Here is a 72,089-nt window from a genome sequence, read left to right as displayed (position 1 = left end):
GACACGTGGAAGGTATCATGAATCTGGCTCAACTCCGCAAGTAGCTCCAACCGATATGCTACCCTGCCCACCCTCGCGGTCACCCTAAACGACCCAATATACCGGGGCCCCAGCTTGCACCTCTTCCTGAATTGAATCACTCCCTTCCAAGGAGACACTTTCAGGAGTACAAAGTCTCCCACCTGGAACTCAAGCTCGGATCGTCGCCTATCCGCATAACACTTCTGGCGACTTTGAGCTGTCAACAACCTCTGCCTGACCTGATGTATCTGCTCTGTCGTATGAAGCACTATCTCAGTACTGCCCATCACGCGTTGCCCTACCTCTCCCCAGCAAATGGGAGTCCGACATCTCCTCCCGTACAACAACTCGAAGGGAGGCATACCAATACTTGAATGGTGGCTGTTGTTATAAGAAAACTCAGCCAACAGAAGATACGTGTCCCAACTTCCCCCGAAGTCCAACATACATGCCCTCAGCATGTCCTCGAGCGTCTGAATCGTCCTCTCACTCTGTCTGTCCGTTTGCGGGTGGTAAGCGGTACTGAAATGCAGCCTTGTACCCAACTCCTCATGGAACTTCTTCCAGAACCTGGAAGTGAAACGCACATCTTAATCCGACACAATCGAGATCGGTACTCCATGTCGCGATACCACTTCCCTCACATACAATTCTGCCAATCTCTCTGTAGAAGAGCTCTCACTGATAGCAAGGAAATGAGCGCTCTTCGTCACCCGGACGACAATAACCCAAATTGCATCGACACCCCTCGTAGTCCTTGACAATTTGGTGATAAAATCCATGGAAATTTGCTCTCACTTCCATTGAGGAACCTCAAGTGGCTGCAACTTGCCGTGCGGACGCTGGTGCTCAGCCTTAACCCTGCGACAGGTCAAGCACCTCTCCACAAACCATGCAACATCTCTCTTCATACACGGCCGCCAATAATCTTTCTTCAGATCCAAATACATCTTAGTGGCCCTGGGATGGATCGAGAACCTCGATCTGTGCGCCTCCTCCATTAAAGTGGTACGTGCCCCGCCTGCATACGACACCCAAAACCGAACCTGAAAGGTCATAAGTGCACGACTTCGGTAACAAAATTCGGTACCTGCCCAATCACCCACTCCCTCTTGCGGTTCTCTGGTCTCACAGCCTCTGAATGGGCCTCCCGAATGGTGTCCAACATCGGAGTCATCACTGTCAGTCTCATACAAATATCTCAAATCGGGGCACCTTCCGCTGTGACATCCCCAAAATCTCGGCCATAAAAGACCGATTTTCATTTATGCTTTTAAATATTTTCAGAGTAAATCCTTTTGATTTGAAAGAGTTGCGGAATTTGTTCCCAAAACAAAACATGATAAAATAATATTTATCAAAGCATTTCATCAAGAGATGCATTTCATTATATAATCAAAACTCGGGATGTCATGTTCCGATACAGATCATAAAGCATAAACGATAAACATTACAAGTCATTCAACAAATATATACATATACAGACTTGTAAACAAAACAACAAGATGATCCATCCATCTTACGCCCTTGTGCCACTTCCTGTAATACAAATAAAACTGAGTGGATCAGGCTTGGGAGCCTGGTGAGCATATAGGGTTTTCAACCCACAATAAATAAGTTATATTTAATTTCACCAACCAATCACTATCCCGATTACCCATTCCCGTTATCCTCACTTTACGTCCCTAAAACAACTATCTCAAGGGACCTAATCTAGGATTTTCATCGGGACGGACATCACTGCGAAGGGGTTTCCTCAACAATAGATATCCTAAAGGCAACCATGAGGGGGATAGAGTACACCGGTGAACACATCGTTCACAACACCTACAGGTTATGAACCTGCTAGCGTTCCACTGGACTGTCTAGAAAGAGTCCGTGGTCGTTATCCATACTCCGCTGAATAACTAGATCAACAACAACAACAACATCGAGGCCTCTCATCTGTTTATTACACACCAACTATCTACCCATGTTCTACCCAACATATTAGTAGATAAAATATATATTTTCATACGTAGTTTAAAGAAAACCTGTATAGCATGCTTTAATCAACACATATATCACATAACAGATGAGGCACACACACACATAACACATATCTCATAAAGAAATAAGCAGATCTATAAGATAGAAGAGAGTGAATACTCATTCACACATAACACAACCAAATATATACACATAGCACGTATTTTTATATAAAATACTTCGTATTATTGTATTATAAGAAATAACTACACACTCACTTGATCAGAAGACGATCCGACAGCACTACGGCTTAAAGAAGTAGTAATCCACAGCAGATCTGGAAGATCTACTCGAAAATCGAACTTCTCGCGGGCAGAGCTTCGACTCGGGAACCGTGCTTCTCGGGATCTTCGGGGTCTCGGGACTTGCCTCGGGGCTAGAGTATGATACCGGGGCTTCGGGGTAGCTTCGGCAGGAAAAACGATGCAAAAGACTAGAGAGAAGAGAAGAAATTGAACAACAAATGAGGCTGCCTTCGGATCCTTTATATAGAGGCTGGAACCTCGGAGTACGCGGGGCGTACGCCTGTACGCGGGGCGTACAGGGCTCCGAAATCGTCATTGCATGCGTCATCCGAAGTGTCGACACTATCGGAGTACGCGGGGCGTTCTCGCGTACGCGGGGCGTACCTCGGATCAGACGGGTGACTCGGCTTCGGATAATGCCTCCGATTTTGAATTAAAAATAAATACAAAATGATTAATAAACTTCGGAAATTCATAACTTCTTCATACGAACTCCGTTTTCGACGTTCTTTATATCCACGCGAAGGTGAGACCACGCTCTACGACTTTCGTTTAGACTCCGTCGGCTAATTTTGACTTTATTTTTATTAATTATTTTTAATAGGCCGCGACAGAAACTTTCGTTATAAATTCATAACTTCTTCGTTTGACGTCCGTTCTCGCCTAACTTTTTATCGCTTCGATACCAACAATGAGATCTTCGATTCTCATTTAGATTGCTTCGGCTAACAACCGCTCGTTCTCAATTCGAGTATAACAGGCTGTATACTGCTAAGCCGGAACTTCGATAAATCATAACTTCCTCATACGAAGTCAGATTTGGGCGTTCTATATATATTCGGAAACCTCGTTTCGACTACTACAACATTAACCAAAGATATTAAGTTTATTTTACACTTCAATTTTGACGCTTATTTTTATTCTTAATTAATCAGACCACATAATTAAGCAATTAAGCACAAAACACATAATACTCAAATAATACATTCTTATTATTTCAAAACGGGTTACAAAGGTTAACCTATACTATTATATTGCTAAATATGGAAAGCCCGGAAGCACAGGCGTTACAATTCTATCCACCTTAGAATGATTCCGTCCCCGGAATCACACATCAACAAACAAATGCGGATAGCGACCCATCATGTCACTCTCCGTCTCCCAGGTGAGATTCGGCCCATTCGTGTGTTTCCATAGGACAAGCACTAATCCAACCATCTTGCGTCGCAATTTCTTAGTCTTTCGGTCAACAATTGCCTCTGGTTCTTCAATCAACCTTTTGTTCTCATCAATTCTTAATTCAGAAATTGGAATTATGTCGGGAACTTCTCCCATGAACTTCCTTAAATAACACACATGAAAAGTGTTGTGAATTCCATTCAGTTCTTCGGGTAATTCGATCTTGTAAGCTTGGTTCCCAATCCTCTGAAGAACTTTAAACGGTCCAATAAACCTTGGACTCAACTTTCCCCTTTTACCAAATCTTATAAGTCCCTTCCACGGCGAGACTTTAAGCAAAACCGAATCCCCAACCTCAAAAGTTATCGGTCTCTGCTTCTTGTCAGCATAGCTCTTTTGACGATCCTGAGCCGCTAACATTCTTTCCCTAATTATTTTCAACTTTTCAGCAGTTTGATGAACCATCTCCGGTCCCATAAACTTCTTTTCCCCAGCCTCAAGCCAACAAGACGGCGTACGACACTTCTGTCCATACAAGGCTTGGTAAGGTGCCATCTTAATGCTCGAGTGAAAACTATTATTGTAGGAAAATTCTACCAAAGGTAAATGTTCATCCCAGTTACCAAGGAATTCCAGAGTACATGCTCTCAGCATATCTTCAAGTGTTTGTATCGTTCGTTCGCTCTGACCATCAGTCTGCGGATGGTAAGCTGTACTTAAACACAACTTGGTACCCAATTCCTCTTGTAGACTTTTCCAAAACCTCGATGTGAAACAGCTATCACGATCCGATACAATCGTTAACGGAACACCGTGAAGCCTCACAATTTCCTTCACGTAAGAATTCGCAAGCTTCTCCATAGACCATTTCTCCTTGGCCGCTATGAAATGCGCACTCTTAGTGAATCGATCAACGACCACCCAAATCATGTCGTGACCATTCTTTGTTCTGGGCAGTTTAGTGACAAAATCCATAGCAATGTCTTCCCACTTACCCATAGGCACAAGCAAAGGTTCTAAACTCCCGTACGGTTTCTGATGTTGTGTCTTGACTCTCGCACAAGTCACACACTCGGCCACATACTTTGCAACATCAAGCTTCATCGTCGGCCACCAGTAGTAGGGTTTTAGGTCCCTATACATTTTAGTGCTACCCGGATGAATCGAGTACATGGTCTTGTGAGCTTCTTCCATCAGAAGATCTCTGACTCCTCTTGTCTTAGGTATCCAAATCCGATCTTGGAACACCTTCAGTCCATGACTGTTTACACCGAACACCAACGTTTTGCCCAAACGTTCCTCATTTCTGTCATTCTTCTCAGAAGCTTCGCTCTGAGCTTTCTTTATACTTTCCAAAATAGTTGAGACAACTTCAATTCTCAACGCTCTTGGCCTTTTCCTTTCGGGATTGACTTTCCGACTGAGAGCATCAGCAACAACATTAGCTTTACCGGGGTGGTAAAGTATCTCGCAGTCATAGTCTTTAAGTAATTCTAGCAACGTCGTTGCCTCATATTCAATTCCTTCTGATTAAAGAGATATTGGAGAGTCTTATGATCAGTGAAAAGTTTGCACTTCGTGCCATAGAGGTAATGCCTCCATATTTTCAGTGCGAAAACTACCGCTGCCAACTCCAAATCATGAGTTGGGTAATTCTTTTCATGCTCTTTCAGCTGTCGAGACGCATATGCTATCACCTTTTCTCTTTGGGTCAAAACACAACCCAATCCAACCCCAGACGCATCGCTATAGACAGCGAAGTCTTCAACTCCATCGGGTAGAGAAAGTATCGGTGCCTCGCATAGCTTCTTCTTTAGCTTCTCAAATGCTTCCTTATGCTTCTCACCCCAAGCATAAGTAGCTCCTTTGTGGGTCAAAGCTAACAATGGACTAGCGATCGAAGAAAAGCCTTGGATAAACCTTCGGTAATATCCGGCTAATCCTAAAAAGCTTCGAATCTCCGTGGGACTTTTCGGTTGTTCCCACTTCGTCACAGCTTCGATCTTTGCTGGATCAACCATTATCCCTTCTTGGTTGACCACGTGACCCAAGAATTGGACTTCACGAATCCAAAAATCACATTTGGAGAACTTTGCATACAGCTTCTCCTTCTTCAAGACTTCTAATACTTCTCGCAAGTGTCTGCCATGCTCCTCCTGGCTTTTCGATTAAATCAGAATGTCGTCTATAAACACTATCACGGATTTATCAAGGAACGGGTTACAAACCCTATTCATAAAATCCATGAACGCTGCTGGAGCATTGGTTAGTCCAAACGACATAACCAAGAACTCGTAGTGTCCATATCTTGTTCTGAATGCAGTCTTCTCGATATCTTGCTCTCTTACTTTCAGCTGATGATATCCTGACCTAAGATCGATCTTCGAGAAATAGCTCGAACCTTGCAATTGATCGAACAGGTCATCAATCCTCGGCAACGGATATCTATTCTTTATTGTTGCCTTGTTCAGCTCTCTGTAATCGATGCACATTCTCATACTTCCATCTTTCTTCTTCACGAATAACACCGGAGCTCCCCAGGGTGATGAACTAGGTCTAATGAAACCATTGTCCAATAACTCCTGAAGTTGCATCATTAGCTCCTTCATCTCCGTCGGTGCTAATCGATAAGGTGCTTTTGCAATTGGCGTCGTTCCTGGCAACAAGTCAATACGGAATTCCACTTATCGATCAGGCGGTAATCCAGGAAGATCTTCGGGAAATACTTCCGGATAATCACACACCACTGGAATATTCTGCATCACCTTCTTTTCCTTCTTAGCATCAATCACGAATGCTAAATACGATGTACACCCCTTGGTCAAACATTTTCTGGCTTTCATCAATGAAATGATTCCAGAATTCACTCTGCGTTTATCTCCATACACCATAAACGAATCTTTCCCAGGCGGGTTTACTTTGACTATTTTCTTCTTGTATAAAATTTCGGCGTCGTTGGCGCTAAGCCAATCCATTCCCAATACGATGTCGAAACCATTAAGTTCGATAGGCAATAATTCCTCGTGGAACTTATTCCCATTCAGATCAATTAAGATGTTTTTCATGCGATAGCTAACAGGTACAAACTTGCCACTAGCAACTTCGACTAATAAAGCATTATCTAGTCTAACAACAGGCAAAGCTAGCTTTCTACCAAATTCATGCGATATAAAGGAGTAATTAGCTCCAGAATCAAATAAAATTTGGGCAGGCAATTCGTTAACGAGAAAGGTACCTGAAGCGACATCAGCTTCATCTTTAGCAGCTTCCAGTGTCATCTGGAATGCTCTCGCCTTTGGCTTTGGCGGAATGTTGGGTCTAGCTGCCTCCTTCTTCTTCGGGCAGTCTCTCGACATATGACCCTCCTCACCACAACCATAGCAAACTTTCTTTGTGAGGTTACACTCATTGGCATAGTGCCCTGGCTTTCCACACTTGTAGCATGTGTTCGCCACCTCACATTTTCCATGATGCTTCTTCTTACATTTGTCGCACCAGTTCGCTTCACCTCCACCTCCCCTCGAACCAGACTTCGAGAACTTGTTTTTCTTGTTGGACCCTGAAGTTCCATCGAACTTCCTCTTTTCACCAACATCTATTCTTTCCATACCCTTTTCCTTCTGCTGGGCCTCCACATTCTTAGCTGCACGAACAGCCGTTTTCAGAGTGGTTGCCATTTTGACTGTCGGACCAAAGTCAGCAGGCAGTCCGTTAGCAAACCTCTCAATCTTGGAGAGTTCCGTCGGCACTAGGTACGGAAACAACTTCATCTTCTCAGTAAATGCAGTAGCATAGTCATCTATGCTCATCTTCCCCTTCTTCAAGTTTTGGAACTCATTGTTCAGATCAATTAGATCTATCTCTGAACAATACTGCACCCTTAGTTGTTCCAAGAACTCCTCCCATGACATTTTCAGGGCTTCTCCTTCTTGGCATAGTATCTGCCAACAACTTCCACCAACTCAAGACTCCAGTCTTCAGTTGTCTAACTGCAAAGACGGTCTTCTGCTTGTTGCTACAGTCGCAACTTTCAAATACCATCTCCATTTCGGAGATCCAATCCATTATCTCAACAGGCTTTGGGCTCCCAGAAAGACATGGCGGTTTGGCGCCCAAGAAGTTCTTGTACATACGCCCATCCTTGTTGTTTCTCCTTTCTGGATCGTTCATTCGTTCCTCTTGAGTCCCAACTTGACTCACCATGCGACTATTGTTCCCTTCCTCCGATTGCTCGGGAATCAATTCCGGTTCCTCAATAGGTATGATAGGTTCATCCGTATTATTATGCAACATTTGTCGCATCTCCTCCCTTTGTTCGGCTAGCATAGCCCGAATCATGGCTTGCACCGCAGCCATTGTTATTGGTTCTGGTGCTGCTGCTACAACAGGCATCTGCTCAATCACTGGCGGTTGATTCCTGTTTTCATCCGCGTTTCCAACGCCACTCCTCGTTCTCACCATTTTTTTTTGATCTACACACCGAATAAGGTGAAATTAGATCCTCATTCACGATAGATATTCAAATCATCCTTATTACTCCGAAACGTTTACATGCTAGTTCTAATACCGTAGACATACGCTTAGAATCCTACACACATAAGGTTTCCAGATCCGGTCGGCAACAGAGCGTAGATCCGAACAATTAATATCATATATGGCAACATATAACATTTAGCACATAAAAGCATTTTAGGCAACTTTCCTAAAATAAACTAGTGCTCGTGTCTAAAATCCAACAGACACACACCTCAAAATTTCACTTAGCATTCTAAGTTTAAGTCTAGAAATCCTACAAATTCCTAGTGCGCTTAAACTAATGCTCTGATACCAACTGTGACATCCCCAAAATCTCGGCCATAAAAGACCGATTTTCATTTATGCTTTTAAATATTTTCAGAGTAAATCCTTTTGATTTAAAAGAGTTGCGGAATTTGTTCCCAAAACAAAACATGATAAAATAATATTTATCAAAGCATTTCATCAAGAGATGCATTTCATTATATAATCAAAACTCAGGATGTCATGTTCCGATACAGATCATAAAGCATAAACGATAAACATTACAAGTCATTCAACAAATATATACATATACAGACTTGTAAACAAAACAACAAGATGATCCATCCATCTTACGCCCTTGTGCCACTTCCTGTAATACAAATAAAACTGAGTGGGTCAGGCTTGGGAGCCTGGTGAGCATATAGGGTTTTCAACCCACAATAAATAAGTTATATTTAATTTCACCAACCAATCACTATCCCGATTACCCATTCCCGTTATCCTCACTTTACGTCCCTAAAACAACTATCTCCAGGGACCTAATCTAGGATTTTCATCGGGACGGACATCACTGCGAAGGGGTTTCCTCAACAATAGATATCCTAAAGGCAACCATGAGGGGGATAGAGTACACCGGTGAACACATCGTTCACAACACCTACAGGTTATGAACCTGCTAGCGTTCCACTGGACTGTCTAGAAAGAGTCCGTGGTCGTTATCCATACTCCGCTGAATAACTAGATCAACAACAACAACAACATCGAGGCCTCTCATCTGTTTATTACACACCAACTATCTACCCATGTTCTACCCAACATATTAGTAGATAAAATATATATTTTCATACGTAGTTTAAAGAAAACCTGTATAGCATGCTATAATCAACACATATATCACATAACAGATGAGGCACACACACACACATAACACATATCTCATAAAGAAATAAGCAGATCTATAAGATAGAAGAGAGTGAATACTCATTCACACATAACACAACCAAATATATACACATAGCACGTATTTTTATATAAAATACTTCGTATTATTGTATTATAAGAAATAACTACACACTCACTTGATCAGAAGACGATCCGACAGCACTACGACTTAAAGAAGTAGTAATCCACAGCAGATCTGGAAGATCTCCTCGAAAATCGAACTTCTCGCGGGCAGAGCTTCGACTCGGGAACCGCGCTTCTCGGGATCTTCGGGGTCTCGGGACTTGCCTCGGGGCTAGAGTATGATACCGGGGCTTTGGGGTAGCTTCGGCACGAAAAACGATGCAAAAGACTAGAGAGAAGAGAAGAAATTGAACAACAAATGAGGCTGCCTTCGGATCCTTTATATAGAGGCTGGAACCTCGGAGTACGCGGGGCGTACGCCTGTACGCGGGGCGTACAGGGCTCCGAAATCGTCATTGCATGCGTCATCCGAAGTGTCGACACTATCGGAGTACGCGGGGCGTTCTCGCGTACGCGGGGCGTACCTTGGATCAGACGGGTGACTCGGCTTCGGATAATGCCTCCGATTTTGAATTAAAAATAAATAAAAAATGATTAATAAACTTCGGAAATTCATAACTTCTTCATACGAACTCCGTTTTCGACGTTCTTTATATCCACGTGAAGGTGAGACCACGCTCTACGACTTTCGTTTAGACTCCGTCGGCTAATTTTGACTTTATTTTTATTAATTATTTTTAATAGGCCGCGACAGAAACTTTCGTTATAAATTCATAACTTCTTCGTTTGACGTCCGTTCTCGCCTAACTTTTTATCGCTTCGATACCAACAATGAGATCTTCGATTCTCATTTAGATTGCTTCGGCTAACAACCGCTCGTTCTCAATTCGAGTATAACAGGCTGTATACTGCTAAGCCGGAACTTCGATAAATCATAACTTCCTCATACGAAGTCAGATTTGGGCGTTCTATATATATTCGGAAACCTCGTTTCGACTACTACAACATTAACCAAAGATATTAAGTTTATTTTACACTTAAATTTTGACGCTTATTTTTATTCTTAATTAATCAGACCACATAATTAAGCAATTAAGCACAAAACACATAATACTCAAATAATACATTCTTATTATTTCAAAACGGGTTACAAAAGTTAACCTAGACTATTACATTGCTAAAAATGGCAAGCCCGGAAACACAGGCGTTACATCCGCCCTACGGATCAGGGCATTAGCTACAACATTAGCTTTGCTCGGGTGGTACAGGATCTCACAGTCGTAATCCTTTACCACGTGCAACCATCTCCTTTGGCGCATATTCAGATTGGGCTGATCCATCAAATACTTCAAGCTATTGTGGTCCGTGTATATGGTACACCGAACCCCATACAAATAGTGATGCCAGATCTTGAGGGCGAACACCACTGCCCCCAACTCCAGATCGACGCGTCACAATACACCACAAAATCCTCCATCCCTTCCGGGAGGGTTAACACCGGGGCTTCACATAATCTCTGGCAAAGTGTCTCAAACGAGGTCTGCTACTCCGGACCCCATGAAAAAGCAACACCCTTCCGGGTCAACCTGGTGAGAGGCACGGCGATCTTGGAGTAATCCCTGATAAATCTCTGATAATAGTCGACCAATCGTAGAAAACTCCTGATCTCGGCACCTCCCACCTCATAACCGCCTCAATCTTGGCCGGATCGACCAAAAATTCCATTCTGGTTGACGAGATGCCCCAAGAACTGGACCTCCCGTAACCAGAACTCGCACTTGGAGAATTTGGCATAAAGCCTCTCCGACCTCAATACCCCGAGAATCTCTATCAGATGCTCCTTGTGCTGCTCTCTAAATCTCGAATACACCAAAATATCATCAATAAACATGATCAGCGAAAGATACAACATCGGCCTACACACCATGTTCATGAGATCCATGAACGCTGCCGTTGCATTGGTGAGCCTGAAAGGAATCACCACGAACTCATAATGCCCATAACGAGTCCTAAACGCCGTCTTCTAGATATCCTCATCACGCACTCTCATCTGATGATATCCAGACCTCAGATCAATCTTGGAGAAACAAGACGCTCCATGTAACTGATCGAACAAATTATCGATCCTTGGCAATGGATAACGGTTCTTGACTGTCAACTTGTTCAACTCCGGTAATCAATGCACATCCGGCGTGAACCATCCTTTTTATTGACAAGAAGGATCAGCGCTCCCTAAGGGGAACTACTCGGTCTAATAAACCCCTTCCCCAGCAGCTCCTGAAGCTGCGAGGATAACTCCTGCATCTCTGGCGGCGCAAGGCGATAAGGCGCCTTGGCGATAGGTGCTGCCCCCGGAACCAAATCAATGCGAAACTCTACCTGCCTCTTGGGAGGCACACCCGGCAAATCCTCAGGAAAAACATCCGGGAACTCTCACACTATCGGAACATCATCAATCGAACTTGGCCTCCCAGTGGCCACTCGTGTATCCATCACAAAGGCTACGAACCCATTGCAGCCCTGCTGTAAACTCTGCCTCGCCCTGGCAGCTGAACATAATGTTGACTCACATCGGGTGCCCTCGCCGTACACCGTAAGTACTACCCCACTAGGGTCTCATATCGTCACCAACTGTCGCTTGCAGTCTATAACAGCCCCAAATCGGCTCAACCAATCCATGCCCACTATGACACACACGTCCCCCATTGAAATCGGGACTAGATATATCGGTAACTCAACACCGAAGATCTCAAGTACACAACCTCGAATCACATCCATAACATACACCGCTCGCTCGTCAGCTATAGAAACTCGCAGAGGTCGACTCAACGCCTCTCGCCGAATACTGATGTGCTGACTAAATGCTAAGGACACAAATGACCGACTCGCACTCGAGTCAAATAACACCAAAGCAGGTATGGAATTCACAAGAAAAGTACCTATGCATATCATAAAATAAGCAAAATATCTCAAACATGAAATAAATACATGAAAGAATACATACCAGCCACGACATCGGGCGTTGTGCGGATCTCCTCCGCTGTCAACTGGAAGGCTCTCACGCGGGCCTTCGGTGCCTCGGCCTTCACTGGCCGGGTCTCGGTAGCTCTAGCAGTAAGTGCAGATCCCTGAAGTATCTGAGGGCACTCACCCTTTCGATGGTCGGTCTGGTTGCAATGAAATCAAACCGAGAATCCTTTGGGGCAATCCCTCGCGTAATGCCCCTCCTTCCCACACTTGTAACACACCCTAGATCTGCACACCCCCTCGTGACTCTTGCCGCACTTCCCACAAGTGCGGCCCTTCGGACCCCCAGATCTTGAATCAGCGGGCTTTGCCCGCTTGGCGGTCGGCTGAGACTGTGCCGGCCGCCGATCCCTCCCCTGAGACTTCGCCTCCTCCCTGGCCTGAGTCTCTAACTCGATCTCCCTATTCCGAGAATTTGCCCGAAGTTCGGCAAATGTCCGGTATGTCGAGTTCTCCACAAATTCGCGAATATCTCTCATCAGAATGCTCAGATATCGGCTCATGCGTGTCTACTCGGTAGACACCTGCTCAGGGCAAAACATCACCCTCTTATGAAACTTCCGGGTAATCACCGTAACAGAATTAGTACCCTGCTTGAGGGTAAAAAACTCCTGATCCAGTCGTTCCCTCTCCACAGGGGGAACGTACTCATCATCAAACATAGTGGTGAACCTCTCCCAAGTCACCACAGTAAGCTCAGCGGGGGTGAAATCTGCCGATACAAACTTCCACCAGTCCTTTGCCCCCAAGCGAAACCGGTTCAGTGCGAACCGTACTCTCAAATGCTCTGGACACGAGCAGGTATAGAAACATCCCTCAATATCAACAATCCATTTCATCGCAGCGATCGGATCCTTCATCCCATCAAACTCTAATGGCTTCATGTTGCTGAACTCTCGGTACAGCAACGAGTCACCTCCCTGTGGCATGGCAGCAGCGATGGCTGCGGTGGCCGCAGTAACAACAACATCTGTAAAATTGGCGTACCCCTCATCAAAAGTCTCGATCAACGTGGTCTTGATAGATCCGAACATCTCTGGTATCTCATCTCGGATGGCCGCAACCACCTCCTCATGAATCAACCAGCGGGTCTCCTCATCACTGACACTGCTGCTCTCAGGTGTGTGGCGTGTCCCAACCATGATGTCTCTGAAATTCAACATAAAAACATCAAAGACTCGCTCGAGCATACTCGCACTCGATAACTCAACCCTACTTGTTCCCTAGTACCCTAAGGATTCTTACTTGGAGTGCGCACTGCTCAGGTGTCTTCAGTAGTACGGGCCCTTATACTACCGTCCACACCGCATCAGTATTCACCCCAAGTCCTCCTCCTTGGATCCCAGATCACAAGTACTATATATCTCGCTAAGCTTAGGTTGCCCTCCGGTAGACTTCTCATAAGCTCCTCATTGCTACCTACTCACTCTCGAAGTATCTCATAGCAGCAATAATCCCTTAGGCTAAGGCATCACAAATCAGGCCACTCTAGTCCTAATATGAATACCTAGCCTACTCTAGCATGCATAACATATCATATCATATCTCATAACATGTAACGTAAGGGTATTTTGGGAAATCACCATTCGGGCGTTGGCTGATCGTACACACTGCTCCGTTCTGCCTTTATCAAAATCTTTTACTATCTTAGAAAAAAAATTATTTTATGAAAAACTTTCTCAAATCCTCAGTTTGAGTTCAGATACATCCGAAAATGCACCCGAATCCCTCAAACCAAGGCTCTGATACCAATTTGTAACAACGTAAATTTTCAAAACAATTTTTCATTTTATAAATCATCAAAACAATATCAACAAACTGTATCCAATGTCATTATAACAATCAAATCCCAGAATCTCAAAACATAATCTCTATGAGTGTGTACGGATCATGTCAGTGCCTCCTCGCGATCCTCGCTAGTACCTGAAACACATAACGTAACAACTATAAGCATAAATGCTTATTGAGTTCCCCAAAATACCACATATAACACAGACGCCACTCGAGGCTACAGTACGACCCTCTGGTCGATGTGTCTCAGCAGAACCCTCCAGTCCCGTAGCTCGTTTGTCCTTTCGGCCGGGTCTGTATCGTTGGACCCTTCGATTCGGTCTATATCGTTGGACCCTTCGGCCCGGTCTATACATTCATATAGCATACACATATCACATTTCACATAATCTCATACATACACATAGCACACAAGACCCTCCGGTCTGCTCATAGATACCACTCTAGGTAATGTATAGTGAGAAGACTCACCTCGAATGAAGTCGGATAACTCTCGTGCTCAACGTCCCGACCTAGCCTCCTCCTATCATTCAAATAACATCCCCGATCAATACTCTCTCATAGCTTCATCTCTAAAGATTGGGTAGAAGGCCATGCTACCCCTCTCTGAACTCTCTTGAATCAGCCTTGACCAGAACCATAAGGTCAACAAAAGTCAACGGTCAAACTTTGACCCGACTCATCGAGTGCACATGGGCGACTCGGCGAGCCCATGCGTGTCCTCTAAATCCTTCTAGCCTCTCTTGGCTCGTCGAGTCACCCTTCCACTCGACGGGTTTCACCTGTCACGAATCGCGGGGCAACCCCAACTCGACTCGTCGAGTCCACTAATGAACTCGGCGAGTTGCTCCCATGTTCATACTCAAATGACCTTCTAAGGTCAGATTTGCTTCCCTAATCTATAGATCTGACCTTCCCAAGCATAATAATCACGTAAAGGTCGATTCTTGGTGCACATGCAACACACCCAAAGCTTCTTTTGGTGAAATGACCTCTAAAATGGCCTCCTAAGTTCATTTCCTCTACAGAACCACATAAAGTTGGATAGGTAATGCTCTATGGACCTCTAAAGGTCAAGATCCAGAGTCTATCACTCAATGGGACAACATATGCATCAAATCAAGCCAATAAAGGGTATAGAAAACCCAAAAATTCAAGGATCTCATACTAAACAAAAAAAGGGATCGATTTTCTACCTCAAAGTTGCAGATCCAAGCTAGAAGCCCACATAATAGCAATCCCCTTGACCCCCTCTTTCTGGAAGCACTTTCTCCTTTGCTAAACCACACCAAAAATGATCAAAATAGCTCAATCTCTCTCACAACTCGCTCAAGCTCTCTAGGGTTTCTCTCTCAGGACTGGTAGCCGCAAATGGAGGCTATAAAGGCCTTTAAATAGGGCACAGACCCCGAGAATTAGGGTTTCAGTCCACAGCACGGACTCGTCGAGTCCACCCTTTCCGACTCGTCGAGTCCGTTCATTAATCCAGTAAGCAATCGCGGTCAAACTCGACGAGTCTACAACTCAACTCGTTGAGTCCCTCTCTTTTTACTCAAAAATAAATGATCAAACATAATACCTGGAAATCTGGATGTTACAGCTATTCCACCAAGTCAATGCTCTATCAGTGAAGGTACATGCGGTAAACTTCACCTTGTCGGCCTCAGAACAAGCACAAATCTCGAAGATCGATTCGATCTTCTCGAACCACCAAATTAGGGCAATGACTCCTCCAATGCCGTCGAAGGATTTGGGCTTCGCATTCATGAAATCTTTGTAGGAACACTCCTTCTGGTGTCCCTGACCACCCTCAAGATTTTGGGGATGGGTACCACTTCCGGGTCCGCTAGAGCCACCAGGATTCATTTGCTCCATCGCGGCAGCCACAACGGATGTAACTGCTGCTTGGAACATGCCATTATCGAATTGAGGAGATGGTGGCTAAGGATCTGTCGAAGGGTTGTTGCTCTTTCTGGGAGGCATCTTTCTTTAAAAGATACAAGGGGGAAAATGACGATAAGCCTTCTATATTGATCAAGCATTAGATAATTTCGAGCAAGATATATCTAAATCCTACAGCGATAATAGAGATCTACAATAAAGGTTTACTAATATAAACAAGGAATTGCAGGTCTTTCGTTTATAAGGATTATTACTACTAGTGATAACTATGTGCAGTGTTATAGAACCAAAAAATACTCCTATAGTATTTTAACTATGTGCTTCATTTGTATATTATTTGGTGAGTTTAGACTTGTTGCAACGCCACAGTCACTCTCAAACACATGTTGGTCATATCTCGGACAAATATAGTTGATCAGGTTATATTGGCCCCACATATGACTTCATAATTATTCAGGTTTAACCGCAATGTCCAACTCGCCCTAAATACTTTTATGTAGTTCTTACTATGTTAGCTTCTTCTACATATGTATACTTGTAAACTTTTGTAAAATACTTAAAATTTTAGAGTATACTTTTAGTTTCAGAGCGCTTCGACCCTTTAGTGTTTATAGTTGTATACCATGTAAGGTTCGGTATACTTAGTTCACTATAACCAATAGCTCTGCTACCAATTTGTCACGCCCCCAAATCGAAACGGCGGAAATGTTCGGGGGTGGATGACTTCATATGTAGTATCACAACAATTGCATCATAGTAATCAAGGTTAACACAACCATTACATCGAATATATATATATATATATATATATATATATATATATATATATATATATATATAAGGTATTTAAATCTGTTTGATTCATAATTATATACATCAAAAGCAACAAAAATAAAGACGTGACTCTATCTGCTCCATCTTCTCAAAAGTCTGTTGAGGTACATGTCTACCGATTTCCTAAGAATACAAATAGTTTTGAAAAGAGTATCAGCATTAAGATGGTGAGTTCATAAGCATGTATTTGTAATGAAATTCTGTTAATGAATCAGTGAAATTTTTTTTACATGTTTCCATGTACTCTCCCCCCTGAAAACATTAAAAATCATAAAAGTATACGGGTATGAACTCACAGTTGGTTGCGTGAAATGTCAGACAACAAAACTGGAAATGAAGACCCTCGGATTGATGTACGCAGCACTTAACGGGATCCTAATAACAATTAAATACATATATGTATTTTATTAGCGAAACCATTATTTATAATGTTGGAAAAACACTTGCTTTTGGTTTAGGAATGTTACCGGGAGTCGATTGAATCGGGGAAAGCAGGTTTTCAGCCAAGTTCACCACTTAGGAAGGTTTGCGGCCGTGAAGGGGATTATGGCCATGAACTGTTCTCAGCCGTGAACATACCCTTGAATGATTTACGGCCGTGAATGGTGTTCTTGAAGGAAATATGAATTTTTGAAGGGTTCATGGCCGTGAACGTTTGCGGCCCTTGAAGGTTTGAAGATTTGAAGGGTGTACGACTGTGAACTCAAGAACAACTATGTTTGAATCGACGAAAAGGCTGGTGTTAGATGCTCCAAAACGTGTTTTAAGGTGAATGGAGTGTTAGATGAAGAGAAAACTTGAGATGTCTCAGGATTTCGGGTGGGGGTTTTTTTAGAGACAGGAAGTGTGTTTGCGGCCAGAAAAGTGTAAATGAGGGTAGGGGTCACGTATGGTCGGTGGTGGGGTCCAGCCGTGAATGGTTTACCAGCCGTGAATGGGTTTACGGCTGTGATCGGGTTCACGGCCGTGAACACCAGTCAGGTCGGAAACTGTTGGTTTTTCGAAGGAAGCTCAGGTTTTCGCGTGATGTTGGTTCCGACTCATTTATAAAATTTAATTATATAACTTAAATGATTTTCCAAACCAAAGGAATTTGATGGAAATAAATAAATATGAATTTATTTAACGGAAAACGGTTAATTTTAACAGAAAAAGGTTCGGGTTGTCACATCTTATCAGTGAGCTAGTGTGGTGTTTTTAGAGCCAAAGAAGGAAGAAGTTGGAAGAAAGAAGTAATGATCCAATAAGCAACCCCTCATCTTTCAGTTTAACACTCTTCTGGACCTTTATAAGTGTCCAAGATCCGATTTTTATTCCTCTATGTTGTTAGATCTTGAGTTTTGGCCCTTTTTCTTGTTGTTCTTGAGTGAGGAAATGGTTGGATCTCATAAATTTAGCAACTTTATGAATCTCCAGGTCTAAGTGGCCTTGTAGACTCTTGGATCTGGTCTATAGTCGAGTTTTGATTCCATACATGGAGATTAGGTCATAAATCCCCATTTTTGACCTATTTTGGGTTCAAGACATGCATGTCTATAAAGCACCGACTTTTAGGATGGTTTTGGTGCTAGAATCTCTTCTAGACAGGATGAGTTTCAGACTTCAAGGATTTATTGCTTATTGGTTAAGCCCTTGAATCTTTAAGCCTTGTGGTTGGGTTTTTGGACCCTTGGAGTAGTTCCAATGGATAAAGTTGGAAACTTTATCCTTTTTGTTAGCATTTGGATCTAGATTTGAGCCTTGGAGTCCCTGAAATCGAAGAACACAGCTGAATGTATTAAGCTGCTGGACCTCGGGCAAACATGATGTGTTTGCAAAGCCAACACGACGTGTTGGCTAGAGTTTTCCTGATTGTATGGATGTTATCGAAACACAACGTGTTTTCTAGTAACCACGATGTGTTAGGTTGTAGCACCCGATTCCTGGTACATAAATGTTATTTGAGTATTTCCTTTCTTTTAGCCTTGGACTCGGCGAGTCATAGGTCCGACTCGCCGAGTGGATGCGGGACCCAGGACACGTTTAAGTTGGCGACTCGGCGAGTCCATATCCTGGACTCGGCGAGTCATAGCTGTTGGATGAAACCCTAAGTTTCAGGGGTTTGCACCCTATTTAAAGGACTTATCAGCTCCAAGTCGGCCCCCATTGACCCTTAAAGCCCTGTATCTCTCGTTCTAAGCTATTCTTTGAGAGTTTGAGGTTAGTGTGTGTGTTTTTGAAGGTCTGGGAAGGAGGAAGGAAGTAGATCCAGAAGAAGGGAAGCCATCCAGGCATTATTTGTGTTCTTCCAGCAGTTCCTTTGAGGTATAATCCGTTTTTCCCCATGATTCTATGCTTAAAACTTCATTTGGGTCCTTCTTGGTCAAATCCCCAAGCTTGTATGTGCATTATATGTCGTAATAAGATGTTTGGCCTCTGGATCTAGGCAAGATTGAGCTCCAGGAGCTCAGATCTGTTAGCTTTATGGCCCCATGTTGCTTGTTAGCCCTAGATCTACCCTTTTGAGACATTTTGAGCCCTAAAATCCATATTGGTGAATATCCACATGTAAAGTTGGAAACTTTACGTGTGATTAGTGTCCTAGAAGTCCAGATCTATGAATGGCATGGACTGGAATCAAGCAAATCCGTGTATTCAGTAGGTGCATGGCAACGACTCGGCGAGTCTGTTCGCGAGTCTCCGAGTTTGTCTCCTTTTCATAGTGTCGAGTGAGCAGTGAGTCACGGGGTGTGACTTAGTGAGTCGGAAGCTTAACTCATCTATGGAGGTACTCAGCGAGTCAATGCCCTGACTCGGCGAGTTCAAGGCAATCTCCTTAGATCAAGAACGGACTCAGCGAGTTGTTCATACAACTCGGCGAGTCTCAGCATAAGTGTTCTTCAGATGAAGATGGACTCGACGAGTTGTTCATACAACTCGGCAAGTCTTAGCATCAGTGTTCATCGGATGAAGATGAACTCGACGAGTTGTTCATACAACTCAGCGAGTAGGATGAAGGACTTGAATATTGGTTAAGAAAGTAAACCCGTCGAGTCGTCGCCTAACTCGACGGGTAGGATCGGGATTCAGGGCAGTCGTTTGGATAGGGACTCGGCGAGTTGGAAAGCCAACTCGGCGAGTCGGGTCAACTGAAAGTTGACTCTGACTTTGACTTAGGGCATGGTCAGGGGTAAAATGGTCTTTTTTACCCAAAGGTCAGTGCGCAGTGTTTGATTGGGTATATAGTGGGAATTGCAGCCGGAGGATTTCCAGAGCAGCAGCAGCAGTAGGCAGTCAGTTCCCGATCAGATCAGCAGCTACTTCGAGGTGAGTTACCTTCCAGTAGCGGTGGGTCTAAGGCCACAACGCCGACCCACTAGTAGGAGACGTATGGTAGATGATTGTCTTTGTGATATCATCTAGGTTTACTACTACCTGATATGTTATATGCTAGCATGATACGTTGTATGTGATAGTAGTCGGGTTCGGTTGTTAGGACCGAAGGGTAGTCAGACACCCCAGATACGTCTGACAGTATATGATGATATGTTTGCATGCTGGCTTGTTATGTTATATGCGATAGAGGTAGTATGAGGGGACCAGTCCCTGTGGTCGGTTGTTAGGACCGACGGGTAGTCAGCACCCCAGAATGGCTTGACATGGGTAGTCAGCACCCCAGAATGGCTTGACACGGGTAGGACGGCGCCCCAGAACGGCCGTACCGGGTAGTCAGGCACCCCAGAATAGCCTGACAGAATGTATGTTACATGTTTGTATGGTATGTGGTACGACGGGGGAACTCACTAAGCTTTGTGCTTACAGTCTTCAGTTTTGGTTTCAGGTACCTCCTCAGCTAGGGGAAAGGAGCCGGCGCGGTAGCAGCATGTCACACACACACACTCTCCGGTTTCCGCATTTACGAGCTTCACTGGGATTTGTACTCTGATATTTTGATTGAATGTATGAATTGGCTTTTAGACATGGTTCACTTGTGTTATGATTTGATCAGACAATGTTTTTAGCTTTTAATATTTTCTAAAGTAACGTTTTTAAAACGAAATTTTTGGTTATGAAAATTGGGTCGTTACATAGGTCGACATGGACTGTTGACCTTGGCCGTTGAATTTGACTTTGACCAAGTTTGACCTTGAGGGTATTTTGGGTATTGCTAGGATTTTGATGGAATTGGTCATTTGATGGTTGTAGACATTTGAGTTGGGAGCTGAGATTTGGAGTCAAACCTTATTAGTTATGTGCTGATTGTGAGGTGAGTGTTCCTCAGTATATTTTCGGGTCGAAGGCACCAAGGGCGGCCCATTGGTTTGATAATATGGTATTGTTGATATGCTGAGTATGGGGTCGATATGCATGCTAGTCTTGATATGCTAGTCTGGTAGATCTGTAGGACTACCTGTGATACTGTCTGTTTATCTGTATATGATATTATCTGTTATATGTCGACATATTATGTGGGTTTGTTTGAGGTTGTACTGCTCCATGTCGTAACCAACAAACCCTGGAGTAAGTAATCGTATGGTGGCCCTTTTGACCTAATTGGACCTAATAAGATTTCAAGACATGCATTGGACATGCATGTCTGAAAAGTACCAATTTTTATGATATGTTTGATGTTAGAAACTCTTATGGAGCCTTTGGGCAAGTAATCTTAAGGATGGAGTGAATAATGCTTAAGTCGTGTGATGTTTTGGTCATTAAAGTTTAGATATATGCACTTTGGAGGGTTCTAATTGATAAAGTTGGAAACTTTATCCATCTAGACCCTATTATGGACCAGATATGAGTTGGAGACCCTTTTGGATAGGAGGAAATGGCTGAATAAGTTAAGCTGCTGAAAATCCATTTACCACGACGTGGTGGCGGGGCATGTCGCAACTATTTTGTCGTATTCAACGCCACAATGTGGTAAAGGGCTACCACGACGTGGCGGTCTATTGAGTTGCTCTTTTTTTACTTTTTGACCCAGTCTGACCCAAGGGGATATTTTGGATTATGTTTGAGAATTGGTCTTTTGATGGTTAGGTTTCGGTTAGAGCTGAGATTCGGAGTCGGGGCCTCATCAGCTATTGTTCAGACTCAGAGGTGAGTTTCCTCACTGTTTTTAGTGGGTCGAAGGCACCAATGTTGGCCCATGGTATATTATGTTAGGATGCTAGATGTATGTGTGACTCCTGTATGTGTATGCATTGGTATGAATACCGAGCGAGACTCGATGACTGTATTGTCTGATATTATCTTTGTGATTATCGCATGTGTTAGTATGATTATATGTTTATATGTTTGTATGTGTATCAGGCGGTACTCGATGTCAGGTGGGCCTGATGATTGACAGATTTGTAAATCGAGCGGGGCCCGAGGCCGGGTGGGACTCGATGCCGAGCGGGGACCCAGTATTTGTTTATTATGTATGGTATGTGGTATTTTGAGGAAGTCACTAAGCTTTGTGCTTACGGTTTTCAGTTTATGTTTCAGGTACTTCTGGTTCGAAAGGAAAGAGGTTGGGATGATTATAGAGCACACACCACCTTATTCCGCATTTTGTGACTTACCCTGATATTTTTATAATGTATTGATACATTTTGTTTCACTTTGCTTTCGTGATGATGTTTTGGATTATAGTTTTATAAATTTAAAAATGAAATTTTTAGTCTTAATTTTTGGGACGTTACAGCAGCCCATCAGGATAGGCCTACTCAGTTACTCCTTAGTTTCTCCCGCCACCGTATCCCTAACCTTCTTTCGGTCACTCATCGATCTCTTGAACTAGTAACTAATCATCCATTCCTCTAAATGATAACCCTTACTAAGTCACTCTTTCACTCTACGATGTCTCTAACCAAGTAAGTTTCAAACAATATGATTATTTTATTTTATGAAGTTCTTTGAAATCTTTTTTAGTGGAGGCTATTATTTATTAAAACAACCACGTATTCTCTTATAATTAATAAGTAGCATTAATCTTGTATATTTTTATAGCAAAAATGAATTCACAGATTGAAAAGCTATTTGGAGCCATCATGATAAAGAAGATAGAAGATCAAAATGAAAGTTATATATACAGCGAAAATCGAGCCGGTGAAAGTGAAAATCGAGTTGTATAAAAAAATAGCATCTATAACAATATGTTTGAACACTTGATTTGTGTTTATGGTTATTTTTTTTTTCAAACTTAAACAATAATTGGAATTCTTTTTTTCTTTAGTTGAAATATAATCGAGTCAAACATGATTCAACTTGTTTATTAAATACGTTGGGTTATTAAAAATAACATAAATATATCGTTCTGATTTCAATTCATTTTATTAAGCATATTGTGTTTGATTGAGAATTCTCTCAGTTTAATTAAAAAGTTGTATTGTATTAAGTTTTTCAATATATATTAAACATATCACATTATTAGACCAAAAAAAAAAACCTTACATATTATCACACTCCTAAATAGATTTGGGGCCTTTTTGAAAACAAAAGTAGTCATCTTAGATTTTAGCCGGCTTAAGGGGGTTCTTAGAAAAACAAAATAGAAGGGCTCTTTCTAAATATAGGAAAGCATTTAAGTTTCGACACTTTTTTATTCGAACAATCTCTCATATTTTTGTTGTGAAAAAAGCCACTTAAACAGGCTAAAATTTGTTTACCAGTAACAACAATTTGAGGTTTCTTCCTTCTTTGGTCTTTAATGACTTTTCCAAAAGTGGAAAAGTCATGTAATATAACTTTGAATTGACCATTCTTCTAACAATAACCCATTAATTAACTAAAAATTGACTGTTTATATCATTTGTAATGCATATAAATTCAAACATGCACATTAGCGGTTCGGACAGGTTTTTTTTTTTTTTTTTTTTTGTCTTGGTCTTTTTCGGCCTGGTCACATGCTCTTTACGTGTGCCGATTTCTCTTAAATTTTGGGGTTTTATCGGTCCTGTTTGGTATTTTTTGGTGTTTTTGGTTTCAATTTCGAATTTTTCCGTTAACAAATATATGATTAACACCAAAATGATATATTGAAATTTACTAAAAATGATAGACTAAAGATAAAAATAAAGATAAAAAATAAAAAAGCCAAAAAGTTAAGTGATAGGTATGATTAACAATTATGTAAAAAAAAATGATATTCATATTAACTATGACTTTTGGTATTTTGAGACCGATCTTGGATCAGTCTCAGTCTCGGAATGGTTCTGTGTGAAACTACTTATTTGAGTTGAGATTTCAATAACCATGAATTGATGATGATGTAGGTTGAATGATTTGATTGGTTTTGTATTATAGTAAATATGAGGGATAACTTATTAACTTGTTTGTACAAAAGGCATAAATATCCAAATTTACAAACAATAAAAATGAAGTGTGTATTTAGTTATTTTTTTCTATTATTATACACATTGAAAGAATGTGGTGCTATAACGTCGGTGCACGAAGTGCTGGTGTTGGTGTTGGTGAACGAAGAACTTGTTGCAAAAGACGTGCAGCAAGACGCTGTGTAATCCCCCCAAATACACGCCCTCCAAGATTTCTAGCCTCTGGTTCTTGAAGAACCTGACAATATCAGACTCAGTAAGAGACATATCAATTATCAAACAAACACACATGAGTAATGAGTTGTGGTATTACTCTTACCTGTATAATCGGCTGTAGGACACTAGGATCAAAATTATCAGAAGCGCGTAAAAGCCCCCAAATCCTCAGAACTTGTTCTCTCAGCTCCAACATGCTCTCCATTTCCGCCTCACTCAGACCCGTTGTCCCAATTCCATTCCCATTCGGGAGAAAACTCCTCAAAGGCCCCGGAATGGAATTGTAGGTATCAATTACAGTTCCGATAGTAATTGCCTCAGTCACCCGAATAGCCTCTTTAATAACCAAACTCCTCAACTCCTCACCATCGGGACCCAACACCAGTTTCAAAACAGGCTGCAATGCATCTTTTGCTGCAAAATCCCTATCCATTTTCCCCTGCACTAGCAGGTTTTCAAGCCTATTCCACCTGTTTCATATTCACAACAATCAAGACTTTAAACTCGATTAATAACAAAAAACAAAAATATATTATATATATACACATACCTCAACTTTCCATCCTTGAATAGCAACTCAATAAGGGCATCTCTTAGATATGGATTTGGATCTGTGAGCAGCCTTTTTGCAAAATAAGGATACGAAGCAGCTAAAACCTTAAAATTAGGATCCGCATAAAGTGCCAAACCTTCTAGAACAGTTAGTGATCTCAATATCAATGCATAGTAAGCAGGGACATTGAATGGATACTGATAAAGAACAGCACCAAGTCCATCCACAATGGTTTTAAAATTGAGTTCACTCACTGTAGAATTCAATGCATCATCAAAAAAGTTTCTAAGTGCTGGAACAATTGGGGTGACATCAACATCAGGAGATAAAAAATCCAAAGCATAATAATCACGAGCCATGGCTTCATAATCGCGATTAACCATATGAACAACATGACCAATGATTGCAAATCTTGCTTCTTCAGGTGTCTCGCTCATCATTCCAAAATCAAGAAAAGCAAGTTTTCCTTCTGGGGTTGCTAAAAGATTACCAGGGTGGGGGTCTGCATGGAAGTAACCATATTCAAGAAGCTGCCTAAGGCTGCATTGAATACCTGTGTTGACTAAATCCAAGACTTTTAACCCTTGACCTTCGATGATTGCTTGTTCGTTTAGTTTCACACCTTCAACCCATTCCATGGTTAGAACTTTCCCACTGGTGTAATCCCAGAAGATGTCTGGAACAAGAACATCTTCTTTGTCAGCATATAGCTTCTTGAATCTTCTAGCATTTTGTCCCTCCTGCACACACCTGTCAAAATTAAGATTTGCCTGAAACAGTTTTGTGGATTCTTTAAGTAATGGAAGTTACCAGAGGACTAACCTGTACATAGTTGAGTTCTTGATAGACTCTTCGTGCGAATTCATCGATTAAAGCAACAACATCACTGGTTATTATGTCTGCGTATTTGTTTATAAGTAAACCAAGACCTCTGATGAGGTAAAAGTCTAGCCCAATGGCTTCTTCAATACCAGGCCTCTGTACTTTCACAGCAACAAGTTGCCCAGAATACTTGAGTTTAGCTTTATAAACTTGACCTAGACTGGCTGCAGCAATAGGAGATGTTGATATGGATGAGTAAATGGAATCAAGTGGGACTCCGAGCTCTTTTTCAATGCAAGCAAATGCCTCTGCATCTGGGAATGTTGGCAAAGCATCCTGCTCAATCATGAAAAAAATGGAGTCAACTGTCAAACATATATGAAAATGGTGTCGACTGGAAAGAAATGAAAGAAATGGTGGTTTTACAGAACCTGGAGTTCAGAGAGTTCTTCAAGGAATTCAGGTGGACAAAGATCTGGTCTGGTGGAGAGACCCTGACCAAGTTTAACGAAAGTAGGACCTAACCTCGTGAAAGTCTCCCTCAATTCGACAGCTCGCGATCTTCTGTTCTGTACAAGCTGACCTTGCAACTGATCTATCCAGAGTTTCAATCCAAACGAACCGAGTCCAATCAGAATCTGAAGAGTCCTCCGTAGCACCTGAAGTTGATTTACTACCACAGGAATTAGAATTTCAAATTTGAAATTATCGATGTTTATTCAAGGTAAGGTTGAAGAACAATTTCAGAATTTTGGTGAATTCAATAAATTGGGGAAAACTCACCTTGAAGGGACGAGAAGCGTAATTTAATTTAAGAAGTTCAGGACTATAGACGGAAGCGTTGGAGGCACGAGCCAAAGCTTTGGCTTCAGCTTGAATATCATCTTCTCTACTCTTGGAAGCCGGCACTATGGAAGAGACGACACCATTAATATTGTTATTGCCTCTAACCGGAGGCAAAGCGCGAGGTCTAGCTTCCTCAACCAGCGCTGCACGTAGGGGTTTGGCCCTGAATCTGGTTCTGGTCCGACATTTAGAGTGGGTAGTTTTGGTCGTCCTGGTTCTGTTCCGGTAGAAAACGGATGGGTTTCCGGGTGATGTAGTTGAAGCTGGGGAAAGGGTCACCGAACTCATTGTTGAAGATGGTTAATGGAGGTCGATCCTCCTCCTTGAAATCGCAAAGGGAGAAGAAGGTAAGGAAATCAAGTAAATAGATTATAGAAGAATGTAATGAGTGTGTGTGTCGTATAGAAACAAAATTCTTGGCTAAAAATGGAAGGGAGTTACATATGGTGTACGAGTTTACCCGTCGCTCATCTGCCTGCCTATAGCCTTTCTCACATGGAGATGTCAACAAAATGAATGACACAAACTCATAAATTCAAAACTTCTACTTCTATCAATCTTAATCTTTTAGGTTAACTAGATTGATTTATTTTATCAAATCATACAAATGATACGTCTTTCTAATTCGATGTAAGTTAATCATGATTGAGCCCGATATTCATGTTGCCCGATTCTATTCTATTATCATTAATTAAAAATTAACATTTTAGTTAATCTATCGGACTAGCCTATTTTTTGGATCTTTGTTCTGGTTGAACCACTTTAATGGATTAATTAATCTTAAAAGAATTATTTTGAAATGTATGTAATTACATGTTGTTTGAGAATGTTGCATTATCGTCTATATTTTTTATAGTCTTTTCGTGATAAAAAATAAGGTTATTTTTCCACGACGATTTGATTAGACACATATTGAGGTTTTGGATTTAAAGGTGAACATGAAACTTAATTGATCAATAAAAACAAGGAAAGTAATATATAAATTTGTAAATGGATTCATTTTCATTTTCAGTGGAAAAAATACAATTATGTTATTTGTTTATATTTTAGGATAAACAAATACCCTTTTGGTGTGATTTACGATTCGAATCAACAAGTCTTTTTAACAAAAATAATATTACCACATGTTCTAATAAGAGTTAAATAAGATGACGATTAGGATCGAATAGATGTTTAATTAAATGTAAGTAATGATATGGAATGAAGTTCAATAAAAGAGTTTAATAATCATTCAACTCTTCAATAAGATTCGAGTAAAAAAAATTGATTAGAATTATATAGGTGTTTAATAGAATGTGAGGTGTTAAAAGTAAAGTTGAATATGTAAGTTTAATAGATAATATGACAATTTATTAAACTCTATAGTGTTGAATCTCTACTCTACTAAATGAAAGTTTTTCTTTTGTCACATGTCAAACTTTCATTCAATTTGTCAAATGTCATTTTGTGAGTATTTTGAATTAATTTCTTTTTCACATGTCATTTTATACGTTTTTTCTATTTTAATAAATTTCACATAATTCTTTAATATAATAAATACAATAAACGTAGTAATAAATAATATCATTTTCATTAACGGATTTACCTTTTTATTTTAAAATTTATAAATTAAAGCTTATTAGTTTATTATTTTATTTATTTAAATATAAAATATAAAAAAAAATTAATAATTCATTATTTTTTTTTTACTTTTTTATAAATTCAAAGTTTTTAAATATTTATATCTTTATATTTAATTTTTTTAGTTAACCATGTAATAAATGTGTATTACACTTAGTAAATTATGAACTCTCTAATTATAAATGTTTCTCATTAACAATCAAAGATCGTTGCAAAACAATTTTTGATCGTACAAATAACAATATTTCTCTAGAACTTTGTAACATGTTCCATGGGTTAACCATTTCTTTGTGAACTAGTGTTCGTAAGTTCGTTACTTGCATCCACTTTAGTTTTTAATTATTAAAATATAGTAAAAATAAAACATAGTAAAAATGATAAGATGGTTTTTCACATGTGCAACAAACACAAATCATAGACTATATCAAAGACTAAATGTATCAAAGACTAAATGTGTGAATTTGGGAAAACAGAGGGGCCAAATGTGTAACTTACTCAAAAATTAAGGGAAATGTAAAATGCTCTGAAAATGTCGATAAACAAAGATCAAGAAGTGGGAATAGGGAGTCCAAAGCAGTGGTCGTTTGAGCTTTGATCAGAGAGTCGGGCAATTTGATTACACCAGAAGAATTAATCTGCAACTCAGACTGTGATACATCTGAATTCCCTTCAATTTTCTTATTGATTGAAAAACCGTCTGGGATCCGCCGGAGGGATCGCAGAGACTGGCACCGGCGTAGCCATGGATGATATGGAGGATTCTTTGTTCGAGGGTATGGTCCTTTTTGACCCTTCTTCATCATCCTCTTCTTCTCAATTGCCAGTAGATGATGATAAGAAGCAGGGTGGTGCTGTTGAACTACCCAATCATCGTGAAATTAGTCAGCAACCTCCTCAATCCCCTACTTCCGCCGCCACAACCACCGCCGGAGCTTCATTTGAGCCCCTGGATGAAAACCTCTTCTCGGATCTAACTCTCATACAACCCCAATCTCAAGAAGACGCCTATTCCTCCCTCGACCCTCCTCTTTCGCCGTCATCATCATCATCGCGCAGTACTATTGATGTTCCCACAACAACATTTGCATCGCCATCACAATTGTCAACCGCCATAGATTCCACCAGTGTTAGTGATAGTAGAGGAGTTGTCTCCCCTGCCCGATCGCTCTCATCACAGATTTCCTCCACCAGAAAGAAGAAGAGAGCTGGTCTAAGGATCGGATATGGTAGAGCAGCCCAGTCACAAGATTCCACCATTGATGCTGATGATACGCAGCCACAGATCCGTCTCCCATCTCCATCCATATCCCCATCTCCATCCCTGCCCCCCTCTCCATCACTTCCCATTGTTGCTGCTGAAAAAAATCTTGAACCAGGAGAAGAAAAGCAGCAAATCCTTCCTGATTCTGGAAGTGGTTCCGTTTCAACTGTGGCAGAAGCAACCACCTCAGCAGTTGAAGAACGGATCAAGATAAATGAAGCCATTCCCAATTCAGAGTCCGTGGACTCTACATTGAAGAATACACCACAAGAAGAGGAGATTACAGAATTGCAAAGTAGGGAGAATTCAGTGGAGTTTAGATATGACCAAATTAAGAAACAGATTGCTGACAAACTCAATGGTGCTCACCAAGCAGTAGCTTCTGTGTCAGCCAAACGCAAGGAATCCATTAGGAAGAGAAGGAAAGCAGAGGAGGAGCTGAATCTTGCATCTGCAAAGCATAAAGAAATGGAGAAGGAGCTGGAGGAAGCTGTGGAGTCTGAGGATTTTGAGACTGCAGAAAGGGTCAGTGATAGTCTTGCATCAGCTGAGAGGAACAAGGAGCTTCTTTCTGTTGCTTTGAGAGATGCTGAAGCCGACTGTGATGCCATTGATTCCAAGATGCAGGAGGCTTTGGAATTGCAAATTGTAACTGAAGAGGAATGTGCAGCTCTGCTGCAAAGCTTTGTGGTGGTAAGTTTGCTATCATTTGTCATCAAATATATGATCTATAAACCAATTTTGTTTGTTATCCCAAAACTACAATTAGTTTTGTTGCCCAATCGCTTGTATGTTTACAGTCTGCCCTTGATTTATACAATATAACTGTACATTCTTCCATTGGTGTTTTTGTTGACTTATTACATCAAAAACTCTTGTAAGTGGCTGCATGTGTGTATCATAGATACAGGTTACAAACACACAACTATCACTTTATGGTATTCTTTGTATCTTTAGGATAAGGATGGTTAAAATAAAAATCTATCTTGTTGGTGTTATTATATGTGGAGATGCAATCCTCACAACTGATAATTTCATTATCTGATCTTGGTATGATGCTCAAGAGATCCTATTGTTTCTTTGGTGTGATTTAGAAACCTAGTTTTTTTTTTTTTTTTTACTGTTTTCCTAATTCTTTCTCTTAACCCTAATATGGAATAATGGTTTATCTCAGGATGCTGATCATGAGGCAGATGCTGTCATCTCAAATGCTGAAACCAAAACTTCAGCAGAAATGGAGAAATGGATTTCATTATCCGAAGCTTTAGAGGTGAAAAGAATAGAAATAGAAATCGAATCACATGTTCTTTCAGGAGCTCGACAAGTGTTAGATGATTCCATAGAACAAGTAGTCAAGGAAGACAGAGAAGAAAGCAATCTCCTTCACAACAAAAAGAACATATTAGCAGAAGAACTGCAGGAGTTACTATCTTTAGTAAAACAAAAGGAATCAGAAATAGCAGAAAACGATTCAAAGATCGAAGTAATTGAGAAAAAGATAGCTGATGTAACCTCTAGCTTCCAGGAAGCACAATCAACCATTCATTCAAAGTCCAATGTTCTTCAATCAAATCTTTCTGAAATCGAATCAGATCATGAATCTTTATCTAGAAAAAAGAAGGAAATTGATGACTTCCTTATTCAAGAAGAAACCAAAGGTTCAAAAATCAAGGAACTTAGCCGCATTTCTGCAAATGAAGCTGAAATGTATAAAGAAGTTGTAAACCTGAGAAAAAGTCTAGTAAATTTCATCTCAAAATCACGTGAAGAGAAAGCAAGATTAGCTACAAATGAACAAAAGTTATTTGATGATGTGCAAATCTTCAAACAAGATATTTCTTCTGTAAGAGCTTCACTTCAGGTTAGTCACAAACAACCTATAGTTGCTTATGAAATAAAATGTTTATACTTCTTATTTTTTGTGTCTGTTATGTTTTAGGATCTGTCATCAACAAAATCAGGAACCCAACAGGAGATAGAATCATCAAAACAGAGGCTTGTGTTCATAGACAAAAGAATACCAGAATTAGAATCTGAAAAGAAAGTTGCTGCAACTGCAAGAAACTTCAAGGAAGCAGCAAGGATAGCAAATGAGGTAAAGACACTGAATCTTGAAAAGGAAACTTTACAGACTAAAATAGAGGAAGCTGTTTCTGAACTTAAGAAGATAGAAGATGATATCAGTGAGAGTGTGGAGAGACTAAAGGAAAAAGAAGAGAAAATTTTGAATATGGAAAAGGAATTGGAGATGGTGAGATACCAAAGGTTGCTTCTTGTTGGCAATGGTGCTAGAGGTGAAAGATTGGCAGCTATGGAGTTTGGTGATGTTAAAGAAGGTGAGATTCTGTTGAAGGAAGCTGAAGCTGCTGATTCTGAAGCTAGAAAGATTGAAGGGAATTGTAGTAAAGAGGAAAGTGTTGTTATTTCCATGGAACTTGTTTCCAGTCTTGATAGGAATCAGCTATCGGAATTGGTGGCATCTATTCAGATTGTGGAATCATGATGTGATGCAAGAATTTTTGTTTCTCATCATCCCAATTTTAGTGTTGGTATTTTTGACTTCAAATCTTTTCATTGAATTTTTGTTTGTCTGTGATTTCTATACAGTGTGTGTGTTGTATAAACCATTGAACTTCTTTCCATTTTCTATTTTTTTTTTGTCATACAATAGTGTGGAGGGAAGTCACCTTTCTTTTTGAGCTTGTAAGAACTCGAATTCAATTCTTAAATCAACTTTCAAGGCTTATTATGCATATGTTAATGATTTAATGTGCATGTATGTACTTATAGTCGAGTTTTGATGTATAATATCTACTTAAACTATATAATGAGCACATACTTATATCCAAGTATCTATCTTTCATGCTCCTTTAGATGTTGGTATTTATCTATTTTCCATATTGTAATTTCTTCCAGACTAACATACATGGATTGAAAATATTAAATCAGTAAAAGATTGGTAACTAGGCAAATTAATGCCATGGATTGGCTTGGTTAATAAGTCTAAATACAAATTAAAAACAATTTACTCCTCATCTTTATCCACATCGATATTAAAGGTAACTTGGTGGAGTTCTCATAAGCTACTTTAGTACAAATTAGTTAAGCAGATATCATATTTTTTTCAATGTTTTGTTGGATAAACATAATTTATATTAGTGCATATTATTGTATTATGTTTTATGTTGTATAGTTCATAGTTTTAGTCCAGTCCAGTAGGGTAGGGCTAAGCATGTACACTTTGTAACACTTATTTATTTGATAAACTAGTGAGACTGTATGTTATACGGGTTAGATAAAACAAATATATATATATATATATATATATATATATATATATATATATATATATATATATATATATATATATATATATATATATATATATATGTGTGTGTGTGTGTGTGTGTGCAGGTTTAAACGAAAATTTATTTAAATTTGAAGTTTAAAATTTAAAATTTAAATTTAAAAGGAAACATATTAAATACTATATGAGTTGTAATATTGTAATTTATATGTTATTTTCAATTCAGACAATTATTAATTAAGGTGTAAATATGATGTGTTAATTAAGAAAAGATTAAAAAAATGAGAAAATGACAAATGGAAAAAACATTTATTAAAAAATACCAAAAAATGACATGTGTCCAAGTTAATGAGAGAGGAACATATGGCAAAATTATTTTCATTTGTTAAGCATGATTTCAATTAAGGCGATTATTAATTGAGGTGTAAATATGATGTGTTAATTAAGAAAAAAAAAATGAGAAAATGACAAATGGAAAAAACATTTATTCAAAAATACCAAAAAATGACATGTGTCCAAGTTAATGAGAGAGAAACATGTGGCAAAATTATTTTCATTTGTTAGGGAGGATATCAAGAATCCTAATTGTGGGAAAATATTGTCCCTAAAATGGTAACAGAGCACCTTTGATCTTAACCCTAAAAACCAACTGCTCCATCCCACCGATGACTGCCCTCATCAACATCGTTGGCTTCCTTTTTCTCCGTCGATCATGTCAATTCCTCCGCCCTCTCCATTCATCTTCTTCTTTCTTCTTCAAAATGGGCGACAAAAACAACACAATTAAAACCAATCTCAAACACAACAATATCATGGACATTAAAGCCTATGTGCCTCTACTCCTTGATTTTAATTAACTCAACTATGGTGCTTGGTGGGTTCTCTTTGAAACTCACTGCAAAACCTTCGGTGTAGTGGGCCATCTCGAAGACACTTCGCCCTCTATTGGTGCTAATGATATTGAGTGGTCAAAACTCGATTCATGAGTCACCATGTGGATATATGCATGAGACACTCATCCAACCGCTTCTCACCATAGTCCTTAAAGACGACGGCTCATGATGTTTAAATGGTCTTCAAGCTTTATTCAGAACAACAAGGATGCCAATGTCATCGAACTTGACAGCAAACGCTACTCATTGATTTTAATCAACTCAACTATGATGCTTGGTGGGTTCTTTCTGAAACTCACTACAAAGCCTTTGGTGCAGCGGGCCATCTCGAAGGCACTTCAACCTCTATTGGTGCCAATGATACATGTAGGATCGAAACGAAATGTAACAAGCAATAACAAATAGTAAGAACAAGGTTTTTTACAAAGCTTAATTGAAAAGAGATTTCGATTAAGTGTTTTCTCTAAGAAAACTTTCTCACAAAGAGAAAGGTTCACAAAACGGCTATTAAGTTACAAGAAGATGAAAACCGATGCATGATTATATACCACGTATAATTCTATTCTAGAAAAATCCCTACAAATTATGGATTGGATATATACTGCAGGGAGAAGCTCCAGTCAATGGATGATACGCTGATAAATCATAATGTGAAATCGGTTTGATTCATCGATTATAAGGTCCGGCCTTACAATCTCCTCCAATCTGATGATGTCAAAACTTAATATAGTTGGAAATCATGAAGACAAACTTTACTAGCTTCAACAATAGTTTCTGGCTTGATCCACTGAAAATCAACACAAGCAAGTTCTTCTCTTCTTTTATTCGGCTCAAAGGAGATTAACCGGTGATAGTTATTAGCTTCTACTTTGTCCTTACATTCAAAGCCTCAAATGAAACAAATGTTCAATGGAAGTCTTACAAATCTCATCAGATCTTTGAAAGCAGATTATGTCATTTTCATTGACATAAAATACCCCATGTTCTGGCTCTTAAATGAACATATGTTGAACAGGATCAACTCCCACTAGTAATGAATTGTTGATATAGACAATTCCAACGGGTAACAGGAATCTGATATGCTTTGATCTTCTCCTTCAAAACCCTGAGGCACTTGAGGTTGTTGATGAGGAAGCTTCATTAGGAAAAGGAACTAGATTAAGATTCCTGACTTTATTGATCATGAGGATTAGAGCTAGCTTCAACTATTGAGCATGAATACCCTTGTGGTTTTTTATTATATTTTGAATTTTTAACCACTAATTGTATCCAAACTTTACAAGATCGAACACAAGAATTTTATTTGGGTATTCTCCTTTTGAATCTCTTCTTGCCGGATGCATTGTTAAAATCTTCCTCCCCTTTGGTTTATTACATCTAACCTTCACAATCAGATCATGAGAATTCCTTCTTGAAAGTACATCATCATACTTTGAATGAGTCAATCTTGGTGATAATTTCTTCAACTTTCCTTTTCTTTTCAACTTCAACCTTGAAACATTCAAGTGCTTTCTTGTTCTCAGTCAGACTTCCTTCAACAAATGCTACTTTTGGAACAACGCCAACATCATGCTTAAATATGGCTCTAATACGAGTCGTTGTATTATGTTCATCGACAAAGCCTTTGTTTCTTTAATAGTTAAGCCTCATTTTTAATCACTTTAGAGATCCTAGTAACTCTAGTAACCTTTTTTCGTTTAGCAACATTAGAGGAAGAAGCATCAGAAGAAGTTGTTGTTGGCTTCCTTTTCTTAGACAGGGGCTGATCATCATCAGGCCCAATGTTGACATGTTGCTCCCCTTAAGGTTAAGACTCCCCTTTAGCATTATTCATTTGGAAAAATCGTTGAGATAGGCATAGGCATTGTATAAGCATGCATGGAATCAACCAAAAAGTGAAGTTCTAGAAAGCCTTCTTCATCAGTGGGATCAGAAGGACTAGTGTGGAATTCTTCATCAGAAGATTCATTGGAGGGAGACTTGTCTTTTTTAGAATCTTGAACATTTTCTCCCATTTTTTGACATCATCAATTGGAGCAGAAGTAGACAGAGCCAAGAGAGCCTCATATGAATGCTCTCAAATGCATCATGTGCTACATACGGGGCACTATTGACCATGACATTCACATTCACTTGTCTACTACCATATGCATGATCGCTTATTCTGATGCCGAATGGGTGGGTGTCACGTCTCTTTTTGTCCGAACAATAAGTATTATGTTTTTCTTAGTGATAATCTTATATCATGATCCTCAAAGCGACATGCAATTTTCTCTCGGTCTAGTGTTGACGTCGAGTACAAAGGCATTGCCAATGTCATGGAGGGGACATGTTAGTTTCAATATATCTTTCAAGAGCTTCACTGTCCTCTATCAAAGGCCACTATTGTCTACTGCGATAATGTTAGAGAAATTTACCTATTGACCAATCCCGATCAACATCGGTTTACAAAACACAAAGAGATTGACATTCATTTTGTGTGGGATATGGTCTCCACCGGATATATTCTCTATATGTCCCTTCCGGTCTTCAGTATGTTGATATCTTCACCAAGGGACTCATATCTTGTCTATTTTCTGCTTTTCGGTCCAATTTAAGTGTTCATCCTCATACTCCCCCTCCAATTGCAAGGCCATATTAGTGTATATTATTATATTATGTTCTATGTTGTGTAGTCCATATTTTTAGTCGTCTAAATACATGTACACTTTATAATCCTTATTTATTAGATGAATATCACAAATTATGGGAAAATATTGTCTCTAAACATTCTTCTCTTTCTTTCTCTATTGTTCTTATCTTCTTAGCGGTAGATGTTCGATTATTTACCTTAGGTTTACAAATGCAACTTATTTTCTTTAAACACCTTTTTTTTGCTATAACTTTATGATTTGCAAGATTGACTAAGGTCCCGATTGATAGTTTATGTCTTGGAAAGTGCTGTCTGGGAAAGTTTTCTAACTGGGAAAGAAACCATGTTGTTTGATTGTACATCTGATTGACTGTGTTGAATGATGAAAAAAAAAAGTAATAAAAAATAAAAAATAAATTTTAAAAAAGTTATTTAAAAAAATTAATAATCCAAGAAATAAAGAAAAAGGCGGAGTTTGGTGCATAATTGTCTTTCTAGCCCATTCAGCCAGAAAGATATGATTTTGGGGCTTTCTGGGAAAGACATATCTTACCGAGAAAGACCCTTTTTTGTGCAAATCAAACAGTCTTTCCGGTCCATTCAGCCAGAAAGATCTGTTTGAACCTAGAAAGATACGTATCAAACGGGATCTAAATAAATGGGTGGCTAATCCTTCTGGTAAGTACTTTTTCAATAAAAAAAACTATCCTTCTAGTGAATGTTGGAGTTATAATATTTTCCCGTAAAACATAATTTCATTCCATCAATATATATATATATATATATATATATATATATATATATATATATATTACATGCATACCAGGGATGTAACCTAACCGACTTACAAGTTACAACAATTACAATACATGGGCTATCTAGAACTGTAACATCCCGAAATATCAAGAGTAGAGTTGAAAGGCTAAAAGAGTAAATTGGGAAAGAGCGACTCGGCGAGTCCATGGGTGGACTCGGCGAGTAGAGTCACGACTTGGTCGCGTGTTTAGTAGCCGACTCGGCGAGTCAGTAAGATGGACTCGGCGAGTAGGCGCTGAATGGAGAAACCCTAAATCCGGAGGTTGAGCCCTATATAAAGAACATTATGTTTCCTCCCCAGCCTCCTTATCATCCCTTGAGTTCCAGAAACCCTAATTTCGTGGAGAGACCCCATTGTTGAGCAAATTGGAGCTTGGAGAGGTGGTTGTTGAAGAGATCTTGAAGAGGAAGAGGCTTGGAACAAAGGGCTTTGCAAGGATTCGAGTTAATCTTCTCTTGGGCTTCCTTTTTGAGGTATCATTCCATTGTTGAGCTATTATTGTCTAGATTCTTCATTTTGGGGGTGTTAGGAATCATATCTTTTGGGGTTTTGGAGTTTAAAGGTTAGATCTGAGGTTGCTACCTCAGATCTGGAGTGGAGAAGGGTTGGAATGCCTGAAAGCCCCTGTGTTGAGTGTTAAGTGAAGCTATCATGTCCCAAACCCTAGCCCTAATGTGCAAAATGCATAGATCTCTTTGGATTCACGTAAAGTTTGCCACTTTACGTGATGGATGGGTTGTAGGAGGCTAGATCTATGTTTTGGATCAATTGCATGTCCTGGAATGCTTCTGTATGGATTCAGACCGGTGGTACTCGGCGAGTCACATGGGTGGACTCGACGAGTTTCTTGAAGATGAGTTGGGACTCGACGAGTTGGAAGAACAACTCGGCAAGTAGGTTGAAGATAGCCTTAGACTCGACGAGTCTGTTCTTGGATTCGGCAAGTCTTGTCGAAGAGTCCCAATATTTTCTGGTTGAGTCGAGAATCGGCGAGTCAAGGGATGACTCGGTGAGTTGTGGGCGAGTGGACTCAGAGTTGTTGGACTCGACGAGTCTCGGGGTGACTCGGCGAGTTAGGTCGTGGATTGAGGGAAGTTCTGAGTATGGGGACTCGGCGAGTCATCGGGTTGACTCGGCAAGTAGAGTCAGTCAGGGGTTGACTTTGACCTTGTCCAAAGGTTGACCAGTTGTCTTCCAGGGGTATTTTGGTAATTAATGGTATTTATTGAGTTGAGTATTTTGGTGTTCAGTGGAGGAGTTCGTGTCGGAGTTTGGAGCAGCGGGATCTTATCCTTTCAGCCGACAGATTCGAGGTGAGTTATCCTCACTATATCAACAGAGTCTAAGGCACCAAGGCCGGCCCTTATCGGATTGATATCCGGGTAGTTGTTGTTATGTTATTGCTTTGATATGTTTGCATCCTGAGAGCTAGGATGGTATACGTTAGAGACCTGATTGAGATCGGTATCTTGAGAGATAGGGAGATGCTATGCTAGTGACCTGATAGATCGGTATCCTGGTTAGGATGATGTTATGTTATGTGATCTGTTTGATATGTTTGTTGACTGTGAATTGCTATATGATTGTATGTATATGTGCACATGGTTGTTTGGACTGGAGTTGGGTTGAGGCGGGTCCTGCTTTGTGTTGTAGGCCAAGATACCCAGGGCGGACCGGTTGTTCCGAAGGCCCAACGAGCGGTCCGGATAGGCTGTAGGCCCCAAGAGGGCGGACCAGACGTGCCGAGGCTCGGAGAGTGGACCAGGCCGACTGAAGGCCCGGTGTGGGCGGACCAGTCATACTGTAGACTCAGAGAGTGGACCAGGTGGATTGAAGGCCCGGCGCGGGCGGACCAATCACACTGCAGACTCGATGTATGTGGTTAGATTCGGAGAGTGGACCAGGTGGATTGAAGGCCCCGTGCGGGCGGACCAATCACACTGTAGATTCGAGGTTTATGGCTAGACTCATAGAGTGGACCAGGTGGACTGTAGGCCGGTGCGGCGGACCAGTCACACAGTAGACCCGAAGTGCATGGTTGTTCTGTGATCGGATATGTTATGGCATGTTATGCGTGTATGGTATAAGTGGTTGGTATTTTGGGGGATATCTCACTAAGCTTTCGGGCTTACAGTTGTGGTTTTATGTTTTTTCAGGTTCTTCAGGAGACCATGGCAAGGCGAAGGCGTGATCGTACCGCTCCTCATGATTTTGTAGTAATGTGATTCTGGGAATACGCTAAATGTTTTGTATTGAAAACCTTTTTGTAATGATTTAATGGAATCGAGTTGTTTTGGAAAAATTTAAAATTGGTTGTATTTTTCGGTCGTTACAAGAACATTGGCCAAATACATAATATACACTAATACGCCCCTGCAGTTTAAGCGGGAGCATGAGAGCAAACCCTCAAATTAGACTGAAAATCCGTGATAAGTGAGATCGAGAGGCCCTTTGTGAAGATGTTTGTGTACTGATGACCGGAAGGGACATGTAGGACACAAACTTGTCCAGTGGAGACTTTATCTGTGACATCCCCATTTTCACGACCAGAAAAGACCAATTTTTGTTTATGCTTTATAAAAATCAGAGTACTTCTTTTCATAAAAATGTTGCGGAATTTGTTCCCAGAAAAATACGATAAATACGTTATCAAAACATTTTCGAAGAAACGTATTTTATTCATTTTAAAACGTTTGGGATGTCATCGTCAATACAGGAACATAAGCATAAACAGAACTTACATTTATTTACACTAGTGATCTACATCTCTTTAATCTCTCGGTGTAATGTCACTTCATATCGACACATGTGATATAAATAAACTGAGTGGGTCAGGTTGGGAAACCTGGTGAGTACATAGGGTTTTCAACCCACAATAATATAATTATTATGTTCAATCATCAAACAATTAACCCAATTACCCATCCCCATTATCTTCTTTATTCCTAAGTTCCCTCCCTAAGGATTTATCCTAAGGGTCGTCTCCTACATCATATTTTACCTCTCATCTTCTTACATCGCATCTCCTTATATGTTTGTTCCTAAGGATCATTGCCTACATCGCCTAGACAGTATTGATTTAGGGATTACTCCCTCAATACATGTCCACCAAGGGTTAGGGTATCATCGCATGAATACGTAGTTACAATATCACTTGAACTCGTAATTCATAGTAAGGGGGTTAGAGTATCGTCGCATGAATACGTAGTTACAACATCGTCTGAACTCGTAATTCATCACCTACAGGTTATGAGCCTGCTGGTGTTTCCACGAGGTTGTCTATAATAGTCTGTGGTCGCCATCTATACTCTGGTAGATGACTACATCTCCAAATTGCCAGACAAGGTTGTAGTATCCTACATCACCGATTCATCATCACCTATCTATCCTCACCTAATTATCATCACCTTCCTATCATCACCTATCTCTCATTATTTTATTTCATCACACACCAACTATTTCATCTACACATGTTTTATCCCAACATATTAGTAGATATAAATATACAGTTTAAATCATTTAAAACATGTATAAAATCATTCACCCAGCATAGACAACAAGTATTCAGATAATATGCACACATAGCACGTAATTTATGTAAAATACTTCATATCTATGTGTAAGATGAAAGGGACCATGCACTCACTTGATAAGGTGGTGAGTCGGCACTCGGATAGCACTTCGTTACTCTTAAAACAATTATCCCTTGACGAAACCTAGTATCATTACCACTAGAGTTTAGTCTAACGCTTGACGAGAATAATTTAATAGTCTAGCTATTATAAATATTATATAAGCGTTAAACAATACTTATATAACCCATAATAATAGCTCAAATACTCCTTATAAGGTCCTAATAACAATACTATATTGAAACATAAGCTATACTAAAGATAGGATAGGTACAGCTCACTTACAGCGGGTTTTCTCGAAAACCGGGCTTCGTTGGAGCAGTGTTCCCGAGCCGAAAGGCTCTTTTCTCGGGACTCCGGGAGCCTCGGGGCTTCCTTTGGGTGCTAGGGGGTTTACCTAGACTTTAGGGGGCTTAAGGGGAGCTATAGAGAGAGTTTAGAGAGAGAAAGTGGAAGAGGAAAGGTGTGAGAATGAATGGAACCCGGCACATCTATTTATAGTGTGAAATCCTAATAGACTCGCCGAGTAGGAGGACCTAATCGCCGAGATGGGGCATGTGGCAGCCTTCTGGTTGTGCCACGTGTCCAATTCTGGTGGTGCCACGTCACCCCCTATCGCGTATCAGCCTTCAATCTTAGAAAAATCATAACTCTCGCATACGAGCTCCGTTTTCGACGTTCTTTTTTTCCACGTGTAGTTAAAATCCAGATCTACAACTTTTATTTAGACTCCGTCGGCTAATTCTGGACCGATCTTAAATTTAACAGTAGGAGGCGTTTAGACTGTTAAATGACCGCGAAGAATTCGTAACTCCCTCATACAGACTCCGTTTTCGTCTATCTTTTTACCGTTGAGTTCCTATTAATGAGATCTTCAACTCTCATTTAGGTCGCATAAGCCAAAAACCACTCGAACTAAAATTTGAGTTTCGGGCCGTGCACTGCTAAGCCGAATCTTAGAAAAATCATAACTTCCTCATACGAAGTCAGATTTGGGCGTTCTTTTATTGTATGTTCTCGGTTTAACATATACTACAACTTTCGTTTAGATTTCTAAGGCTAAAAGTCGCTCTATCATAAATTTACTATTTACGCTTCCCGGTGTCGTGCCAGTTTTGCCATAAAACTTCGACGGGCCATAACTTCTTCGTTATAACTCGGATTTCGGTGTTCTTTATATGTACGGAAACCTTGTGACATATTCTAGAACTTGGTTAAGATTATTTATTCTAAATAATCTTTTTTTGAAAAGTCGTTTTCGACCCCTATTGCCTCTAAATTGACTAGCCCGGATCTGCGGGCGTTACATTATCCCGTACAAAATGTATATCAATGTCAATGTGCTTAGTTCGTTTGTGTTGGACAGGATTAGGCGATAAGTAGATCGTGCTGACGTTATCGCAATAGACAATGGTAGCTTGGTCAGCGAGTAGTGAAGTTCGCGAAGAAGGTTGCGTAGCCAACATGTTTCAGCTACGACATTAGCTACACCCCTGTATTCCGCTTCAACGCTTGAGCGAGAGACAATAGCTTGGCGTTTTGAAGACCATGAAATCAAGTTGTTGCCGAGATAAATGTAATATCCACTAGTGAAGCGACGAGAAGCCAGACATCCCCCCCCCCCAATTTGCATCGGTGTAAGCAGTAAGGCTCGTAGTGGAAAACAGGCGAATATAAAGATCATGATCTAGAGCACCCTGAATATACCGTAGAATGCACATAGAATGCACTTGAGCGCATGAAAGTGTGTATCGTGAGGGTCGTGCATATAGAGACAAATCTACTGAACAACAAATACAAATACAATATCTGGACAAGTGAAAGTCAAGTACTAGAGCCCACCAGCAAGGCTACAGTAGAGTATTAGGTCCTGAATGGGAGTACCGGTATGATCCAACTTAAACGGGTTTGGTCACCATGTTAAGGAGAGATTAAGTTAGGGTTCTATAGATCGACATAGTGACAAGAGAGTCAAGGGCGGACCATTCTTCATCTTTGTCTCCTTTTAGCTTTGATGTCCAATTGAGATGACCATACACACCAAACCCAATACATTGGGTTTTGAAGAACTTTCTCCACGAATCATAATTAAGTTGATTCAAGTCATGAATGAGTGGAACAAAGGCTTTGATGTTGGTAATTGTTAGAAAATGGGATAATAATAGCCTTGGAAATTCTGAGAATTGTGATTTCATTATCAAATCAAAGTATTGGGTGGTACTCCCTAATCTTTGATTGGATAAGACTCAAAAGAGAAAAGAACAGAGAATGAGATATGAATTTCGTGAGTACCAGAAAAAAATGACCAAAATTGGTTAAATACCTCATTTGTCTGAAAACTGTCAAAACTGTCATAAAACAGTTTGACAACAGTCAAAAAACTGTCATAAATCTGAGTTTTCTATAAGGATTAATACCAAGCCAGGGGCTCTGCCCCTTGGACCCCGCTCCCAGGGGCGCTGCCCTCGGACCCCCGTTTGTTCAAGGGTTTCGCTCCTAAATGACAGTCTACTTTTAATCTTGAATAAATTTAAACAAGTGTACACTCCACACCTTCATTACTTGTTTGATATTTATCAAGATCACTTTTAGTCACAAAAAGTAATCCCATTACATTTAAATCACATCAGTGAAACAAATCACCAACAGTAATCGCGTATGGCTTCATGTTTCTACCATTAGGGTTAGATGATTCACCAGTCATGATGGGGAAGATGAGTGATCGGCGACAGCTGAAGATCGAGAGGGGGGAAGCAACGGCAAAACTAGGTCGACACAGTGGGTGTCGAGATATTGGGAAAAAATCAATAGGAGTCGTTTACAGCTCTAATACCATATTGGAGTTATAATATTTTCTCGTAAATCATAATTTCATTCCATAAAAATATATATAGATATTACATGCTTAAAGGGACGTAACCTAAGGGGCTTACAACAAATACAATACATGGGCTAGATATATAATATAATATACACTAATAGTGAAATGTGAATATGTTAGGCCCTGTTCTCCTAAGAAGCCAAAAAGAAAATAAATATTATGCTTCTATCTATTCTAACTTATAATGCCACGTCCTTAATTTGATTAGGAACGAACATGCATCGTGTTTGTAAAAGATCTAACGTTCGCCACATGGTTGCACGCTTACTTGTTTAGATGGGCCACTTGTTGAATAAAAAATAGGGACCATTGTTCCTATATATATGATGATTGATCATATACAGACTATTATACAGAGTGCATCGTAGTTCTAAATGTTGGGCATCGTGTTTGTAAAGGAATAACGTGGACCATGTGATTGGCCACTCATATATGAACATTGGTACTTCTTAATAATTGTAAGAAAATGAAATCTTTGGAACAATTATTGTGTTTCTTCGTTTTTATAAATAACAATTTTTACTTTATCTTGTATGGTTAAATTGAAAAGTGGTCCCATTTTAGTAAATTATGTCTTTTTTTTTCAGTTTTCAGTAAGATTATTGAAAAAACAAAAAGTTACCAGCTATAAACCAAGACCCAAAAAAAACAATGTGATCAAACCGATTTTCTAAAAAATCATAAAAAGCAACATAAATTTATAAAATATGAATAATATTGCAAAAAATTAAGTTTTTTATGTGATAAGTTGCCTCAATTTGACATTTTTGTTATTATCTTTTTCTGCAAACTATCTGAATTCTGAAATTATGCTTATAAAATATATATATTTTCAATCTATTTGAAGAATCTTTCACATTATCAAGTAGTAGATGAAAGCAAAAACACCCAATTCAGCAATTCAGCATCAACCAATTAATCATAAATAAATCTAATGAATTGACATAAAAAGTTTCTATAACAGAGCATCTGGCAATGAGCTTTTGAGCTACATAAGAACACTATATAAATTCCAATTCCTCATCTAATCTTCAAATGCATAAAGACAAACAATTGAAAGAACAACCAAAATATGATTGATGATCATCATCTCTAAAAAAACACAAATCTCAAATCTTTTTTTTTTACTATTTTGATTCACCAGCCTCATAATCTTTCTCCAATCCATCCTTCAATAAATTTAACTCCTCCTCAGTCAAACTATGCTTAGGATGTGGTGGGCCACCCTTTGTAGCCGCCTTTTCAACCTCAACAGCCCAACTATATATCACCATGCCAGCAACAGCCACCAACATTCCAAGAATGTTCTTGAAAGTCAACTCTGAGTCAAACAACAGCCACCCTAATGTCAACACACATACCGTTTTCATATGACCCAAAACCTGAAATGAAACTGCAGAAAATCTCCCAATGCAAAGGTACTGGCTTATGTTGCAGAAAACAGCCAATGAGCATGAAATCAGAATGAAAATCTGTCATCAATCAGATTAAATTAGACATATAATAATAATAATAATACTTCACCAAAAAAATAAAATACAAAAAGAAACAAAATTGCTTACAATTGCACCAGACGATATGGTCTTCATGTAGTCTGAAATAAGTCTTCCACTTAGATAATAGTCAATGAAAGGACCAAATACAAGAAGTGATAGAGCTTGAATGGGAGCTGTTTTACTCAACAATTCAAAAGCTCCAACTGAGTACTTCTTCTGCAATGATCCTATAGACTGCATCATATTTATATTTAAAAAAAATCAATCATGGTTATAAATCAAATGTTTAAAAGATGATTAGAATTTAGAACACTCACAATCTGTTGCAATGAAGTTGCAAGAACTGCAACACAGGCGCATATAAAACCTTTGGCATTGACTTTGACATCAGTCACAGTGCAAACACCAACACCAATCACCACAACCACAACAGCAACTTTCACTTCCTTTGAGTAACGTTTACTGTGAAGAATCCATTCCATTACACAAACCACTGGGATCATGCTAAGTTTGGAAATCTAGAAAAAGAAAAAGAGTTATGCATTTGTGGGATTATGAAAGAAGAATCAAGATTGTTTTGAATGATGGTAGTGATTTAAGAACTTCATACTTGGTAGAATCCAACTGAATTCAGCATGAGACTGAGGTTCATCCCTGTGATTGACATGTTTGCAACAATTGAAAACCAGAGAAGCTCCCATAAAGGAACATGCTTTGATGCAGTGTATCCTGTTGAATTTGACACGAATCCAACTAGTGCAGTTACAGCAAAGTGGAATCCTGTTAATGTTGTGGCTGCAGAAAGCAAAAATGAAAAGAAGATAATTAGTATAAACAGTATCATAGGAAATTAGAGATGGAATGGGTTGAAGGAATGGAATGAGTCTGCCATTAGGTAATAATAGGGCAAATTATGATGGTGGTGTATCATAAAGGCAGAAGAACAAGAGTAACAACTACAAAATTTAAGATCTGAAAACTGAGAGTAGGGTAGTGAATGGAAATTTTCAAACGGTTTAATTGATCTATAGAACGGAGATAAGTTTAAGCAAATTCTTGCATAATTGATGCAATGCAGACATTCTAAACACTTCAATTGGATATCGTTGTACTTTCAAGACCTAACCCTATAACAGGATTGCGTTCTGTAAAAGACAATCATATAGCGTGGAAGAACAGTTAACCTAACAAAGTAAAACTAAGTTTAGGATTTAGGATCGTGTAAATTGATGCTTGGATGCAGCAGCAAATCACGGACGAATAGAGAATTCTCCACGGATCAATAAGATCACAGGAAACATATTGCATATATATACTATATAGATATAGATATTCAATTATACCAAACGATCCATGCACACCCCTCTCCCAAGTCAGAAAACGATAACAGGAAGCAGATCTAAACAAACACCCAATTCAATTAAGGTACAGAGAATGAATTATGGATTGGATCTGGGGAATAGAGGAACAAGTGACTGACCGAAGGTGAAAGAATAGCCATTGGCGGACATGAGTTGCTTGTTCGCCATAATGATTCCCACAGAACTTATAACATTCATAGCCCATGCGCCCATATCCGAAACGGGGGAAGCTTTCTTCTCGCTCTCCATTTTCCCTCTTCTTACTGACTCGATCTCGCAAACGGGTATCAAGCAAATCTAAAGAAGGAGGGATAGAAGAAGAGGGAAGCAAGCAAAGAGAGAGAGAGACGTGAAAAGATTTTGAAACCCACCGACGGCAATTTCAATAAAGGTCCACACTCCAAATGGGGTGTGAATTGAATTGTGAATTGTGAATTGTGAATAGTGAGCTGAGTAATGAGTAATGAGTTGAACAAGACCAGACCCACGACGATGACAGCAAGAAGAAATCAAGATTCCAAGGAATAACAGGATATCAAGCGATGATGCTGATGAATGATATATGCGGTGATCTAGTCTCTCAATCGATCGCAGATGGAGACAAGATCCATTTGGGGGAAAAAGAAATGGAAAATAGCTTGGAATGAGCTGCTGCCTAATGGACTCTGGTCTATCTAACATCTATGTATCTTTTTTCTTTTCACCTTTACTAATTTAGACTCATTGTTTACTCATCTTATTCACCCTTTTTGTGGCCACCAACCATGATTCATTATTGGTCCTTTTTTTTTTTTAACCTTTGATGTTACTATTTTAGTTTTATATATAAAATAAGGTAGATGCTTCTTTTTAAAAAACTGAAATGAATTATATAAGATCACGTGTAACATTCACCTAGTAGTCAATAAATAGTTTGTTAGTTTTTATTTATAGTAAGGAGTTACTTAAAGTAATAATTAAAGTGATTTTTTCATTCATAAAGTTTACATTATGATGATAAATCATGTGCTAATTTATCAATTTAAGTTGCATAATGTTGAATTGTAAATTTAAATGTCCTTTTTAATTTGTAGTTTGCAATTATTTTAAAGTAATAGTTAAAGTGACGTTTTCATCATCATCGTATAGTATTATAGCTCATGTTATAATGATTAAAAACTAATGTACATATAAAAGTGCATATGAGTTATAATCAAGTGAAAATATTGATGCTTTCTTCATTTTTTTTGGCAACAACAATTTTACAAAAGCAATAACATTGTTCACTTACGGATTTTACATATTGAGGGATGTTTGGATCACCATTGATACATTGTATAAATTCTATTGATTGCTTTTCATGTGATTTAGGGTCGCCAGTTGTCACGTGTTGAAAGAAAAATAAATAAGAAGCTTTGTAAAAGGGAGAAAACCTATGTGAAAAACATTCCAGCCCATGATAGTCACGATCCTTGTGATACAAGGGATTACAATCAATAAAGGGTGAAGGTAGATGGGTAGTGGGGACTTGAGGTTATAAAGGGAGTGTTGAGAGGTGGGGGTGGAGTTGCTAACATGAAGAATTAAAAAGGTTGCTAGCTATTTTCATAATACTAATAATAATAATTCATAATACTAATAATACTAATAATAATAATAACAGCAACTAACTAACTAACTAAAGATAAATTTTATTAAGATATTGTGTCGTGCACGTGACATATGATGCGGTTGTAACTATGTCGGGTTAACAATATCAGGTGTCTAGGTTATATATTGTCTGGATCAATTAAAAAAATATAAATTTAATGTTAAAACTGATTTAACCGAATTATATGTTTTAAAGAAAAAAAAGTGATATGGTGAGTGTTGGTGAGACACTTGTATATCTATATAGTAAAAAAAATCCAATAAATGATAATTTTATTGATCTCATGGTATTTTTTCTCGAATGATTGCTCAAAATACTATTGAAAGTGCTTGCTACCTTAAGCAACTATAAATGCGCTAACCAAATGTTGGTTGTTGAAGTTAATACTAACAATTTATTGGCACATGAAGTAAATTATTATTCAAAATATAGTATGATACTCAAACCCAAAATATTCCAATAATATAAAATTTGTCTAGAAATAGCCAAATACGTTAAGTGATAGATGATTTTCAAGCAAAATATAGCATGACAGTGAAGCACAATAGATATTTACGATGTCAAATTTGTCTAACCATCATCATCCATGGTTTTTTTTAGCTTAAGACAAAAAATGGTATACTAGTGTTAGTTTGGTTAATGGTATCTCAGGAAAGATGAAACATTTAGGTGTTGTTTGTTTTTTTTTAAGCAAAAATTCATTAAGTCTGCGGACCATTTCTGCAACCATCTGCAGTAAAAGAGGTAGATCAAACGGCTGCAGACTGTAATAAGAGCATGTTTGTTTTTTAACATCTACGTGTTGATGTAGATATTAAAAAAAATTAAAATAAACTGATTTCATATACCAAAAATAATTTTTTAATACCGAAATTTTAATAATATATTATATTGCAGTAATATTTTATGATATTTCAGCAAGAAATTATCATTATTGAATATAAAAAATGAAAAAAAATAATTCAGCAAGAATAAACAAAAAAATCGAAAAAAAAAGGTAAAACAAGAATTTAGCAAGATTTCAGCAACATATAATCAATATCCATCAAGATTTCAAAAAAAAAAGTTGGAAAAGGCTGTTGCCCCTAACAGAACACGCACAAATGTTTTTTATTTTGAAGACTTCTAAAAAACAAACAATTACGAAATGAAAAATGTCGTGCGTGTGCTGCGCCGTGCAACAATAAAAAGTTTAAAGATGTTTTTTACAAAAAAAAAAATAAATAAAAATAAAAAAAAATAAAAAAAATAAACAGCACTTTAGTGTGTCTACGAGTCATGGATTTTAAAAGAAATCCAAGGAAATGGAATATAAATTCCATTAAAAATTGTTGACAAATTCATATATATATATATATATATATATATATATATATATATATATATATATATATATATATATATATATATATATATATATATATATATATATATTAAAAAAATCATTAAATTTTATATTATGATGAATTGGTCATTCTTTTGGCTATCGATAAAAAATTTTAATTCAATTTTTTATGTTAATTAAAAAGACAAAAATACATATTTAACTTTTCAACTTTTTAAATATGCATCTAGTTCCTAACTAAAAACACTAGACCTTAAAGCAATATGTTTATTAGTTGTTGTTATCAAGGGTAATTATATCTTTTCAATTTGTAAACTTAGTTTTTACTATAATATTGAATGCATTCAATAAAAAATCATAAGGTCTAAAAGTTTAATAAATGAAATTTTTTTTAATTTAATTTAAAGTTTATTATTTTTTTTTTTGAAGTGCAAATCTATTTTATTTCTAAACTACTCCAAATTCTACTTATGTCTCTAATGAGACTTGTATCCTCAACCTCTAGGCTTGAGGGCAACACCCGGTACCGTTGGGCTAAAAACTCTTTGATAAAAATTTATCATTTTTATTAAACATAATAATAAGTTATAAAAATCAATAAAATGGTATTTTGATTATATTATATAATTTACTTTTCAATTTCTTTGACAAATCTTCAAACCAAACAGAAAACAAATTTCATTATGTATCAACCAAACACGTAACAAAATTTAATTCATTAAGATTTCAACTCCTTTAGGTTTCAAAGATTTTATTTCTTCTAAAACATTATGTAAAATTTGAATTAGATTTCAACTCCTTCATGCTTTAGTTATTTTAACACATCCTATTTCTTTCAAAAACATTATCTTATACTTAGATTCATCATAATTACTTGATTACTATAATTTCAAATTGCACATAATAATTTATATTTAGGTAAAATAGTTTTGATTTGATTATCTATATTACATAATCAGTTTTGTATTAATTGCAACAAAACTGATATTATCCGAGAGAAACAAAAACTACAACATAACCCCTCTTACCCAAAATTAAACATCGTTGACAATAAACTAATATATTGATATTTCTATCATGAAAAGAAAAATGGAATTATAGATGACAAAACTTTTTTAAAAAATAATCTATTGTATAAAATATGTTAAAATCATTATTATTACTATTAAGACAACAACTTTTTATACTTTAAATAAAAAAATTCCAACAATACATAAAAAATTTGTTGTTGTATCTAGTAATTTATTAAATGTTTAATGTCACTGTTGGGTAATGAATTTTCAATTTTCATGAATTAGTTTAAATAGTCCCTATGTATTTTTCTTATTTTCTAAGATTATAAAGTACATATTGGCCTACTTAAATGGTTTCTTGTTACAAGATTTAACCGGTCGTAGAAGGAATCTAATTAAATTCATTAACACCATGTAGCCCATGCTACCAATTGGACTGCCACATCTTCTAAGTTACCATGCTACCCCCGTGACATTTTTGAAAGTGGCATTTTAACCCTTATAAAATGCACTTTGTGACCCTAGAACGCAAGAAAACACCTAAGGGGTCATTTAACCAAGATCTACCAAACACTCAAACACTACACATGATATCTCAATGTTAACTTCCAAATCTATCGGATAAAACACCTAGAGTCTATTTGAAACATAAAAAAAAACAACTTTGTTAGTAATGATTTCTTAAAGTTCAACAACCAGATAAAACAAAATATGTAACTATATATTGTGATTTACCTTTTTATAACCCTAACAGAAAAATTCAAACAAGAGGCAATAGTGAATAGTATATATAACACCATGCTGATGTCAGCAAACCCTAACCAAACATAAGGCATAAGGCATAAGCACATCTCTCTAACACAAATACATTATATGTGCTTTTAAAAACCAATCCAAACTTCACATCACATGAATATTCACTCAACAAATACAAACAAATTCAACTCCAATACCACAATGATACATACAACACATACCATCATTCCATTCCATTCCATTAATCCATTCCATTCCATCTTCACTGAAACCTCTGAGCTCCAGGTGGCGCAGTCGGCATCGGAAAGTGAAAATTCTCAACACCCACAAACGGTGGAGCTTCCACATATGGACTCTGCGATTTCCAAACATTATAACAATCTACTATTCTCCATTATAACTAAGTTTAAAACAATGTAGTGTGCTTATAACTAATTTATTGTTACCTGAGGTGCCATGGTGGTTTGACTTTGAGAGCTTTGACCAAATTCTGCACCTCTTGAAACATTATCCCCATCAACTCCATTAATATTATGCATTCCACTTCCACCATGTAACATTTCACCTTCACTTCCATTTCCTGTTTTTACCTTTTGAAAGATTCTTCCAAGTGTCCTTAATCCTTTAGCTCTTGCACGCAGCTCCTCTTTCTTCACACTATTATCTTGAAGAACCTGAAAACATCACAAAATGTAAGTAGTATAAAAACTATAAAGATGTTGGATTATAGAAGAAAAAAGGGTAAAAAGGTAAAACAACCATCTGACAGACGCGTGAAAGTGTGGCTTCGATATCTGCTACATTGAGTTTCCAAAGAGAATCAATCATTAGTTTCTTGTGTGACTGCATGTATTCTTCAAGTTCTTCCTCTGAGTACTTTCCCTCTGCACTCAGCTGTTTTTTCATGTCCTCTTGGAGTTGAATTAAAGCAAGTGCACCTAGATCCAGGGGCAAAAAAGTAAACTTTTTTAAAACCCATAAAAAGATTTGGATCATATCAGAAAGGTAGATTGATAGTTTGATACCTGTTGCTGCTGTAACTTGAGATTTGATGAAATGACCTTTGTTTCTAAACCATTCAGCTATGAATGGAACACCTAAGTAGATTGCCTTTTTACCGAGTTCCTTGGCTGCTTGTCTTGCATAAATGTAACCAATTGTGTTCAACATGTCAACGCCATAAGCTGCAAAAGGGTAAAAGTGTTCAAACATGTTTTTAAGTAAGATATAGAATTATAGATATCAATGCCTACAGCCTAACATCTAATACAACTTTTAACATATATACAAAAAAGATTTATCATGACAAAACTATGCACTGAAGATTTTAAAAGAAAGAAAAAAAAAATGTACATCACCTGCATTAGATAGCTTTAATACTTCAGCTTCAGCATTACGAACAAATTCATCTTTGTTTCCTTGCACATAAGGGATGAGACGATCTTTAAGTGTTTGGATTAACTTCTCTTCTCTTTCCTTTTGAACAATCTGTGATGAAAACAATTGAACTGATTCAAATCTACATAACCACTTAGAAACTTAATAAATTGAATTAGTTAGTGGCTTAGTGATTGTGTATTGCAATGCAAGATAATAAGAAGTGAAGTTAATTGAGGTATGTGTTACAACATATTATTATTACATACCCTCATCTTCTCTTGCAACTTCTTAGCATCAAACTGTTCCCCTTCTGTGAAAATATCCAAAGAAGCCATTGATGCCATGGCAAGCTGTCCAATGTATTCTTCAAATAGCTCGCTCCCAAAAAGCATTGCAAAGATGGCAGCAGGATCAATGATTGCATCACTGTAATGAATCGAGAGAGCATAGATTTAAATTTCAGCAGAAATCAACTATATAAACATCAAGAAGACACATATGAGTTTGTGCATGTTCACTATTCAGAATACCATAATCTCTACACAATATTACTCCAATATCTATAGTAAAAAACCACAAAACTGACGTTGAGATTCCTGATTTCCCATAAGCATCATAAGCCTGTCTTTGCTCTGGATTACTCAGTACTTGGTATGCTTCTCCTAACACCTGTAATAGAACATAAAAGTTTTAACTGAAAGCAGTAAAGTGAAGAAAAAAATCTGAAAAAAAAAACTATATAAACATCTTAATAAGATGTGGATGAAAGCGTTGCCTGAAAATTTTGTGCTGCAAGAGGATCATTTGGATTTTTATCTGGATGGACCTGTCGTGCCTGCAATCATACAAGTGTTAAAAATATCATAAATTAGAGCCTTCATGGCATGGGGATAAGTGTTTGCTCATAAAGAATCAAATGCATGTTCCAGATAATATCTTTACAAAGAAAATCTGCTACATTTTTGGAGTTCGAATATAATCCCTAATCCGAATTGTTAAGTAGAAATTGTGGGGAAAAGGAGAAATTTGTATTGTCACAACACAGTTCCTTGGTTTCTATTTGACATTTGGGATGATTAGGGCAAAGTTACTAAAGAGAGGTAACCTATATAGACTGTGCTAATGGGAATAGATTCAATGGGGTTATAATCTATATCACCGTTGAGTACAAAATATAAAATACCTCAATTCCTAACGATTGTAATTCTTTTCCAAGGATCTTACTGGTTTACTAAAGTGTAGGTAACATAAAAAGGGCGAGATGAAGAAGATCAGAGGAAATTATAGTAATCAAAGAAGTGATGAGGACCTTGATGTAATAAGCTTTCTTAATTTCAGCCTCCGTTGCCGTGGGATTAACCCCGAGGACGTCGTAGTACTCCGTCTCCTTCACCATGGATCATATATTTCTCGGTCGGAGCTCTTGTTTGGCCTTCCGACGAATAATCGATCTGGGGTTGTTGCGAATCAATACTTTTCTACGGAAATCGCAAGGCTTAAAACTTGGAAATCCTCACCTGACTTTCTGCAAGGTCGCACAAACTTCGATCGAATCGAACAGAACAACGCAACGATTGGTCAAGGAAGTGAGAAAATGGGAACTAGACCGACTGGGATAGTCGTTGGAAATGATTCACAAATCCAATCCCTTACAAGTCATACGATTACGAGAGAGAGAGAGAGAGAGAGAGAGAGAGAGAGAGAGAGAGAGAGAGACGACGACGACGCGGCTGCGGTATACATTCGTTGGCATTGACCACCGCCAGTCAGGCCCCACGAGCAGATTGAGGTTATACTTCAACCACGGATCGATCCAAACCAACCATCGTTACCCTAGGAATAAGGCACTTTGTGATGAGCTATTTCCCACACTTGTTTTCACCTTTTTAACGAGGATGATTAAAAAGACACCCCTATATTACAATATATTACAATATAGGCATCCTAATTAATTTTTTAAATATTTTTATTTGTTGAAATTGCATTGTTTTCTGGAAAAATTGATTATAAACAATTAATTATTGGTTGATTTTTTATAAAAGTGTCAATAGGGTGTCTAAATAAAAAGACACCCCATATTACAATATGGGTATCCTAATTAATTTTTTAAATATTTTGAAATTGCATTGTTTTCTGGAAAAATTGATTATAACAATTAATTATTGGTTGATTTTTTATAAAAGTGTCAATAGGGTGTCTAAAGGGTATCTTATTAGCAACACCCTTCAATAAACCACAGGTGTTAAGATCCGATCTCGACATGATTAGTAAGGTGTTGTTTGTTTTTTTGTCTGTATATCTGTGACCATTTTTGTCTGCGTCGCACAAACCGAATGCAGACATATGTCTTCGCAGACCGTTTGTTTTTTGAAAGTGCGGAGACCTAAAAACGTCTGCGCAATATCTTCTTGACACACACATGGATCAATGTCCCGTAACGTCTTCACAAGTCCAATAAACCTAAACAAAAACAAACAAAAAAAAACATACATATTTTTTTTCGTGCCTTTTAGATTTCTTCCTTATAAGGGATTATAACTTTTTTATTTTATGTGTATTTAATTATTAATTTATATATTTGTTTATTGATTTTTTTCAATAATATTAAAAGAAAAAAATACAACATAAAAACCATGTTTCTAATTTTATGATGTCCGACCATAATTAAAAAAATGTGATATGCCTATTGTTTAAGACCAAAAAATTGAATTATATTAAAGTATTTATAAAAGCATTGCATTTCGATTCTAATATGAATTATATAAGTCACTAATAATTTTTGTATTTATAAAATCATTGCATTTCGATCTTAATATGAATTGTTATTGTAAAAGCAATTTTTTTATTGTATGACTAATTTATTTGCATGAATTTTATTTTCAGTGTTGTATGACCATTATTATTAAAATTTTGGTGTTGAAAAATCATTTTAAGTTTGTAAAATCATTTTATTTAAAATTCAGTTTATTTCAGCAGTTTGCAAACGTTAAAAAACAAACAGTCTTCTTATTGTAGACCGCAGACGTTTGTTCCACCTCTTCTGCTGTAGAGACTTGCAGATGTGGTCCGAAAACTGCATACATTTTAACTTTAGAAAAACAAACAGCACCTAAAAGAATTATATCGGATATAAGACTGCAAATGAGAGTTCGTACGATTGGATCGGAATCGAAATCAAATCCGACTTACCTTGGAATGATATATATATATATATATATATATATATATATATATATATATATATATATATATATATATATATATATATTATAAATTCTATGTAATTAAAACTAAATGTAAAATCCATAAAATTTATAAAATTATAAAACTTTTTCAAACATTCAAAAGACATTAGTTATTACTAAATGTTTTCAAAATAGTTTCATATTAAAGAATCCCAAGAATCAAAAGCATAAAATGTGAGGAGGTGCACGATCAAGCATTCGCCTTCCCGCGATCATCCGAAGTACCTGAAACAAAATCCAAAATTGTAAACCCGAAGCTTAGTGAGTTCCCCCAAAATACAAACGACATACAAACCATAATAATACCATAACAAACAGCATGCATATAGAGTATGCAGTATGACTGGACCACCCTCATCGGGCCTTCAGTCTGTCTGGCCCATTCTTAGAACCTTCAGCATGTATGGTCCGCCCTACCAGGCCTTCAGCCTGTCTGGACCATTCTTCGGGCCTTCGGCCTGAATGGTACGCCCCAGTGGGCCTTCAGTCTATCCGGGTCGCCCTGGGTATGTTGTCCTAGAGCACGAAGCAAGACCGCCTCAACCCACTCTCACATATACAATCAACACATAGATATCAAATGCTAGCTAGCATGTATAACAGTCAGACCGATCTAACAGATCATTAATCATAGCATCATTCTATATACCAGGATACCGACCTAACAGGTCACTAAACATAGCATCATCCTATATACCATGATATAGATCTAGCATACCACTAAGCATATCATCATGGGATAACCAGGATAAAAATCCAAAAAGGTCAGCATTGGTGTCTTCGACCCTGTTAGTATAGTGAGAAAAACTCACCTCACAAGTAGTGCTGAACCGATAAATCGAATCCCAACTCACAGCTCCAAACTCAACTGCCTGTAACCACCATATGACTGATTCCATTAGAATCCCAAATTACCATAATACCCTCAGAAGTCAAACTTGGTCAACCATGGTCAAAGTCAAAGTCAACAGTTCATGTTAACCCAAGTCGTCGAGTTCATCTACTGACTCGTCGAGTTCCTTCATATCTCAAAATTCTCCTTTTCTGTCATGAAGAGGAAGTAAGATGATGACAATGCGACTGGGAAAAATCCATATCAATCCATTTCTTCTATAAGATAATTAGATCCCGACCCAGACCTAAGAAATGAAATTAGATGCCGCTTTCATTCCAGTAGTATATGTGTTAGGGTGCAAAGTCATGCTTGGATGTAATGTTTAGGCTTTCCTCTTTGTATGTGTAAATGGGTTGAGTCTTTCCTATAAATAGGAAGTGAGTGAACTCGTAAAGTGGAAGAAACTTTTAATTTGACATTTGATGATCAATACATTAAAAAGTCTAATCATAAATTTGCGAATTATCCTATTTTGCAAAATTCTTCAAATATAAAGGATTCAATTGAAATGGATGATGTTGATTATGATTCGATTTTTGGTATTTCAAATCAAGCAATTGATGCAGAAAGAAATGCAACTGATAATCAAACATCAGAAAAATCGAAGTATAACAATGATTCAACTTCGAATTTGAATCTAAACCCAAATGAACAAGTTGATGATCCAGTGGAGGGGGAGCACTTGGATTCAAATACTTTTGTTGAGAGGGTGAGTCTTCGGAAAAAGGGGTGAAAGCAGAACAAACGAATCAAGAGCTAATAGCTACATCTCGAACTGTCGAAGAGGTGTCTCATGTTTTAACTTCAATGGCTGATACACCAGTTATCGAAGTCTCTCCATCAAAAGAGACAATTCCTTCGAAAACGGGGGTTTTTCGAAGAATAAAAATCAAGAGAAAATCTCAATTGGTGAAGAAAACACAGGTTACTCATCAAGGGGTCACAGTTCGGGAAATTTCGGCTCCGGTGTCTCCATCCTCTAAGAAACGAAGGGCTGAAGATATGGCGAAATTTTTAAAGAAAACCCAACGTATCGAAGAAGAGGATCAAGTTCCTGAGACTCCTGAAGATGAAATTCCTAAAGAAGTAGAGATTCTTCAGTCTACTGAAATTTCGAAGTTTGCTGATATAAAGCTCATTGAACCAACGTCTTTACCTCAGGTTACTTCCACAACTGATTCTCCAACATTCCAATCTATTATGGATCAACCTTTCACCACTATATTCTTAACACAATCAACTGATCCACCAAATCCATCATCACCTGTTGTTGAAACCATGGCTGTTGATGAGGAACTGATAACGAAGGATTTGGAGGAACATTCGAAGCTCTTTCCTTTGATAAAGCTGAAGAAGAATTCCCTGACCATATGCTGATGACGATGAAGCAGTTCAAGATATTGAATTCAAAATTGAATTCTATCTTGCAATCTCAAGGGGATGTGGGAAGTGCTGGAATCACTATCATGGAAGTTGATTCCATAATGAAGGAAATGGAAAGCAGGGTGATTTCGAAGGCATCAGGGTTAATACGTGATTCTGAAACCCGCATTCTTGAGAAGACTAATCAGAATGATAGTTCTACAGAGAATCGAATCAATTCTCTGAGATCTGATTTTCTGAAGGAGGTGAAGGATTTAAAGACAGTTATGAAGGAGCGTCATGTGCTCTTTGTACAGGAAGTTAAGAAGGTTCGAGAAGACGTTAATATGCAAATTCGTGAACTTCGTGAAGAAATAACGAAGGAGGTTCAGCATATTCAACAAGGATATGAATCAGCACATCAGAAGATCGACATTATTTGTGATGCGGTTGTTCAGTGTGTTACGATGTTCGAACAAGTCAATCCTCAGATGATCTCTCTTTCAGCCACATAAGAACAACATTTTGGAGAGTTGGTGAAACTGCTGAAAGAACTTCAAGAAATATCTTCGAAATCCTCTTCTCCAATTATTTCTCAAGAATTTCTTTCTCAAAAATTCATTCATTTCGAAGCCATCCTACAAAAACACCTTGCTCCATTACTTCGCATTTCAAGCCTTCTGTCAAACGTATCAGATGCTCCACCTGCTGTCACAGGGGTGCAAGGGGGAGAAAAGGTTGGTCAAGCAAAGGCTGGGGAACATGAGAAGACAACTGAAGATACGAAGGTAGTAGGAAAGGTGTATCCTTTGAAAGTTGTTGTAAAGCCAACAATTGTTTCAGCTGCTCCAGTCATTTCAACTGTGACTACAACTGTTCCAATTTCAAGACCTATTGCAAAAGGTATTGTAATCGGGAAACAAAGTGATGACTCTTCATCAAAGAATGTAGCTCCTTCGAATGTTAAAGACAAGGGAAAAGGAGTCTTGGTTGAGAAGTCCAACAAAGAGAAGAAAGATGAGGTGGCAGCCGAAGTTGAGAGAATGAGGCATGTTGAAAGTATAATGCGACAAAGAGCTCTTGAAGGTTCAAATGTTGATAAGGGTGATCCTTCGAAAATATACAATTACGAAACAATAGAATCCAGGGTGATGTTCGATCACATGTATTCTTTTGAAAAGATTCCGAAGAAGAGCTTTGTGGTGACAAATACTGATTATGGTCAACTTGATTTTCCTATCAACGAGATGATGTTTGTTATGCCACAGTTCAAAGCTGAGACAAAGTCTATGGATGTCGAAGAGGGAAAGAAGATGAAGATACGATTTCATGCTGTGTTAGCAAAGGCTCAAGAAGAAGTTTGGTTCTTGGAGAAGATTAAGAAGGTGATATCCATAAAAAGGGATGTCATTTTCGAAGGAAAGTTTCAGAATTTGAAATATGTTGTGACAAGAGCAAGTGGAAAGATACAAGAGTTCACTGTGGCGGACTTTCCATTGATGAACACTTATGATCTCATCAATGTTGCTCTGATACTTAAAGACAAGTCCTTCTCTTTTCTCCAAGAAACAGAACCAGATGTTTTCAGTCTTGGGTGTAGGCACATAAAAATATTCTTGGAAAATTATTTCGAGTGCTTAGCTCAAACTGATGTCGAACTTGCTACTGTTAAAGGCTTCGTCATTACTGCACCAATGGCACCTACGAAGAAGCAGGTTGAGTTGAAAAAGTACGAAGACGGTGAAATATGTTTAAAGCCATTAGGGATTGTCTTTGCATGAAAAGATAAAGCTAGAAGGGCTAAAAGATTATTGTTTCAAACTTCTGAAGTGGAGAGATACACAAATTCGCAATATACGAACTTAATTGTTCGTATGAATCATTGCAAGAAGAATTCAGAAGGAGACAAGAAGGAGATAAAGAAAGTTATCTCTTGGTACATGGAAATCCGAAGAGTGCTGATGTATGCCGTTCAACTATTAACTTCATGAAGACTTCGACCTTTATTCCAAAGGGGGAGATTGTAAGGGTATAAACGTTGTAATATGTCGAAGTGTTAGTTAGGTTGTTACGAAGGATCTTAAGTATACGTAAGTAGTGTCTTCGGATGTAATGTTATTTTTACTAAGGCATTATAATGAATAGTCTTAATGTCTAGTCCTTAGTATTTTGTTATGCTTTTGTTCTCCTATAAATAGGGGTCTGTACTAAGTGAGTTGAGAACTTTTAACACAGTCTTTACAGAGAATTCATTTGTACTCTGTAAAATTGAAAGCATAATATGAGCTGAACAAAGATTATATTTATTCTCGTGTTCATCTTTTTCATCTTTCTTAATTCTTATGTGAATTGATCATTAAACTCGATTACAAATCTCTTCAATTGGTATCAGAGCGGGTGTTCTTGATTTTCATCAAGAATTGATCCTTGATGGCTATTTTGATTTGGTGATTCTTATTGTTCATTGATCTTCGTGTTTAGAGAGTGTTTTTGTGTTCTAGAAGTCGAATTTTTCTTTGATTTGATCCATAATTCGACTTTCTCTCTCTAGAATACTTGTTTGTATCACTTTATCTCTCTAGAAAACCCATTCAAAATCACTTTCTCTCTCTAGAATTCATCAAGTTTTTGTGATCATGGTGGATTTGCCATATGATTCTTGGATTGTGATCGTTAAAGATGTGAAATACAAAGTCAATGAAGATCAATTTTATGGGTTGGTGTTAAGCAAATTGATTTCATGGGGGAATATGGTTTCTTATGGAGGTTTGAAGGATGATCATGGAAGCTTGATATTTCAACCACTTTGTAAGATTGCATGGTTGAATAAAATTGCCTTGTCCATATTAGTTCGTAGTAGAAATCAAAAGGAAGGAGAAGAAAGAGATTTGTTCAATAAGAAATATGTTTCTCTTATTGAAGACCCAAATGATCTTCGTGCTCTTAAATTTCTTGAAGTTCTTGATAATGGAGTTCAATGTGATGTTCTTGATGTTCAAGAAAAAGGAGTTCAAGTTGATTCTCAAGATGAAAAAGTTTTTTGCTCAATTGGAGTTCAAACCGATGATATTTTGTGTTCTTGTGATTCGTTTGAAGGAATGATTCCTTATCGAAAGTCGGTGATCCAAGAAAATCACAAGTATCGAACTCCAAAAGATTTGATTCAAACTCAAAATGTTCATGTTGTTGAAAGTGGGTTTGTTCGTGGAGTCAAGTCTTCAAGATGCAAAAAGATGAGAAAGAAAAAGAAGAAGAAGATGAATCGGAAGAACAAGTGGGTTTACTCACAAAAATCGTCATATGTTGTGAAGCCGAAATCCGTGAAGCAAATTTGGGTTCCAAAGCAACAATCTCCAAGATTTGAATTGAATTTGAAGTCAAAATCCAAAATGTTGGTGGTTCTTTTGAAGATGTTCTTGGTTTGACGAAGAACGAGTTGTACATCACGCATAATGGGTGGTACAATGTTCAAATTGGAGATTTTCTCGTTCCAACTAAAGAACCAAGATCTTCTAAATTTGATTCGTTCGTTGCTAATCGATCTCGATTCGTCAAAAAGGTATCTCAAATTCTCAAATGGATTCCAAAACGTCCATGATTTCGATTCGTATCTTACGTTTTTCATTTTAAATCGATTTGCCTCATTGGATCAAATCCGTTTCAGCCCCTTTGTTTGATCCAATTAATTTTTTTTTAGATCAAGCCCAACACAAATAATCGTTACTGTTCATAGTTCATGATTAAGCCCATAATCCATTATAATCCAAAAATTCTTGATCTGTTGTTGTTTATAGCTTCAATTACTGAGTCCTAAAGAAAGTAAATCATTTGAAATCCATTCAAAATCCCAATTGATTTTGATCCGTTACTTTTACTGTTCGTTCGATCCAAGATTGAGTCTTGTTCGATCCGATATCTTAAATCGAAAAGCCGATGTAGACTTGAAAGTTGAATCTGTTTTCAATCGACGTATATGATGTTACTCAGTCAACTTGTACATCAGCCTTGTCTGGTTGTACAATTGCATATTGTCTTCATTGGTTCTTTATCTGAGAATTGATTTCTTTGAGTCGTTGTTGGTGAATCGATCTCATTTGATTAACAGATTCATGAAAAATCGACATTGAAGTTTTCGACTAATAGATGCTTGGAGTCGAAATTGAATATGATATTGTTTCCAGTTCGTATCTGGAAAGAAATCAATTTGAGTTGAAGTTGTAATCGATTTTGGTTAATCAGATTAGACGGTTTGATTTCGATGGTTTGTGAAATTGAACGTCTTGAGGTCGATGGTCGATTATTGGCATTCTTATTAGACTGATATAACAATAATATCACTTGGAATAGAAATTTGATTTAAGACTGATTGAAGTGTAGACTGATGTTGTTATGCTTAGTTTGAGTTGTTCTTGAAGTTGAGTTAATCTGATTTCGAAGGTTGACTGGAACAAAAGGGAATGTTTGATTTTTGAAAAGTGAAAGCCTGGAGGCTGGATTCGTTAATGGAAATCGACGTTGTTCTTGATGTTCAATTAAGAGTAAAACGAAAAAGTCAAAATCAGATTTTTCATAGTCGATTCAATGGATTGAAAGTCAAAATTGTTTGAGAGAAGATCAAAAATCGAAGTCAAATGTGTGATCGGAATCGATTTTGGAGTCAAATTAGTTAAAATGGTCGACTGGATTGGTTGTTTGAAAAAGCAAAAATTGAGTTTTGGAGATTGAAGTTTCGAAGGTTTATAACTAATATCGACATTGCGACTGGAACAAATCAATTGGGGAAGACACACAAAAGTTTCGAAATTGGTCCTTTAAGTTTCAAAAGTTTGACACATTTGACCCGATTTTGACATTGGGGTAATTTTCTGACAAATGGAAAGAAGTTTCATGTTCAGTCCCTGCAGTTTGTGCGAATTTACGCTTTATGCCCGGTTTCGCAAATGGGCTAGAGTTTCGCATATTTGACTGTTTTTGGCGCAACGGGTCCCTGAAAGTTTCAGAAAATGACAATTTCTACCCGGATTTTGAAAAATCTTGCAACTTTCACCCAAAAAGTCAAAAAATTTCATAAATTGAAAAAAAAAATTATGGCTTTTTCGTGATTGTTTTTCCGTGCAAGATTTTTGGTGATTCATTTTTGGTACACATCAAGGGGGAGTATTGTGAAGACTATTCCTCGGGCGCTTCTCATCCTTAGTGGGTTTTATAATCATTTTTTGATTATAAAAAGGGGGAGAATGATGGGTATTCGAAGCTTCTCGGGTTTGTCGAATATTCATTTGCGGATTTGAAGACCGGTGTTACTTCGAGGTGGAGTTTGGTCTTGATCGCGCTAGCTCGTTGGAGATTAAATCCGGACATCCAATCCTAACTTTGAGGGGGATAATGTTAGGGTGCAAAGTCATGCTTGGATGTAATGTTTAGGCTTTCCTCTTTGTATGTGTAAATGGGTTGAGTCTTTCCTATAAATAGGAAGTAAGTGCCTCCCATTATGTAAGGAATCATTTGGAGTGTTAGACTAGAGAGAGAAATTGTATACAAACCCATTTGTATAATCTTTCTAGATCTAATAAGAGCTTACAAAGATTTATTTACTCCTTGTGTTCTTGATTTTACATGAAGATTCACTAGATCTTTTCAATTCCACACATGCCATCATAATCAACACCACTACAATATGTTGCTTCGAGACAACTCACCGAGTTACCAGAGCAACTTGTCGAGTTCTTCGGTGTCAAGAAGACCGAGAAAAGCTCAACCAACTCGTCGAGTCATCTCACCCACTCGCCGAGTTCCCTCAGTATCCAAAAAACGGGAAACCCTACCCAACTTGTCGAGTTTTCCTATCTCAACGTGTTCAGCCCCTTCCAGTCGACTCCAAGACCCTAAACTACAGATCTAGCCTCTTAGGATTGAGATACCACGTAAAGTTGCTAGCTTTACATGAATGCAAGGTACCAAAGGGAATAAAATACTAAAACTAATCTTAATAAGAGGTTTAGGACATGGAGGAGGGCCAAGGCTAGATAAAGTGGGCAACTTTATATCCATGGAACCTTAGAGGTGTCCAGATCTGAAACCACCTCCTCTTGACAAGATCAAATACGAGAATGACTCCATTTTGCACCAAAAATGACCATATACTTTCATGAGAGGAGATATAAGCAATAAGAAGTCAAGGTATCAACTTTATACCTCAAGATGGTTGCCAAAGTAGAGTAGATGTCGGATCTAAAGCCTCCTTCTCACTCCAATCTCTTCAATCTTCGGGTTTCATTCCAAAAGAGCACCAAAAGTCACCTTCCAAGCTTTCACACACACACACACAATGAGATAAGATGCACAAAATAGGGTTTATCTGGGCTATAAGGTGGTAAGGGAGGTTGGTGAGGGGACTTAAGGTCCTTTAAATAGGGTGCAAAACCTAATAATTAGGGTTTTCATGCACAACCTCAACTCGTCGAGTTGGGATCCTCCAACTCGTCGAGTTGGTTCCAAAATCACACAACATTATAAGTTTCTACACGACGAGTTGGAGTTTCCAACTCGTCGAGTAGTTCTTGTATGTTGTACATAAATCCTTAAAATTTCATACATGAGAGTCGGGATGTTACAATTCTCCCCCACTTGAACTAGACTTCGTCCTTGAAGTCTGCTGTGGTGAACAACTCCGGATAATGCTCCTGCATCTCGGCCTCTGACCCCACCAGACATCGAAACTTATACCCAACCGCAATGGGTCAACAATCCCCGACTACCCCACACGAATCTAGTGATCTTGCCCCTAATCCTCTCCAGCTTCAAGTTCTCCTATTGTACACCCTCGGCTTGAGCTTCGCTGATCAAGCTCACAAGTAGAGAACCCATTGATATCCTCATACATTCTGCTAGAATAGAAGATCCAACCGACTAGGGTGCAAACGAGTCGAGCCGAGCCCGAGCCTAGTTAGGCTCGGCTCGATTCGAGCTTTCTTGTACTGAGCTCGGATCGAGCTCATAAAGAATTACACAAGCTTGACTCGGGCTCGGTCTCGACTTGTTTTTCATTTGACGTGCCTAAATAAGCTTAAGCTTGGCTCGAGCTCGTTTACTAATACCCTAAATCCCTAATTTCACAAATATGTTTTTATTTTAATATATTAAATAATAATAAATTATATTATATAAAGCTCGTTTAGGCTCGCGAGCCTAATCGAGCTTAGTAACATAGGCTCGAGCTCGAGCCCGTTTAATACATGAGCTTAAAATTAAGCTCGAGCTCGGCTTGGGCTCATTTAAAGTCGGTTTCGATTCGAGCTTTTAACAAGCCGATCCCGAGTAGTTCACGAGTAGCTTGGCTCGTTTGCACCCCTACATCCTACTTGTGGCTCAGGGCATCCGCCACCACATTCGCTTTACCCGGATGGTAAAGGATCTCACAGTCATAATCCTTGAATACGTCCAGCCACCTGTGATGCCTCATGTTCAGGTTCGTTTGATCCATGATATGTCTTAAAGTCTTGTGGTCCGTGTATATGGTACAGCGGACCCCGTAGAGATAATGTCTCCAAGTCTTTAGAGCGAATATCGTCGCTCCTAACTCCAAATTGTGCGTGGGATATCTCGTCTCATGCGGCTTCAGCTGTCGCAGTTAGGGGTGAGCAAAAACCGCACCGCGACTAAAATTAACTGCAAAAACCGCAACCAAAAAACTGCAACCGCAATAAAAACCAATGGTGAGGTTTTCTGTTTTTCAAAAACCGCAAATTTGTGTTGCAGTGCGGTTATTAGTTTCTAAAAACCGCACCGCACCGCATATATTATATACAATTTTCATCAATTATTAGTTTATTAAATATTAAAAATATGACAAGTTTCATGAATGAAATACAGATAAAATACTAGAAGATAAAAGTGTTAGTTTTTTCTTATGTTTAACTTTCAAAAATGATGTAATTAGACAATTTTAAGATATTTACTGTTAATTACTATTGATTTGACGTTTTTAAGATATTAGTTGTTTGTGGTTTAAGTTAAATAGTTAATTGTCTTATACCTTATGTTTTTTTTTATTACAAGTAATATGTTTGAACTTTTAAAACTATTTGAGCTCTAAACTGTGGTTAAAACCCACACAAAATAACCGCACCAAATCCATGCGGTTAATAACTGCAACACAGAAAAAACAAAACCGCACCGCAAAAATAACCGCAGCATGCGGTTTTGAAATTGGATTAACCGCATTTGCGGTTAGTGGTGAGGTTTTGGCTAATAACCGCACTGAACCGCACCACACTCACCCCTAGTCACGGTGCATAGGCTATCACCCGTCCTCTCTGTATAAGGATTGCTCTCAATCCAGTGATCGATGCATCACTATACACCACGAAATCCTCAACTCCCTCAGGGAGTGTCAAAACTAGCGCCTCGCATAGTCACTATTGTAGAGTCTCAAATGCAGTCTACTGCTCAGGGCCCCACCGAAAATCCATCCCTTCCTCGTTAGATGAGTGAGGGGTACTGCAACCTTGGAGAAATCTTGTATGAATATCCGGTAGTACCCTGCCAATCCCAAGAACCTCCTGATATTCGAGGGAGATTTCGGAACCTACCACTGCATAACCGCCTCGATCTTGGCCGGATCGACCAAAATCCCCTCCTAGTTAACAACGTGTCTAAGGAACTAAACCTCCCGTACCCAAAACTCGCACTTCGAGAGCTTGACATACAACCGTTCTCGCCTCACGACTTCCAATAGCTCACGAAGATGCTCCTCATGCTGCTTGCTGGTCTTAGAATACACCAAGATGTCATCTATGAAAACAATAACCGAGCGATCGAGCATCGGTCTGCATACCTGATTCATCAGGTCCATAAACATTGTCGACACATTGGTGAGCCCAAACGGCATCACCACAAACTCGTGATATCTGTAAAGAGTTTGGAACGTGGTCTTCTCCACGTCCTCATCCCTCACTCTGACATGATGGTATCCGGACCTCAACTCTATCTTGGAGAACGAAGATGCTCCGTGTAGCTGATCAAAGAGATCATCAATCCGTATAAGTGGGTAATGGCTCTTCACCATTAATTTGTTCAACTCCCGGTAATCAATGTACATCCGGTGTGAACCATCCTTCTTCTTGACGAAGAGAATCAGTGCTCCTTATGGTGAACTGCTCGGACGGATGAACTACTTGCCTAACAGTTCCTACAACTGAGATGACAGCTCCTACATCTTTGGTGGTGACAATCGGTATGGCGCCATGGCAACAGGAGTCACACCTGGCACAAGGTCGATCCTGAACTCGACCTGCCTCTCCGGAGGCACTTCGGGTAACTCCTCCGGAAACACATCAGCAAAATCCCTAATAACTGGAACGTCCAAAACTGAGACCTGGTCCCTGATCCGCGTATCCACCACATACGTCAAATAACCCGCACACCCGTGCTGAATATATTGTCGAGCCCTGGAAGCTGAGCAAAACCCTGAACCCAACCTAGTGCCCTCGCTGTAGATAACCAATTCTCCCCCACTTAGGGTTCAAACTACCACACGCTGACCCTCACAGTCGATAATGGCACCGAAACGACTCATCCAGTCCCTACCCACTATCACACACACATCCCCCATGGGAATCGGAATCAAGTCAATCGGGAAGGATACCTCGAATACCTCCAAAACACAACCCTGAGAGACTGAAGAAGCAGAAATCCCATGTTCGTTAGCGATGGAAACTCACAACAGACACTCTAGCTCTCCTATAGGTAAATTGAACTCCTTACTGAACGATCGAGAGACAAATGACTGACTCACCCTGGAATCAAATAATACCAAAACAGGCAAGGAGTTCACTAAAAATGTAGCTAATCATAGGTATAAACATATAAGCATAAAACAAATATAATCAACAAGATAAGAGATAGAAACATACCCGCCACCACATCCAGTGTTGTCCTGGCCTCCTCGGCTATAAGCTGAAAAGTACGTCCCCGAGCTCTCGGGGGCTCTGCTCTACCCTAACCCCCGTCAGTAATCCTCAGTGTAGTCGGTGCTGGAGCCTACACCGGCCGGGCAGTGAGCAATGGACAATGGGTCTTCACGTGACCAACCTGATCGCAATGGTAAAAGATCCTTATATCCTGAATCAGAGCTGACTTGACACAATCCTTCACAAAGTGCCCCTTCTTTCCGCACTTGTGGCATGCACTACCGGATCTACAAGCTCTAAAATGACCCTTCCCGTACTTCCAACAAGTTCGGCCGCGTTGGCCCCCAGACCTAGAATCAGCGGTCTTGGACCACTTTGGTGCAGGTTGTGAGTGCGTTGGGGCCTTCCTCTGCTCTTGCAACGACAACTCAGTCTCAAGCTCACACCGCCTAGCGACCTCTTGTAACTCCAGAAATGTATCACAACACTGGGTAGCAACAAACTGTCTTATGTCATTCTTGAGCATGCTCAGATAACGAGTCATCTGAGCCTGCTCGGAAGCAAACTCCAGGAAAAACATCTCCCTATCAGTAAACATACAGGTGATCTTCGTCACCGACTCCACACCCTGTCTTAACTCCAAAAACTCTTGTTTTGTTCGCTCTCGCTCAACTTAAACCGTGGAATGTAGCGAGCGTGAAACATCTCCCTGAACTGATCCCCAAGTAACCACGACTCTCTACTCATCAGAATACGACCCTGTCATCAATCTCCACCAGTCCTTTGCTCCGGACCTCAGCAGGTTCAGAGCACACCTGACCTTCTGGTCAGTAGGACATGAGCATGTGTAAAAGCATCCTCAACGTCAGATAGCCACCTTATGGCTATGATCGGGTCCTGAATCCCATCAAAAGTTGGAGGCTTCATGTTATCGAAGTCCTGATATTGAAAAGCCCGACTGGTCCTACCACCAGTGGCAACTATAGTTGCGGAGGCTACAGCGGCAGCCATCTCAGCAATGGTTGCATAGTGCTCATCAAAGTATTCAGCAATAGCGATCTTAATAGACCCTTACATCTCTGAAAATAGAGCCCGTAAAAGTGTAGCAACCTCATCCTGCATGATCTCCTTAATCCTGGCATCCAACTCATCTGGCCTCATCTGACCAATAGTCTCAAACACTGTTGGTCTACCCAGACTGCCATTTCCTGATCCCGATCTGGATCTGGTCACAAATCGCCTCATAACCACCATGCTGAAAATACACTAGGAATATATCAGACATTCTATATAATAATTAGGGAACCAACTCCCAACAAATCCCTAGGGGTTGCGACTTCCTTGCTACGCGTATGGGTCATGTGCTTTCAGTAGTACGAGCCCATACTACCTTCCACACCTACCCATATTTGTCTCAAGGATCATCACAACACCCTAACAACATACATAAGCATAGGCAAGCGCTCAATCCTCACTCCTAGAGGAAGGCTAAACATCTCACAGCTGGCCAACTGACCTCGCACAACTCATCCATGAAACTTCCACCAACCCTGCAGCACTCGTGTATGCTAGCCATACATAACGCTGGACTCTATAGACATTCAGATATCTGATCCTACCCTAAGCCCTTCTTCAAAAAAGAACAAGAAATAAGGTCAAACCAAACATTCTCATGCTACAAGATCTTAATTATGTACAACTATGATGCATACACTAAGCAACTACAGTAATGATGTCAATTTCGTGTAAGGAAAACCCTAGGCTATCAGGCATCATATAATCAGGCAATTCTATCATGCAATGCCCAACGATCCCTGGTCTATCACTAGCATTTTGTTCTAACACATCACATATCAAATAACCATATGGTATTTGGGGGTCTACTTACCCGCTCCGGCTGATCGTACAATCTGCATCCTCCTTTAGTATTTTCAAAACCATTTGAAATTCTTTTCCTTAGTTTAAGACTGGATTCACACGAGTGTTCCTCCAATTCACTCAAACCAAGGCTCTGATACCAACTTGTAACATCCATAAATTTATAAAAATTTAAAACTTTTTCAAACATCCAAAAGCCAGTAGTTATTACAAAATGTTTTCAAAATAGTTTCACATCAGAGAATCCCAGGAATCAAAATCATAAAATGTGAGGAGGTGCACGATCAAGCCTTCGCCTACCCGCGATCATCCGAAGTACCTGAAACAAAATCCAAAACTGTAAGTCCGAAGCTTAGTGAGTTCCCCCAAAATACTAACGTCATACAAACCAAAATAATATCATAAAAACAACACGCATATAGTGTCAGCAGTATGACTAGACCACCCTCACCGGGCCTTCAGTCTGTCTGGCCCACTCTCAGAATCTTCAACATGTCTGGTCCGCCCTACCAGGCATTCAACATGTCTCGATCGTTCTCCGGGCCTTCGGCCTGATTCGTACGCCCTATTGGGCCTTTAGTCTATCTGGGTCACCCTGGGTATGTTGGCCTAGAGCACGAAGCAAGACCGCCTCTGTAAAACGGGTTGAAAGCATGTGTTTGATAAAACAGTTTTAAGTACAATGAAACATACAGTGTAAAATGAACAGTTTAATAAGGAGTTTTAAACATATAACACTTTCATGAAAATCATTTGAAGAAAACTGCTTGGTAAAACGGCTAATGAGTAGTAAATCATTTGAATGCTGCTTATTAATCACATGTGATTGATATAATAAGCAGCATGATTCTAGTTGTATCCCCCCTATAAAACATTTAAAAACACTTAAAATATTGATTAAGGGGTATGAACTCACCTGTAGTGAGTGGTACGGATGAACTGAAGAGGTAGGATTGCTAGGTGTCAAGTGAAGTGTTGAACACACTCTATGATCCTAGTTAACATATAATATCATATATATGTTGGATAAGGTGTCTAAGTCCATAACTATTTCTGGTATGTACTTGACCCGACCCGGCATGGTCCATTTGGGTTGCATGGCACCATGCAATTGGATAAACTAAATGAGAGAAATAACGCTTGGAGATTATTAATATATTATAAGTTCTAATATATTAATAATATTATTTGATTAGTTGATCAAAGAATTAATTTGGAATTAATTAAGTGATCAAAGGACAACTAATTAAATATATGGGTTGATTATGTAAATCATCCATATCTTGTATAGTGGGCTAAGAGGCTCCATGGATTATCAAGTTGGGTTCTACCCATAGGATGCTCCATGGATGCTCCATGGGAGTTACAAACCCATGGGTCATGGAAATGAAGAGTCATGACACATTAGGGTTTACATGGTGTAACCCTAGATGTGTCAACACTATATAAGGATCATATTCTCCACCAAAATCGGCTACACAAGTTGAACACACTAAGGAATAAGGGGGCTTGGCCGATTTTGAAGAGTGTGTATTCTCTCATAAGTTCTTCCAAAAGCATTTGGTGTTGTGTGAAGCATTTGAGGCATCACCACTTGAGGTGCTAGGCTCACAAGGTTTCAAGGAACACAAGCAACAACAAGGTAAGTTATTCTATCTATACTTTATGTTAAAATTGTTCCCCATGTATGCTAGATAGGATATAACCTTGGAATTCAACTTTGCATGACAAATTAGACAAACATAGATCCAAGGTTATTAGGGTTGCATGTACACTTAGGAAGTGTTAGAATGCTCAAAACCCATCAATATATGTATCAAATTAGTCTATAAACAACTAATAAACAAATTCATGACACCCTAGGACATGTTAAACACCTTTAACAAGTGTTATTAGCCTCTAGGATTGCATCTAGGTGTTGTAGGGACAAGCTAGTGTGTGTAGGGTTCAAGGAAAACTCCCTAATGGAGTTCACGGCCCTAATGTCACCAACAAATGAGTTTACGGTCATAAAATCATGAGTTTACGGTCATAAAATCATGAGTTTACGGTCATAAAATCATGAGTTTACGGCCGTAAGCTCATACTCACTTGGTCATTTGATGTTTTGAGGCTTTACAAGACCCTAAGAAGCATTTCTACTTAATTGCAAGGTCTTTGGAAGAGTTTAGGGCATCCTTTAACTCCTTTGAGGAGTTCACGGCATTGGGACCAATCCCCTTGGAGATTACGGACGTAATCTCCCATGGAAAGGATGTTTTTGGTGT

General features: G+C 38.7%; 4 protein-coding genes across 5 annotated transcripts; 1 reads left to right on the top strand and 3 right to left on the bottom strand.

The window, feature by feature from the left end:
• Positions 1–24,007: 24,007 nt before the first annotated feature.
• LOC111892931 (protein ACTIVITY OF BC1 COMPLEX KINASE 3, chloroplastic) lies at positions 24,008–26,981 on the bottom strand. The gene is made up of 6 exons (XM_023889007.3): positions 26,445–26,981; positions 26,093–26,320; positions 25,662–25,997; positions 24,837–25,579; positions 24,390–24,756; positions 24,008–24,308 (listed from the first exon to the last, which is right to left on the bottom strand). The coding sequence occupies exons 1-6, from the start codon at positions 26,793–26,795 to the stop codon at positions 24,171–24,173; spliced, it is 2,163 nt and encodes a 720-aa protein (XP_023744775.1). The 5' UTR covers positions 26,796–26,981; the 3' UTR covers positions 24,008–24,170.
• A 1,682-nt stretch (positions 26,982–28,663) lies between these two features.
• On the top strand, positions 28,664–32,143 carry LOC111892920 (uncharacterized). Its single transcript, XM_023888994.3, has 3 exons — positions 28,664–30,081; positions 30,563–31,249; positions 31,328–32,143. The coding sequence occupies exons 1-3, from the start codon at positions 28,870–28,872 to the stop codon at positions 31,889–31,891; spliced, it is 2,463 nt and encodes an 820-aa protein (XP_023744762.1). The 5' UTR covers positions 28,664–28,869; the 3' UTR covers positions 31,892–32,143.
• A 12,307-nt stretch (positions 32,144–44,450) lies between these two features.
• On the bottom strand, positions 44,451–47,085 carry LOC111892926 (UDP-rhamnose/UDP-galactose transporter 2). Its single transcript, XM_023889000.3, has 5 exons — positions 46,527–47,085; positions 45,657–45,841; positions 45,364–45,564; positions 45,113–45,280; positions 44,451–45,022 (listed from the first exon to the last, which is right to left on the bottom strand). The coding sequence occupies exons 1-5, from the start codon at positions 46,654–46,656 to the stop codon at positions 44,678–44,680; spliced, it is 1,029 nt and encodes a 342-aa protein (XP_023744768.1). The 5' UTR covers positions 46,657–47,085; the 3' UTR covers positions 44,451–44,677.
• A 4,069-nt stretch (positions 47,086–51,154) lies between these two features.
• LOC111892922 (chaperone protein dnaJ 10) lies at positions 51,155–54,358 on the bottom strand. 2 transcript variants are annotated; one of them, XM_023888996.3, is made up of 10 exons: positions 54,049–54,358; positions 53,841–53,982; positions 53,307–53,366; positions 53,118–53,200; positions 52,798–52,957; positions 52,510–52,639; positions 52,177–52,335; positions 51,911–52,089; positions 51,598–51,825; positions 51,155–51,506 (listed from the first exon to the last, which is right to left on the bottom strand). In XM_023888996.3, the coding sequence occupies exons 2-10, from the start codon at positions 53,925–53,927 to the stop codon at positions 51,414–51,416; spliced, it is 1,179 nt and encodes a 392-aa protein (XP_023744764.1). In that variant the 5' UTR covers positions 53,928–53,982; positions 54,049–54,358; the 3' UTR covers positions 51,155–51,413. The 2 variants fall into 2 exon arrangements, with proteins under 2 accessions (XP_023744764.1, XP_023744763.1); XM_023888995.3 differs by having other exon boundaries at positions 53,841–54,358.
• Positions 54,359–72,089: the final 17,731 nt, after the last annotated feature.

Source organism: Lactuca sativa, chromosome 8 (genome assembly GCF_002870075.4).
Source record: "Lactuca sativa cultivar Salinas chromosome 8, Lsat_Salinas_v11, whole genome shotgun sequence".
Taxonomy (NCBI): Eukaryota; Viridiplantae; Streptophyta; class Magnoliopsida; order Asterales; family Asteraceae; genus Lactuca; species Lactuca sativa.
Note: the sequence above shows the minus strand (reverse complement) of the source record. Positions and strands in the feature narration are given on the sequence as shown.

Excerpts from the sequence above, each read along its gene's own strand:
- LOC111892931 (XM_023889007.3), bottom strand. The coding sequence starts at position 26,795 with ATGAGTTCGGTGACCCTTTCCCCAGCTTCAACTACATCACCCGGAAAC. Across the intron at positions 25,998-26,092 it reads AAGAACTCTCTGAACTCCAG|GATGCTTTGCCAACATTCCC; the intron begins GTTCTGTAAAAC and ends ATGATTGAGCAG. Across the intron at positions 25,580-25,661 it reads AAGAACTCAACTATGTACAG|GAGGGACAAAATGCTAGAAG; the intron begins GTTAGTCCTCTG and ends AGGTGTGTGCAG.
- LOC111892920 (XM_023888994.3), top strand. The coding sequence starts at position 28,870 with ATGGATGATATGGAGGATTCTTTGTTCGAGGGTATGGTCCTTTTTGAC. Across the intron at positions 30,082-30,562 it reads TGCTGCAAAGCTTTGTGGTG|GATGCTGATCATGAGGCAGA; the intron begins GTAAGTTTGCTA and ends GGTTTATCTCAG. Across the intron at positions 31,250-31,327 it reads CTGTAAGAGCTTCACTTCAG|GATCTGTCATCAACAAAATC; the intron begins GTTAGTCACAAA and ends GTTATGTTTTAG.
- LOC111892926 (XM_023889000.3), bottom strand. The coding sequence starts at position 46,656 with ATGGAGAGCGAGAAGAAAGCTTCCCCCGTTTCGGATATGGGCGCATGG. Across the intron at positions 45,842-46,526 it reads TGGCTATTCTTTCACCTTCG|CCACAACATTAACAGGATTC; the intron begins GTCAGTCACTTG and ends TGCTTTCTGCAG. Across the intron at positions 45,281-45,363 it reads CAACTTCATTGCAACAGATT|TCTATAGGATCATTGCAGAA; the intron begins GTGAGTGTTCTA and ends AATATGATGCAG.
- LOC111892922 (XM_023888995.3), bottom strand. The coding sequence starts at position 53,927 with ATGGTGAAGGAGACGGAGTACTACGACGTCCTCGGGGTTAATCCCACG. Across the intron at positions 52,336-52,509 it reads ATTAAAGCTATCTAATGCAG|CTTATGGCGTTGACATGTTG; the intron begins GTGATGTACATT and ends ACCCTTTTGCAG. Across the intron at positions 51,507-51,597 it reads AAACCACCATGGCACCTCAG|AGTCCATATGTGGAAGCTCC; the intron begins GTAACAATAAAT and ends TGGAAATCGCAG.